General features: G+C 39.0%; 1 protein-coding gene and 1 long non-coding RNA gene across 2 annotated transcripts; one reads left to right on the top strand and one right to left on the bottom strand.

Moving 5' to 3' along the window:
- Positions 1-14,985: 14,985 nt before the first annotated feature.
- LOC128666108 (vomeronasal type-2 receptor 26-like) lies at positions 14,986-35,891 on the bottom strand. The gene is made up of 4 exons (XM_053720521.1): positions 35,871-35,891; positions 28,519-28,542; positions 27,066-27,189; positions 14,986-15,902 (listed from the first exon to the last, which is right to left on the bottom strand). The coding sequence occupies exons 1-4, from the start codon at positions 35,889-35,891 to the stop codon at positions 14,986-14,988; spliced, it is 1,086 nt and encodes a 361-aa protein (XP_053576496.1).
- A 3,082-nt stretch (positions 35,892-38,973) lies between these two features.
- Positions 38,974-48,450, top strand: LOC128643202 (uncharacterized). The gene is made up of 2 exons (XR_008399784.1): positions 38,974-39,104; positions 48,067-48,450. It is a non-coding gene; the product is annotated as an uncharacterized LOC128643202 (long non-coding RNA).
- The last annotated feature ends 23,639 nt before the right edge of the window (positions 48,451-72,089 follow it).

Below are 72,089 nucleotides of genomic sequence, written 5' to 3'. Positions count from 1 at the left end.
GGGGATTAGCCAAGATCAATTGCCAGGAAATAAGTCCAGAAACAGAACACAGTGCCAATGGATAATCAAGAAGAGCAGTCTGTAAATGAAGCAGAAATCAGGCACCAGGAAATCCAACAAATCTGTATTCACACAGGAATCAGAACCAGAGGCTCTGTCAGAGTGCAACACTCAATGTCAAGGCCCAGAACTGAAAGAAAACCTCCCAGATAAAGCAGGCTACTGATTATATGATTTGTTTCAGCTGGTAAGCAGGTGGAGCCAGAGAGCCAAAGTTGCAGCAAACAGAAAACCCAATATTCTAGTCTGTGATAAAGCCATCTGGTGGCAAAGTGGTAAAACAACAGGCTGGGGAAGAACAACAGCAGAAATAGAGACAGGTCCCAGGTTCAATTCTAGGCTGGATCATGACAGTACCCCCTCCTCAAGGACGACCTCTGGGCGGACTTAACATTCTCATATAGCTCCAGATCTTTAATGCGTATAAGTGTGCCATCAGAGGCATATGTACAACCAGGGGGTATTATCTTTTTTGAAGGGTTCTCCAGAAGAGGATTCTGCGGACTGGAATTAGTATAGAGGTCCCCAACAGGACTGATCTTTGGTTTCTGTGCAGTTCTAGGCTTGTTGGTTCTGAAGAGGTGGGTCTGAGGAACAGAAGGTAAAGGGCTTTTTGACTGAACAGTAGTTTGAAGCACCGTCCCATCAGTGTCAGGATCAGTATCATCTTCAATGGTTGAATAGTTAGACATTTCTTCTGAAATGCACAAAGATGAGAATGTAGCTGAATTTGGTAGGAAAATCTCTGGCTCGGTAGGCCCAGATCTGAAAGCAAACCTCCCCGATATAGCAGGCTGCTGATTATATGATTTGTTTCAGCTGGTAAGCAGGTGGAGCCAGAGAGACAAAGTTGCAGCAAACAGAAAACCCAATATTCTAGCCTGTGATCAAGCCATCTGGTAGCAAAGTGGTAAAACAACAGGTTGGGGAAGAACAGCAGCAGAAATAGAGAAAGGTCCCAGGTTCAATTCTAGACTGGATCATGACAGTTGGGGAGATGACACTTATAGATGGCACCATGGATACATGTGGATATACCAAAATGCGGGCTGACAAGAATATTCCCATATTCAAGAAGCTTGACAGAAGAGGAATATTCCAGCATGATAATGATCAAAAGCCCACTGTCAAAATCATACAAGGGTTTCTAAAGAAGAAAAAAAGTAAAAACTACCTGGCCAAGTATGTTGCCTGACTTGAATCCAATCTAACACCTTTGGGGTATTTTAAAGAGAATGGTAGAACAACACAAACCCTCGAGTAAAGAGCAGCTAAAAAAAATGTCTCTGAAGAATGGAGGAAAATCTCTCCAGAAATTTCAGCAACACTGTTATACTCCTCCTTGACATGGTTGAGCACACCGTCTTGCTCCAAACTCTCCAGTCTTTCATCATCTGTGACACAGCTCTCTCATGGCTCTCCTTTTCCCTGCCTAACTGGACCTTTAGCGTTACCTTCTCTGGCACATCCTCTGACCCTTTACCACTTTCTGTTGGGGTACCACAAGTCTCTGTACTTGGTCCCCTTCTCTTCTCAATTAATATATAATTGTTAGGTTCCTTAATACAGTCCAATGGGTTTCAATACAATAACATTTGTCTGCTGATGATACCCACATTTACATCACTGCATTAGACATATCCCCTTCCTTACTAACTTGTGTCACTAACTATCTTTCTAATATTTCATCCTGGATGGCCTCTCACCACCTTAAGCTAAATCTTTTAAAAACTGAGCTCCTTATTTTCTCCCGTTCTTCAAAAATCCCTACCCCCCAACTTTCAGTAACTGTTGATAATAACATCATTACCCCTACCCTGCATGCACAATGTCTTGGGGGTCACACTTGACTCAGATCTCTCTTTCACTCCCCACATCCAGTCTTTGGTAAATTCTTGCTGTGTCCACCTTAAAAACATCTCCAAAATGTGCCACTTCCTCACACAAGAAACAACTAATACTTTAATCCACTCTCTAATCATTTCCCACCTTGACTATTGCAGCTCCATCCTCTCTGGCCTCCCTAGCTGTCATCTGTTTCCCTTAAAAACCATAATAAATGCCTCTGCTAGGCTGATCTTCCTTACACGTCTCTCCTCATCTGCTGCACCTCTCTGTCAGTGACTTCACTGGCTTGCTCTAACCTCCAGAATAAAACATAAAATCATTGCTTCAACTTTTAAAGCTCTCAATAACACTGTTCCACCCAATATCTCTGACCTAGTCTCTAGATACTCACCCTCCCGTACGCCTTCGCTTTGCTCATGACCTCCTCTCCTCCTCTCTTGTTACCTCCTCACATTTCCATCTACAAGACTTCTCCAGACTGGCCACTATTTTGTGGAACTTTCTGCCTCACTCTACATGACTCTCCCCTAGTTTTCAATCTTTCAAGCTCTCTTTAAAGACTATACTGTTTAGGGATGCATATAATATGCCCTAACATTTTCCTATCTTAGTTCCTCTCCTCTTTTAGCTATCCTCTTGAACCCCCTTAGCATGCAAGCCTACAAGCCTAGCTGCTTTGTAGATCACTTTCAAGAGAGATGATTTACAACTGTAAAACTCTTGGCAGGGCCCTCTATCCCTTTGTGTCCCATAACTGTCACCTTGTATATTAGGCCCATGTCTTTAGCACTGCGGAACCTGTTGGTGCTCTACAAATAACTGATAATAAAAATAATAATTCTGTGCCTCAAAAATATGCCTATTCTAATATATTATAGAGCGTGACATAAAAAACTTGGCATCCATCAAAGCTATTCCTTTTCTAAATATATTAGAACTGTGATGATTTAAATAAGCTTGCGTGCCCTAATTAAAATTCTGTTATAAGTGGAAAATAGAACAATGTTCTTATAGAATGGATATGCATGAATAAAACCCAACTATAAAACAGGCTTGACCCTCATACTAGACACAACATTCTGCTTAAATAAATACATGACACAAAAATTGGGTTATAAAGGTGACAGCTTGCTTCATTGAATATAATCAATAATATAGCCAGAACATAACCAAATAAACAGTTAAGCATTCATTCCAAGGGTGATTGCCCAGCCACAACACATGCCCCTCTTTCCTACTTAGAAGAGCATGCCCCCTTGTACCAAATCCTCCCTTGCCAATCAAACAGGAGGTACCAACAATCCCAACTCTGATTAAACATCATAATATAGGCAAGCACCCCAGCCACACCCTACAGCTTGACATATAAACCAGACTGTGATTCCTTTCAACCCTCCTACTCCACTTATCCTCATATAGCCTAACCTACTGAACTTAAGATGACACCTCCACTTAGCCTCCATGGGGACCATGAAACACTTTCTTCAATTCTATCATGCAGGGTTTCTCTTTACCAGGTTTTCCGGTATGTGTTTTGTAAGGTTTTGTTACTTTATACGTTAGCAATTATTTTAGTTGACTGTGACCTTAAAATGATTGATTACTTCTTTATGTATCTAAATGCAGTTTTTCACTTAGCCAATAATAGTCTAGATTCTAAGTGGAGCACAAAAATATTAGTGCTATTATGCATTAACATTGTACAAGTGTAATTCATAGAGCTTCTTTTTTTTATTGGTCTAATGATAGGCTAGGGCCCTTTGACATCTGCATGTTGGATAGTGCAGGTATGCAAAATAATCTCACATAACAGACTTCTACAGTGGTGTGCAGTAAAATTCATATTGGATATCGCTTGTGCACTAAGCATAAGTCGTGCTAAGTAACATGCACTAAGCTCATGGTGCACAAGTAGTGAAGTTCTGGGCTATACAAATAATAATAATGGTTTACTTCTGGTCTTAAAAAGCTCTAAATGTTACAGGAGTATTTAGAAATGCAGTCATTGCACCCAAACGCAACAAATAAGAACAATAAAAGTTCTTTCTGTGCTAGCCATTAAAGTATAGGGAGCACTAAAATAGTTTCAACCTCACTGAGCTGCTTTGGTTAAAATATTTAACCCCTTGTAAAAAAAATTGTGCTCCAATCTAGCCAAATATAAATTAATGGTGTATGTGACTAACATTTTCATATTGGCTTTCTGTAATTTCCTAAGTCACATAAAAAAAAAAAAGACAACTATGAATGTTTCAGTTATAAATGACTATTCTAATTGGGGTATCTTTGTTGTTCACAAGTTTCATAGTTCAAAATTGTGAATTGTGCTATATTTTACATTTAAACCTAAAAACAATTGTGCTTATTAATAGGTGAGTCACCAGCCTTAATAGGAGTTTGCAATAGAAGGGAGTCCAGAACTGGGTTTCTAGCTATGAAGGCCATTCCTATAATAATATAAAAAGCTGCTCAAAAAATCTTTCTTGGTGGATTTGAATACTGTTGTTGTTTGTTTTGGGGTTTTTTTCAATGCAAAGAATTGGTCAATTTTACACAATGCAAAACCAGCTGATGTTTACCGATGGGCATGCAACCAATATCTAGCAGGAACATAATCAGGCAGAAATAGGCCATTTGTAGTGTTAAAGGTACAGTTACATTTGAGATTGTAATATAAAGTGTTTAATTATTTGTAGTCTAAAAATTTAACATGAATACCAAAGGATAATATAAAACATATTGCAAAAATATTATATAAATCCTCTAGGAGGCGCTAGTAATGATGAAAACACCGATAAGTACAGAAAAAGGTAAGGTCTCAGCAGACCAGGAACAAAAGGCAGGTAACCGGGGTGGAAGGGATTCACCCAAAAAAGTAGCGTAGGCTCAGAGATTAATACTAGGCATTGAGAGTCAAAAACATCCAAGTGATTTTTTTTTTTTTTTACTTCTTTTTATTAGTCAGGAACAAATACAACAGGAACAATCAGAACAATCAGATGCAAGGTCATTGGCAAATGCAAGCTACAAGATAACAAAATACATCAAGATGATACAGGTTCCCGGAGCAAGACATGGTGGGGTGTGTTAACAAAGTTTTATTCCATGATGAATAGTAGGTCGTACATCCGAGAATTATTCAATTAACCCTGGTGCATCTGAATAAGAGTCTCTTTATAATCACAGGTTAAAGTCTGTCATATCTGCCCTGATTTTACAAAATTTTCTTTCTTTTAATTATCAAACATCTAAACAGTGTATAACATTATATAACATACTAACAACAAAGCCTTAAATTTACCCTGAGATTACCCTTCATGGAAGAGGGACAGGGGAAGAAGGGGGGGGGGAAGAGAGCGGAGAGAGAGAGGAAGAAAAAAAAAAAAAAAAAAAGTGGGAAATATTAAAAAAGCATAATCTCCGTTGGGAGAGTCGCGCCGCTGGCACGCTCATTAGGGGGGTCAGGTTGCACCAATGATGCATCACCACCCTCTCCAATATTGAGCAAGGGTAGTATTTCGGAGTGTAAGAACGGTTTTAGAATTTGGTCTTTCAGGTCCCTGTGTAGGATATTTATAAACGGACACCATTTTTTCCAAAACGGCCTTAGTCTACGCATCGTATCTAAGCGTGCATCATATTGCTCTATGTATAGCTGTCTGATTAGTAAACGTTTAACCTGAGCTATAGTTGGAGGATGTTTGGAGGTCCATCTAGACAAGATGCACTTCCTCGCCAGCAACATGCATAATGTTAGTATCTGATGGTGCCGTTTATGTGCGTCGCCCCACTTAAAGAGGTAAATCTCCACTGTTGTTATCTCTATCTCTATATGGAACGTGGTTGTAACCCAGTATTGCATATGGCCCCAGAAGCGTCTGGTAATCGGGCAGGCAAACCAATAATGTAGGAAAGAAGGGGATACACTGCTACATTTAATGCATCGGTTGGGGTACCGATCACTCCATTTAGATAGTCTATGAGGTGTGATATAATCTCTGTGAAGTAGTCTGACCTGCGCCTCCCTGAGAGTAATCGCAAGTGTAGCCCGTCTTGCAAGGTCTAGGCTGTCCATTAAGTCTTGTACCGTCACCGCCGTTGAAAGGTCTGCGACCAGTCTCGTCAGCATGTTGGTTTGGATTAGAGTCTCTGTTTGTCTCACCAGGCGGGTGTAGAAGTGCGAGAGAGAAAATCTCCCCACCTGAAATAGTGTCTGCGCTATGGCGAAAGGCGATGGGTCCCAGAAACCAGCGTTGGTTGTCTGTAGGGATGTTGCATAGTGTCGCAGTTGGAGATATGCATAGAAATGCCAATGCTGGATCCGGTATTTAGCCTGTATCTCCTGAAAAGAGCGTATAGTGCGAAGCACAGGGTCCAAAACATCCCCCAAAACTCTGATACCGAGGGTTTTCCATATGAGAAATGGTTCATGCTCACTTCCTGCTGGGAAATCCGCATTCCTGGCAATAGGTATATATCTAGGGGGAGGGCTGGCCACCCCCAAGAACTTGTGAATCATTTGCCATGCTTTCAGCGGGTCTCGATATAGTACACTACAGGCAATTGCAGGTGGCAGGGACGATAATTTTGCATAGGTAGGCCGGCTTCAGAGGCGCGAGAATCGCTTCCTCCAGAGTCGGCTCTGAGAAGTGATTCATAGTTAGTTGCCAGTCAGTTACCAGTCTGGCCAGCGCCGCCCAATTGTAAAGTTTTATATTTGGAAGACCCATGCCTCCCCCCTGGAATGGGAGGTGTAGTTTGTCTGTAGCAATCCGTGATTTGCCACCCCTCCACATGAATCCCGATACTGCATGGGAGAGGATCTTTTTGTAATCCTAAATGGCAACATAAGTAGGGGATACAAAATCTTGGGTAAGATCGTCATTTTAGTCAGACTGATACGACCAGATAAGCCCAAGGGGAGGTTAGCCCAGTTCGTCAGCAAGGAGACCAGCTCCGAACACTTGGAAGATATATTTAGATCATACATTTTTGACGGGTCCCGGTGCAATTTAATACCCAGGTAGGTGAGTCCTCCCGATATCTCCACAAACGGATAGGAGTGATTCACATTCTGATGTCTCTGCAGCCACAAAATCTCAGACTTTGCGGCGTTTATTCTGTAGCCCGAGAAGATGCCGAAGTCCGCAATTGTGCGTAGTATATGGGATATATGCGCGGAAGGCGTATCCACAAAGAGCAGCATGTCATTGGCGTATAACGCCAAGTGCAGGGAAACCCCTTTTATCGTTATTCCTGGAAAAATTTGCCGCAGCTTCAAAGCCAAGGGCTCCAATGCTATGTTAAAAAGCAACGGCGACAGAGGGCACCCTTGTCTGGTGCCTCTCTGTAACTGAAAATCTGATGAAAAGAGCCCATTCACCATAACCCGTGCTGTCGGGTGTTGATACATTTTGTTTATGATCTCTAGAAATGGACCCCTAAAGCCGAATTTGTACATGGAATCTACTAGGTGAGGCCACTCCACCCTGTCAAAGGCCTTCTCTGCATCCAAGGATAGCAGGAAGGCCTCCGATTTGACCCCCTCAGATCTCTCCTGTCCCTTTATCCAATAGTGCTCTATTACTTGCAGCACCCTACGGAGATTCACCACCGACGAGCGTTTGAACACGAAACCCGTTTGATCAGGGTGTATAATGTCTGGAAGGACTACTTTTAGTCTGTTCGCTAGAATCTTCATGAACAGTTTGTAGTCCGTGTTCAGCAGCGATATTGGCCTGTAAGACCCTGGTAAGGAGAGATCTTTCCCTGGCTTGGGAATAAGTGTAATGTGAGCCGCCATGAAATTATTGGAGGGAGATGCTTCCGTATGTAGAAGAGCATTGTACAAATTGGTCAAAGTGGGTGTTATTTGGGGTTGAAGCAACTTATAGAATTCAGCTGGTAGGCCGTCAGGGCCCGACGCCTTGCCCGTCGGCAGAGACCTTAGAGTAGATGTCAACTCCTCCACAGTTATGGGGGCATTGAGTGCATCACTCTGCTCTTGTGTTATTTGAGGGAGTTGCATCGATTGCCAAAACTGAGCCTGGACACCCTCCGGGGCTCTGTCTTGGTTTGTGTATAATTCTGCGAAGAACTGTGCAAAGCATTGTGCTATGTCAGCCGGTTTAGTGTGTGTCACGCCTCGTGATCTAATTGCTGCTATGTTGGTCCTAGATGTCTGTGGTCTTGTCAGAGACGTGAGCATTTTACCTGCTCTGCTCCCGAACCTGTAATATCTACCCGCAGTCTTCAGTAGCCCAGATGCAGTTTGTTGTTTCATAAAGGCCTCCAGCTCTGCTTTACTCGCTATACACTGTGTGCAGAATTATTAGGCAAATGAGTATTTTGACCACATCATCCTCTTTATGCATGTTGTCTTACTCCAAGCTGTATAGGCTCGAAAGCCTACTACCAATTAAGCATATTAGGTGATGTGCATCTCTGTAATGAGAAGGGTTGTGGTCTAATGACATCAACATCCTATATCAGGTGTGCATAATTATTAGGCAACTTCCTTTCCTTTGGCAAAATGGGTCAAAAGAAGGACTTGAAAGGCTCAGAAAAGTCAAAAATAGTGAGATATCTTGCAGAGGGATGCAGCACTCTTAAAATTGCAAAGCTTCTGAAGCGTGATCATCGAACAATCAAGCGTTTCATTCAAAATAGTCAACAGGGTCGCAAGAAGCGTGTGGAAAAACCAAGGCGCAAAATAACTGCCCATGAACTGAGAAAAGTCAAGCGTGCAGCTGCCAAGATGCCACTTGCCACCAGTTTGGCCATATTTCAGAGCTGCAACATCACTGGAGTGCCCAAAAGCACAAGGTGTGCAATACTCAAGGTAAGAAAGGCTGAAAGACGACCACCACTGAACAAGACACACAAGCTGAAACGTCAAGACTGGGCCAAGAAATATCTCAAGACTGATTTTTCTAAGGTTTTATGGACTGATGAAATGAGAGTGAGTCTTGATGGGCCAGATTGATGGGCCCGTGGCTGGATTGGTAAAGGGCAGAGAGCTCCAGTCCGACTCAGACGCCAGCAAGGTGGAGGTGGAGTACTGGTTTGGGCTGGTATCATCAAAGATGAGCTTGTGAGGCCTTTTCGGGTTGAGGATAGAGTCAAGCTCAACTCCCAGTCCTACTGCCAGTTTCTGGAAGACACCTTCTTCAAGCAGTGGTACAGGAAGAAGTCTGCATCCTTCAAGAAAAACATGATTTTCATGCAGGACAATGCTCCATCACACGTGTCCAAGTACTCCACAGCGTGGCTGGCAAGAAAGGGTATAAAAGAAGAAAATCTAATGACATGGCCTCCTTGTTCACCTGATCTGAACCCCATTGAGAACCTGTGGTCCATCATCAAATGTACGATTTACAAGGAGGTAAAACAGCACACCTCTCTGAACAGTGTCTGGGAGGCTGTGGTTGCTGCTGCACGCAATGTTGATGGTGAACAGATCAAAACACTGACAGAATCCATGGATGGCAGGCTTTTGAGTGTCCTTGCAAAGAAAGGTGGCTATATTGGTCACTGATTTGTTTTTGTTTTGTTTTTGAATGTCAGAAATGTATATTTGTGAATGTTGAGATGTTATATTGGTTTCACTGGTAAAAATAAATAATTGAAATGGGTATATATTTGTTTTTTGTTAAGTTGCCTAATAATTATGCACAGTAATAGTCACCTGCACACACAGATATCCCCCTAAAATAGCTATAACTAAAAACAAACTAAAAACTACTTCCAAAACTATTCAGCTTTGATATTAATGAGTTTTTTGGGATCATTGAGAACATGGTTGTTGTTCAATAATAAAATTAATCCTCAAAAATACAACTTGCCTAATAATTCTGCACTCCCTGTATATGTCTCATAGTTTGTTTTTGTCTTAGCTTGTAAGTAAGATTGGTAAGTCAGTCCCAACTGTCTCTGCAAGGATCTATATTTATATTGTGTGTTATGCCGCAGTTTCGAGACATAAGAGATTATGGCCCCCGCAGACACCGCTTTCGCCATGTCCCAGAAGAGCTGTGTGTCATCTACATGAGCAGGGTTGTCTGTGACAAAGTCTGTCCAAGTGTGTCGCAAGAATCTAGAGAATGCCTCTGAAGTAGATAAATATGTAGGGAATCTAAGGATGTTCCTATTGGACCGCGGCCCCCGGGTTCCCAGTGTTAGCTCCACAGGTGCATGATCTGATAGCAGGATGTCGTGGATTTTACACCTATGAATGTGGGTGATTAAGTTACAGGCCGTCATGAAAAGGTCAATTCTGGATAGTGTGTGTTTAGCTTTGGACAAGCATGTATAATCTTTTCCTTCTGGGTTCTGCAACCTCCAGATGTCACAGACCCCCAGGTCGGCCTCTAACATACCAAAGATTTTTGTTTCATATCTAGCTTTATAGTTTGATTTGGGGTCCCGAAAAGAGTGTGGTTCCAGCCAAAGTCTGTCCAAAGTGTGTGTGGGTGAAATATTAAAGTCCCCCCCAATTATCAGGTTTGAGCCTATATGTGGAGCTAGGTGTCGTGTCAAGTCAGTCCAGAAGCCCATCGCTCTATGATTAGGGGCATAGAGATTACAAAATACATATCTTTCTGAATTTACCACGGCCTGTACTATCATATATCTACCGTCCCTATCAAAATAGGAATTGTCCACATTGACTGAGACTTTCTTTCCAAATGCAATGGCCAAGCCGTGACTGGCACTAGTATGTGAGAGGAATACTACATGTCCTACCAAGTCCCTCTGTAACTTCTGATGCTCTATGTCTGTTAGGTGGGTCTCTTGTAATAAGGCAACGTCAGTACCCAGTTTTCTAAGATGTGTGAGAATTGCCTTACGCTTTATAGGGGAGTGAATACCTCCCACATTCCAGGTCACTACTTTTAGAGACATGTCAAACTATAATAAGCATACCAGCAATGAGAGAAGAAAAAAAAAAAAAAAAAGGGGTTGAAAAAGAGGGGAAAGGGAAAGGACAAGGATGGGGTACCAACACAGTAATATAACATATAACAAGGCAGCGCTCGACCTATAAGAAGGCATAGGTCCAATATAAAATGCATAGGATGATGTAATACACACATGATGCAGTGAACTAGTTTAGGTACAGCAGCAGTCAACATAATGTGGGTCTCTACCTCAGTGAAACCTAATCATCTAGACCAGACTCTAGGGGCAGAATAGGGGATTTTACCATGGGAAGCAAGGGCACCAGGTTGCCGGGCGTATGTATATTGGCAGGCATACATGTTAGGGATATGTGTGCTACCAGTAAGTACCCCGGAGCAGTTACAGTAGCAGCATTTTCCAGCAAAAATAAAGATAACCACTCTATGAGGTGTTATAAGGTTGTGCCAGTGAATGTTTGCTTTCTGAGGTGTGGGCAGTCTGTATGTTAACCCACCCAGTGGTATGATACTATCCCCAGTGATTATCTCCGTATAGTGCAGTGTTGCATAATTAAACCCAAATAGTTGGAGCTTAAACCCAACTAAGCCACATGATGGCAGCCTCTGATACCTTCTAAACGTAGGCAGTTTACCAAACCACCAAAATAACAGGTAAAACAGGCAAAACATATCAATATCTATGGTAAAATGCAGAATTAATAACAAATACATAAAAGAAAGTGGTGTGCACATGATATCACAGCCTAGATTGAATATGGTAGTGGTCAATAGCCCATGCAAGCGGGATTGTGGGTGAGAGTGAGTCCTCCTCCTGATGATACCTAGCCGTACCATATCAGCACCGAGGGGCGGGGTGGGTGATTGTACCAGGGATGTTGGGGGCACCAGACTACCAAACATGTTTGTATGGGGGGGTGTACAGACTAATGGTGACATTGGAGGTGGCTGATACACCAGTGCCTTTATAGCAGTGGAATTTTCTAGCCAAAATTAAAGTGAACACTATGTATGGTATTATAGGGTAAGTCCAGTAAGTGCCTGTGTGCTGGGTCATGGGCCATCTATGTGTAATCCCGCCAAGTGGTCTGTGAGTATTGCCTATGATTATCCCTGTACCTTGAGGAGTTGGGTGCTTAACCATAAGTGATTGAGGTGTTAACCGGACAGTATTACATAATGACAACATTGAGAACTTTCTGCATCTAAATAACTTATCAAACAAAACAAATAACAAATATAACCAACAAAACATAACAATATCAGTATTCAACATTACCCAAGAGGCATCGTCCAGCCTCTTACCGGAGTCCAGAAGCCCCTCAGGGCAATAGTCCCCTCCGTTCTCCGAGGGAGTAAAGCAAAAAACAGATTCAGCCATTTCCTAGCCTTTGAGGCCTATGGCATAGAAAGAGAAATATAAAAGAGCAGAAAAAAAAGGATACTCTTCAAGTTGGTGGACATTGATTTTGATTTTCAGTGGCCAAGTAGCTTCTCACAACCTGAGGTGAGTGAAAGATATTGACGCAATATTGGGTTTGAAGACGTAGCTTTGCAGGAAACAGCAGTGCCACTTGCCTTCCCTGTTCATGTAGCTGGGTACATATTGGGGCAAATTCCTTCCTCTGTCTGGAGACATCCATAGAAAAGTCCTGGAATAGGAGTAATTTTGAACCTTCATACAAAAGTTCTTTATGAGTGCGGTAGGCCCTTAGGATTTTCAGCTTTTCTTGAAAGTTTAGACACTTGAATATGACCTGCCTAGGGCTTGCTCCTGCCTGATCCAAGGCTTTCTCTGGACCCAAACGATGGGCACTCTCCACATCTATGGGTAGTATATCAGGGTGTAGGCCCAGCATCCTCGGCAATTTGAGTGCCGTGAATTCAAGCAGGTCTTTGCCTTTGATGGACTCTGGGACTCCACCAATGCGCAAATTGTTGCGATGGCTTCTATTCTCCAAGTCGTCTATACGATCTTGGAGTGTTTGAGTTTTCTTTACCAGTTGCTTGATTGTAGTTGCTGAGGCGACTTGTCTGTCTTCCACATCAGAAATGCGGGTTTCAGCTTGGGTGAGTCGGGAGGAAAACTGTCGCACCTCGCTTGTAAGCGTGTCTACACCTGATTGCAGAGAGTCCATTTTGGGGAGAAAAAAAGATTTCAATTCTTGTAAGAGAGAAGATTGTGAGTCAGGGTCTAAGACCCCTCCATGATCCGAGAAGGTCGAGGTTTCTGGTTGTAATTCAGCAGATTGTTTCAGCCTCTTTTCATTGGTTTTTGATCTGTGAGTCATGCTAGATTTGGTAGCAGGGGACAGCTTAAAAAAGTACTTATCCACTTTCATTAGAGTGGGGAGGGTAGGGGATCTTTATAGATGCCAATGAGTCAGGCACAGTGTCTGCAGGTTCAAACCCACACCTGCAGTGTTGAATGGATTTGTGCAGGCAGATATCTCTTTAACCTACGCAGTTTATTAGCTATTGGCCAGAGTGCCGGGGGACCAATATGCTGATGAACCCACCAAGAAGTGATGTCTGGAGGTTTATTTCGGTAGATTATGCTTAGAACCTCTGCGGTTTGCTTGGAGAATAGAGATACATAAGTGCTTATGGGTTGCTTGTTAGTTGCTTGTGGGTCACGTGTGTATTCTCGGTTACAACACAGTTCTAAAGTGTAAGTGCTGAAGCGTGGGTCTAACTGACTGGTGCAGATTAAAAGAAAAAGAAAGTGATGTTTGCAGAGTCCACGTGGTATTTATAAAGTCCCAGGCAGATTATTATGCCAGCAAAGTTGCCCACACAGTTTCTCTTAATCCCCTCAACAGTGAAGTGCGTGTAAACTCCAATTCAGAATGGTTACATTACCCGGTTTCTTGTCTGACCCCCTCCTCTCCCCGCGAAGTAGTGGATGTAGCTTGGTCAATGCTGCTTGTCACTAGATGTTTCCCCACCGCATCCAGCGCAGTATTTACTGTAATCTGCGCCTGAGGGAACTCCAAGATGGCACCGGCTGGTGATGGCGTCTAACAGTTTGTGACCTCCGGCTGCCAGAGCGGGTGAAATATGCTCTGCGCACAATTTTAGACAGCTGGCACTTTGCCTCTCCTGTAAGTCCAGCAAGTCTGGCGTGCGGGACCCGGCAGTAAAATGCCCGATTTTGACTCAGTTATGTCCAGCGGAGCTCTGTGAGGAGTCGACTGCTCACTTGGTCCGCCCACCGGAAGTCCACATCCAAGTGATTTATTAAAAACACAGTTTAAAAACAACTCATGCTTAATGTAGTATAATCTCTTAGCATATAGAGAAACCATACAACGCGTTTCTCGGTAATAACCGTTTCATCAGGCATGTTGCAAACAAACTAAAACTGCCCTTAAATAGGGTTAAGCTACCCACAGGTGTGTTAATCACACCCTTCCAAACACATTCGTTAAGCAGTATGTATTGATAAGTACCAATATACCTAAACAGCAATAGTGTTAATTGTCAAAAATAAAGTGAATTGTAATGTATATGGATATAGGACAATCGATAACCTGTTGTTTTTAAACTGTGTTTTTTAATAAATCACTTGGATTTTTTTAACTCTCAACGCTTAGTATTAATCTCTGTGAGCCTACGCTACCTTTTTGGGTGAATCCCTTACACCCTGGTTACCTGCCTTTTGTTCTTGATTTGCTGAGACCTTACATCGTGGGGAATCTATCGGATGGTGATCATTTATCTGGACTGCTGTAGAAATCCAGCCTGCTTCTATGGACATGACTGAATGCTATTCATGATGCTGAGTACCCTGTGTGCACCTCCTTGCTTACATCATACATTGTATTTCTGATTCACACATGTGGCGCCTCTTTCTGTTTTATATTATATTGTAGTCTAAAAATTTGCAAAACACTTTAATAAATTATTTTACCTATAATTTAACTTTAAAAACTGTGCACACTGCAGACTTAACAGGTCAAATCCTGCAACATATTTGTACCTAACAGGTCTCAGCAGATGTTTTAAGATGTAGGTTTTGCTAACAAAATGATAGTGGAAGTAATCTGGGGATTTGGCAAAATTTTTCACACCTGGCTGGTATTTTTGTTTATTTCCAGACTACTAAGAAGTCTTACAATTGCAAGATTTTATATGTCCCTTTAATAAAAGCTAATATTTATTTTCTGTCGTCAGATTGTTTCTTAGCAGTAACTCGTGCTCTGCTATTGAGCTGAGGCTTCAGTATTATTATATAACATTTAGGTGCAAATATACATAACAAAACACCAGAAGTGGAGGCTAGAATGCTAAATATTTCTACAGCTATAACATATTTGCCTTTAGTACTAAGGTATGATGGGATAAAGGAGAGCCAGACACTGCAGAACACTAACATGCTAAATGTAATGTATTTCGACTCATTGAAGCTGTCCGGCAATTTTCGTGCTAAAAAGGCAATAATGAAGCTAAATAACGCTAATATTCCAATGTATGAAACCACCAGAAAGAATGCAATGATGTGACCCTCATTACACAGCAGGATTATTAACCCAGGTGAAGTCTTTATATCAATATCTACAAATGGTGGGTAACATGATAACCAAGTAAAACATATCACAAGTTCCCCCAAGGAGCAGACAAAAACTAGTCCAAGAGACATCTTTGATCCCATCAGTTTCCTTAATTTGCTTCCAGGTTTTGTTGCATTAAAGGCAATTACAACTGTAATAGTTTTTCCTAGAATAGAAGAAATTGCTATGGTGGAAACAAATCCAAAGGTTGCTTGTCTCAGACGACACAATAGCTCCACGGGTTTTCCAATAAACAAAAATGCACAGACATAAGATAAAATAAGGGCCGCAAGCAGGATGTAGGTGAGGTTACGATTATTAACTCTAACTATGGGAGTGTCCCTGTATTTAATAAAAATCCACAACACTACAATTGTGATCAGAAGAAAAAGGGAAGCAAAGCACGCTAAACTCATGCCCAATGTATCTTCATAGGATAGAAAGTCAATAGTGCGTCTGATGCATTCATTTCTAGCGGGATTAGACCAGTGATCTTCAGGGCACTTCTCACAGTTCTCCATACCTGCAAGTAATTTGCAAATTGTTAGTTTTATTTTAAACTACATTTTCTGTATAAAATAACTATGCAATCTAAACAATATAATATATTATTATTGTGGATTACAAGTGGACTAAATAAAAGAAATCAGTTGTTTAATTCAGGAGAAAAAAAAAATATTCTTTTTTTGATTCTAGAGTGATTATAAACATGAATGAATCAAACCACTGCATGACAAAGTGCATCAATAAATAAGATGTTTGAAAGTCTGTATCAAGTCAGGAAATTTGTTATAGTTTCAAAAAGAGTTAAGCATTCCTATTGTAGTTAAGGAACAGTGGTGGAGAATGCATATAACCACATTGTTTTAGTTTCAAACCCATTAAGAAAATAGAGACATACGTTAAAACATGTTTTTCTTTGTGCAAGCTTCTTTAGGTATTGTAGGTTTTAGCTGAAAGTTGCCGATTAAGAATCGCAGATATTTAGCACTCTCCTACATAAACCTCTTCCAGGAAACCTGAACAGTGGTTGGTACATGTCGGCTAGAGAGGTAATAAGCATGAGGGCTGGACAAGTGCCAGAGAAGTTCCAAAGCCAGAGTTAAGGGGTAGCCAAGGTCAAACAGAAGAACCATTAAGTAAATGGGCAAGGCATCACGCAAGGTCAGCGAAGGCTGAGGTCAGCAACAAATCGATTGTCCTCGATAAAACAATCCAGAAGGAGAAGACAAAAGGAGGGTCAAAGTCTAGACCAAGGTCAAACTAGAAAGGTCCTATCATATGTAAGTTAATTAGGAGCAAGTGGAATCAAAGTAAAATGGGTAGTAAAAGATCAAGGAGCAGGAGGACAATATAAAGCAAAGAGTAAGCAACAGGTAGCAGAATCCGTGGAACCAAGAACACATAGACAGGTAACTGGGAGCTTGGCTAACTAATGACTTGAAAACAAAACCACTTAAAAAGTGCCTAGAGGGTTAATATAATACCAGAATATGGTACAAGTAAATACAGTATAAATGTTTATTGCATAATAAAGTTATTGCATAATAAAATTATAAAATTTAGGATTATATAAAAAACCTTATGTGAACGGTTACAAAAAAAAAATATATATATATATATATTAATATTGTCCATTTAATATATCACAGTTTATAACTGAGTGTATATATTTTGAGTGTGGCTTTGGAATTCCAGCACTTGCTCTGTTTGTCCCACTGTAAGTAATGAGAGTATTTTAGCGTCCTAACCCTTGGCAAACACCATTCATGTGTGTCACACCACATGATCCTTGTCAGCAAAACACCATCTCCGTGGCCAGCAGCTCACTTAAATGTTAACAGGCCCTTCAGCTAAAGTATAGCCAGACAATAATCAGGAGTCTCTTAACAGGGCAAGTATTTTTGCTTTTTAGATTGTGAAAAAATTGTATTATTTTTGCTTTGCCAATATTATTATTATTTTTAATTAGTTTTTATTGAGGTTTATAAAATATAAAAAAAAAACAAGTGAAAACAGAAAAATACAAATGACAAAAAGGCACCTCACGGTGTAGAATTTTCACAGCAATAGCAAACAGGTAATAAAAGAAGATTTGCTTATGTTTAAAAAAGCACATTCATGTGCTTAAAACACCTTCTGTGACCTCTTTGCTGCCTAGGTAAGCAGGAACTCTTTCATTTTCTCAAACAACCAGATATTTCTCCTGATAGATGCTTTGAAGGAAATCTGAGTTGGGCAAGTGGTACCCCACAACAAGAATGAAGTGGTTTGCAATTTGATATAAATGCAGATAAGCAGCCGTATATAAAAATGTTTTAATAAAAAATACAGCATGTTTCTCAGCAAACAATAGAAATTTACTCTACCTTTTATATGTTTTTATTGGATTTTTAAACATAAATAAATTAATTATTGGATCTGTTTTTGTAGCACTGTCTGTTTTTTTTATATATATACAGTACATATGTATATAAACCTATACTTATGTAAATGTGTGCCCTTTTCACTGTATACAGCTTCTACAATATTGATAAATGGAGCTTGAATCAAAGCCATTTATGTTATTGAACCTCATTAATGTCTCATGTGCCTAGTGTAGAGTGTTTTGCACATGTGATACTGTTTTCAAATATTCTTAAAATAGTTAAAAGATTTCCAAAATGCCCTTCCGAGGCCATATCAATTGTTTTGAGGTGTCACATTTGAAAATTTAAATCTGGCATCTAAAAGGTGTTGAACAGAACAGTTAATTAAAAATGGATTGTGATCAAGTACTTTTCTGCCCATAGTAAAATAGGGCTTTTAGCGAGGACCTGAAAAGGCCTCAACTAATAAATTGTCATTGAGGCTAGAGTTTGCAGAAGCAGTACCTATGGAATGCAATACAACTTGGAGACACCTAATATGAACACACCTCAAATCAGTTTGCTTCTAACTTTATTTAAACACATGTTTTGAAGAGCTTTAGACGTAAATTAAGAAAACATCAAACACATCCAAGTAACGAGTTTGATCAGCCCAATGTCCAATATCAAACGTTCTAAAGCACAAAATACAAAATTAAGGCCTCAATCATACAGTTTACAAGCTCACTAATCTAGACGTAGTCACTTTGAAAGCCAGTCTAGTTTTGCCTTAGCGTGCAACAAGGCAGGTCCCCCATAAAAACCAGGCTCACGAAGGTGCAATCTCATTTAAGAATCTCTTAAGAAGACAGCAAAGGCAGTGGCTACACTTTACAGTTTAAGTAATATTAAAATATAGTAAAAGAAGATATCATTTTACACTTGTCACTGCCATTTTGTTTTCAGATGGAAGCAATAGAAATTAATATAGTCCAAAACAATACTTATGAAAGTTGAAAAGCAACCACATAGCAATATGAAAATGGTGCACAGACAGCCTATTTTGATAACTTAAAAGATGGTTCAGATGGTTTAGCAGTAGTGCAGATGGAAGCAGATTACAATAGTTTCATGATTTAAAAGACGCCAGTACTGTTAATGACAATCACAGCAGTGTGAGTGTGACTTTTAATCAAATATTACAAATGTAAAATAAAAACACAACATTTTTATATGTTGGGGTCTTGAAGTGTCTATATAAGTATGCCTATCATGCAAGATGAAATAAATAAGAAGAGGGCGCCTCATAGCGTAACTCTGTTTGACAAGCAAAATTGTGCTGTTAAGAAATGCGCTTACCAGATAAAGTGGCACTGGGCTTTGACCAGTGCAGATCAGCAGGCTAGCACTTAACAGTGGCTAGTACACTGGACCCGGTTCAGCTTGTGGCAATCACCGCTGCTTCTTCGAAACTGCACAGCTGCAGGAGGTGTTCGATCTCTTTTCAAATAACCAATACCGCTGAATAAAAATAAAGGCAACTTCTGATCTTTACTTAAAAGAATATAACGCTTTATTTTTTGTAACGCTTTTCTCGACCAATCTCCTGGTCGTTTCCTCAGACAATACAAAGCGAATCAATCATGCAAGATACCTATGGTATTCATATAGTTAATGAGAGTTAAAGATGTATTCTGATGGCAATAGGTTTATCTCACACATGCAAATGAGTATTTTCCTTGCAGAGTGAATAAATGGGTTTGCATGAATAGAGCTATCCTGTAACTTTTAGAGGTGTGAAAGGGCTATTGTATATGTCAGTTTCAGGAAATTTCCCAGTTTCTATTGGGAGCTTTTCAGTTGAAAACTCGTTCACAGTTGTGGTTTTTAACAAACTAAATATCATAGCATTGTTATCACTAGATAAACTTGGTGACCAATTTGGCTGGAATGCAAAAGTATTTCAAGAGCAAATTAAAGATAGATTGTAATCGTGGCCTGAATAGTAGACATTAGCACAGACCAAAAAAAATGTGTTTTGAATGAATTGCTTGTCATGAAAAAACATTTAATTTCATCCAATATTTGCTCATGAGATCATTCCAACTGAATTTGTTAATTAAAATTCTTCACACACAATTTCCTATAGGGAAAATTTTCAGGACAGTAGTGGAACAACTGGACAGCTGGTAAAGCTTAATTAAAGATGTCATTGAATGTATCCGAAGAATAGTTGCTGCACAAATTCATGCAAATACAGTGCTGAAAAAAGGCAATGAAAGTTAGATTTCAACATTGTGGAACCCTTGACTAAAGGGAGGAAGGGGATAACCTCAATAGTATGCTTATAAAATGTATCCAATGGTTAATGTCTCTTATATCTGGTGCTACTGCTACGTTACAATCCAGCAGTAGCACATTTTTTTAACGGGGTCAAAACAGAAAGTTAGGTTTACATATTTATTGGCTGACACTGGAATCATTCATACTGACAAGGACATTGCTAAATTATCATTGACTAGTGTACATTTGAACTTTTAAAGCCTTTCTTTCCTAAACAGTTTAAATATTATATTTTGTTAAGCATTTTGCAATGTAATAGTTTTAACTTGATGAACAAGTCAACATTTTTTTATCACATGTACTAGTTTTTTTATTTGTGTTTCAATAAAGATACTAGCTGTTTATCTTTTACGCATTTGAATGTAGTTGTCTACTAAATAGCATAAGTAAAAATGTTTTCATAAGTTTCCATAATATGCAGAAATACAAAGGTCTCCATTTATGAAGCTGTGAATGCCGCTTTGGAGGTCTTGCTGTGGGTGCTGACTTATGCAAGCCTACAACAGCAAGTTAAAAGTTAAAATCTTAAGACCACTAATTTTTAAGCCCTTAACCATCTGTGAGCCTTAAATCATGTATGACTATTTCATTCCAGATGTTTGACAAGCCTTGTTCTCAATCAATTAAGACAGGGGCAGGAGCAGTAGAAGTGGCTATCCAGGTAACTTCTTGTGCAATGATAAATGTAAAAGGTATGGATGGTTAGACTAGTCAGGTCAGCAACAGATGATAAGAGACAAAACCAAGAGGGAGAAACAGAAGAGAGGTCAAATTCAAGCTAGGGTCAGCAACAAGTGGTCAAAAACCAACTTGACTGATGAAGCAGAAGGATTTTTCTAGAAAACAGGCTGAAACCTAACAACAGTCTAACCAACGTACTAAATCAGAAGGCAGAAAAGGCATTAAAAGTTCAATCAGAGATAAAAAAAATTAGGAATCAAACTGGCAAAAAATCAGGTGCACCCTGGGAGTGAAATCAAACAATCAGGGAAAAGTGTAGTGATTTTCCTCACATTGTGGGAAAATGCATCATACATAAGACCAACCGAAAAACAAAAATGCAACCAAAGATAATGCCAAAGATTGACATGCCTTATCTAGGTAATCCAAAAACAATAGCAAAAATGTAAACCAAAGCACAAGGTGACAAAAAATGGGCAAAACACAGACCCTGCAAAATAAATATTAACACTATGGGCAAATTTGCATTTGCATTGCTATTAACTTGTAATACCAGCACACATTATCATGCACTGGTATTACAAAGTGGAGTAAATCACTTTTCACTATTACTGGATCAGCTTACCAGTTTGATCAGTCCTTCAAAGTCTTATTGATTATTTACAGCTTACTCACTCTCCCCATACTTAGTAAAAAAAAACAAATACTTACATAATATGTAGACAGGCTGAAAAGACATGTGTGGCTCTCAGTATATAACAGTAGAAATACCCAAGGACGTATTATATATGTTTCATATAACAAGACTTGATAATATGCAGAACTGAAATTATGCAACTAAATTTGCCCATTGTAGTAAGGTTGTGATAGTTATGTGCATACCCTAGCAGTTAAGGTGTCATAAACCAATTGAAACCATCTTCATAGTGCAGCTACAGGGAGTGCAGAATTATTAGGCAAATGAGTATTTTGACCACATCATCCTCTTTATGCATGTTGTCTTAGTCCAAGCTGTATAGGCTCGAAAGCCTACTACCAATTAAGCATATTAGGTGATGTGCATCTCTGTAATGAGAAGGGGTGTGGTCTAATGACATCAACACCCTATATCAGGTGTGGATAATTATTAGGCAACTTCCTTTCCTTTGGCAAAATGGGTCAAAAGAAGGACTTGACAGGCTTAGAAAAGTAAAAAATAGTGAGATATCTTGCATAGGGATGCAGCACTCTTAAAATTGCAAAGCTTCTGAAGCGTGATCATCGAACAATCAAGCGTTTCATTCAAAATAGTCAACAGGGTCGCAAGAAGCGTGTGGAAAAACCAAGACGCAAAATAACTGCCCATGAACTGAGAAAAGTCAAGCGTGCAGCTGCCAAGATGCCACTTGCCACCAGTTTGGCCATATTTCAGAGCTGCAACATCACTGGAGTGCCCAAAAGCACAAGGTGTGCAATACTCAGAGACATGGCCAAGGTAAGAAAGGCTGAAAGACGACCACCACTGAACAAGACACACAAGCTGAAACGTCAAGACTGGGCCAAGAAATATCTCAAGACTGATTTTTCTAAGGTTTTATGGACTGATGAAATGAAAGTGAGTCTTGATGGGCCAGATGGATGGGCCTGTGGCTGAATTGGTAAAGGGCAGAGAGCTCCAGTCCGACTCAGACACCAGCAAGGTGGAGGTGGAGTACTGGTTTGGGCTGGTATCATCAAAGATGAGCTTGTGGGGCCTTTTCGGGTTGAGGATGGAGTCAAGCTCAACTCCCAGTCCTACTGCCAGTTTCTGGAAGACACCTTCTTCAAGCAGTGGTACAGGAAGAAGTCTGCATCCTTCAAGAAAAACATGATTTTCATGCAGGACAATGCTCCATCACACGCGTCCAAGTACTCCACAGCGTGGCTGGCAAGAAAGGGTATAAAAGAAGAAAATCTAATGACATGGCCTCCTTGTTCACCTGATCTGAACCCCATTGAGAACCTGTGGTCCATCATCAAATGTGAGATTTACAAGGAGGGAAAACAGTACACCTCTCTGAACAGTGTCTGGGAGGCTGTGGTTGCTGCTGCACGCAATGTTGATGGTGAACAGATCAAAACACTGACAGAATCCATGGATGGCAGGCTTTTGAGTGTCCTTGCAAAGAAAGGTGGCTATATTGGTCACTGATTTGTTTTTTGTTTTGTTTTTGAATGTCAGAAATGTATACTTGTGAATGTTGAGATGTTATATTGGTTTCACTGGGAAAAATAAATAATTGAAATGGGTATATATTTGTTTTTTGTTAAGTTGCCTAATAATTATGCACAGTAATAGTCACCTGCACACACAGATATCCCCCTAAAATAGCTAAAACTAAAAACAAGCTAAATACTACTTCCAAAAATATTCAGCTTTGATATTAATGAGTTTTTTGGGTTCATTGAGAACATGGTTGTTGTTCAATAATAAAATTAATCCTCAAAAATACAACTTGCCTAATAATTCTGCACTCCCTGTATTATATATTACAGATGATTGATTAACAGACAATCTCTTTGTTTAACAAAATCTCTTTAACATAGGGTGACCATATTGCCGCTTTAAAAAGGGACACATATGAAAAATACATATGTCAGGGTTCATATACAAACCATTTCTTTAAACAGCCCTGAAAAAAAAGCCCTGACATATGTATTTTTCATATGTGTCCCTTTTTAAAGCGGCAATATGGGCACCCTACTTTAACATCACCAACTCCTATGTTGTTCCATGAAATATGTTAATTGAAGAATTACTAATTGGCAATGCTCCAGGGAATTGTTTTGGCTAGTCTGTTCCATTCAAACTGGAAGTTTATATATATATATATATATATATATATATATATATATATATATATATATATATATACATATATATTTGTAATCAAAATTATTGAACCCCCATTGTAAATTAGGTTTATTGTGAAAATGTACAGACTTTCAGCAATTGAAATAGTTCAACACAACACATTTTTCAAGTGGTTTCTGCATATTCAACTAAAAATGCAACTTTTAATGAATTCTGCAGTCTCGAAATTATTCAACCTCTTCATGGCAACCATCTTTAGTACTTAGTAGAGCACTCTTTTGTTGTTATGACCTGCTTCTGGCAACATTCCTGAGGAATCTTAGCCCAATCCTCATGAGCAATGACCTCCAGTTCAGTAATATTCTTGGGTTTGCATGCTGCAACCACCTTCTTCAAATCACATCAGAGATTTTCTATGAGGTTCAAGTCAGCAGACTGTGATGGCCACTGCAGAGTCTTCCAGGACTTCTTCTGCAACCAAGCCTTGGTGGAATGTGGGGTATACTTAGGACCAATATCCTGTTGGAAGTTCCAATGACGCTCAAGCTTCAGCTTCCTCACAGACGGCATGACTTTTTTTCCTAGGATTTTCTGATACTTCAATGAATCCATCTTGCCTTCCACATGCTGCAGGTTTCTAGTGCCAAAAAATGCCAAGCAGCACCAGAGCATCACCTAGCCACCACCATGATTAACTGTAGGCAGAGTGTTCTTTTCAGCGTATGCTTCATTCTTCTTCCTCCAAACATATTGCTGATCCATCTCGCCGAAACTTCTGTGGCTTATTTATATGATGTTGAGCATATTTGAGCCAAGTTTTGTGCTTTTGTGTCAGTAGTGGTGTACATCTTGGAGTTCTGGCATGGAAACCTTTCTTCGTTTAGTAAGTGCCTTACTGTGCAAACTGAAACTTCAGTGCCTGTTGCCACCAAGTCTTGGTGCAGGTATTTTGCAGTCACTCAATGGTTTCTCTCAACCTACCTTCTCAGAAATCTAGTTGCAGCTATTGATAGCTTCCTTTTTATGACCCGTCCAAGTAGTGTAACCACTGTTCCTTTAAATTTTAACATGCAAACTATGCTTCCAACGGTGTCTCTAGGATTATTCAGGGCTATGGTTTTGTATCCTGTTCCTTGTTTGTGAAGGGCGATTATCTCTTCTCTTAATTTTTTGGACCATTTTTGAATAATTTTGATTAGAACTGTGTATATATATATATATATATATATATATATATATATATATATATATATATATATATATATATATATATATATATATATATACAAGGAGTGCAGAATTATTAGGCAAGTTGTATTTTTGAGGATTCATTTTATTATTGAACAACAACCATGTTCTCAATGAACCCAAAAAACTCATTAATATCAAAGCTGAATATTTTTGGAAGTAGTTTTTAGTTTGTTTTTAGTTTTAGCTATTTTAGGGGGATATCTGTGTGTGCAGGTGACTATTACTGTGCATAATTATTAGGCAACTTAACAAAAAACAAATATATACCCATTTCAATTATTTATTTTTACCAGTGAAACCAATATAACATCTCAACATTCACAAATATACATTTCTAACATTCAAAAACAAAACAAAAACAAATCAGTGACCAATATAGCCACCTTTCTTTGCAAGGACACTCAAAAGCCTGCCACCCATGGATTCTGTCAGTGTTTTGATCTGTTCACCATCAACATTGCGTGCAGCAGCAACCACAGCCTCCCAGACACTGTTCAGAGAGGTGTACTGTTTTCCCTCCTTGTAAATCTCACATTTGATGATGGACCACAGGTTCTCAATGGGGTTCAGATCAGGTGAACAAGGAGGCCATGTCATTAGATTTTCTTCTTTTATACCCTTTCTTGCCAGCCACGCTGTGGAGTACTTGGACGCGTGTGATGGAGCATTGTCCTGCATGAAAATCATGTTTTTCTTGAAGGATACAGACTTCTTCCTGTACCACTGCTTGAAGAAAGTGTCTTCCAGAAACTGGCAGTAGGACTGGGAGTTGAGCTTGACTCCATCCTCAACCCGAAAAGGCCCCACAAGCTCATCTTTGATGATACCAGCCCAAACCAGTACTCCACCTCCACCTTGCTGGCGTCTGAGTCGGACTGGAGCTCTCTGCCCTTTACCAATCCAGCCACGGGCCCATCCATCTGGCCCATCAATGCTCACTCTCATTTCATCAGTCCATAAAACCTTAGAAAAATCAGTCTTGAGATATTTCTTGGCCCAGTCTTGACGTTTCAGCTTGTGTGTCTTGTTCAGTGGTGGTCGTCTTTCAGCCTTTCTTACCTTGGCCATGTCTCTGAGTATTGCACACCTTGTGCTTTTGGGCACACCAGTGATTTTGCAGCTCTGAAATATGGCCAAACTGGTGGCAAGTGGCATCTTGGCAGCTGCACGCTTGACTTTTCTCAGATCATGGGCAGTTATTTTGGGCCTTGGTTTTTCCACACGCTTCTTGCGACCCTGTTGACTATTTTGAATGAAACGCTTGATTGTTCGATGATCACGCTTCAGAAGCTTTGCAATTTTAAGAGTGCTGCATCCCTCTGCAAGATATCTCACTATTTTTGACTTTTCTGAGCCTGTCAAGTCCTTCTGTTGACCCATTTTGCCAAAGGAAAGGAAGTTGCCTTATAATTATGCACACCTGATATAGGGTGTTGATGTCATTAGACCACACCCCTTCTCATTACAGAGATGCACATCACCTAATATGCTTAATTGGTAGTAGGCTTTCGAGCCTATACAGCTTGGAGTAAGACAACATGCATAAAGAGGATGATGTGGTCAAAATACTCATTTGCCTAATAATTCTGCACTCCCTGTATATACATAGTAACATAGTAACATAGTAGATAAGGTTGAAAAAAGACTGAAGTCCATCGAGTTCAACCTATACAAATCTAAAATACTTACAAAAAGCTCCAGTTAAGCTTAAATAACCCCATTAAAATGTGACCCTTTTAATACTAGCAATCATATCCATGAATTTTGTTTATATACAGAAATTTATCCAGACTATTTTTAAATGTATCTATGGTATTGGCATTCACTACCTCCTTTGGTAATGAGTTCCACAATTTTATTGCTCTTACAGTGAAAAAACGTTTCTGTTGCAGGAGATTAAATCTCCTTTCCTCCAACCTTAAATTATGACCTCTTGTCAGAAACAATTTTCTTGGAATAAAAAGAGCTTCTGCCATCTCTGTATATGGGCCTTGAATATATTTATATAAAGTAATCATGTCACCTCTCAAGCGCCTTTTTTCTAAAGAGAACAGACCCAGTTTGTATATATAAAAATAAATAAAATCAGACTGAGAAACAGGGAAAGAAGTAAGTTAGCGTAGTGTATGTGATCACTAAGAGCTATAAGATTAAAGGTCACTTTAGTGAGTAAATGTTCTCTTTGTAAATAAGACATGCCATATAGCTTAATTTTTTCTTATCTAGTCACCTGATGAGTTTGCTATTTCCCCTTCAGAACATGGGATACAGTCAAAACAGCAGGGTGGTTTTCCATTTTGAGGAGCTTTTCTATGACCAGAAGTGCAGCTCTCACTGCAGATAGAAGTAGGAGTCTAAAATCAGATAACAAAAGTAAAATGTGGTCAATTGTTTAAAAATTTGAAGAAATATATAAAGATGTTATATGTAAAAAATGTTATGTTCAGGTATGAACACAGTAAGAGCAATAGAACAATTATATTTATTATCTAAAATAAATCAAATAGGGGTAAATTAAAGGGACAACCAATGCAGCATTCATTACAATTATTTATTTTACCTTCTTTTGCTAAAAAATATTGCACGCATATTCCAAGTTATAAATTAGCACGGCTGAAGTCCTCATCTAAGGGTTAGGGCTTAAATTAAAGTTGCACTAAAAATGACATAAATACTTTAAAATAAAATGTTACACTAATATATACACTATATAATAAAAAATAATCATAACAATATTAAAAAAAAGTTATAAGGGTTGAAAGGTATATGGTATATGACAAGGTATTTGAATGGAAAGGGCTATAATATATATATATATATATATATATATATATATATATATATGTATATATATATATATATATATATATATATATATATATATATATATATATATATATATATAAATACAAGAGTATTGCATTGAGCAATGATACTTTTTATTGGACTAAATATACATTTATAAGTTGACAAGCTTTCGGAAGAATGTCTTCCTTTTTCAAGTCTGAAGCAATACTGACCAATTTGATGGAATTTACAGATTATATCTTAAAACACAGATTAAAAAGACAGAAAGTGTTATAGAGGTCTGAATGCAGGGGGAGGAGGGGTTGTCGTAACAATCATGAGGGGGTTAAGGAGACAGAGGCATACAGTGTCCAGTGAAGGATAACAGACAGGGGAAATATATAGCTTTACATAGAGCATATCCTGGCATAAAGTTATATATCAACAAGGAATCAATTTGTATAAAGATGTGAAATTAAGTATACAGGGAAATATAAAATAGTCAAAAAAGGAGAAAGGAAAGAAAGAAAAAGGGGAATAATAATAATAATAATGACAAAAGTGTGGACATAGGCTAACCTGTGTATCTATGCATAGAGAATGTAAAATATACAATGTAATTGACTACAGTATATGAAAGTACTTTACAAAAAGAAACCAGAGTCAACGTTTAGTAGAGAATTCAGCAAGTTGAAGTACATTATCATTTTGATTTATTTAAAAGTTTTTTTCTTTATATGGTGTTTTTTAAGTTGCCTCTGAGAATCTTGATTTTCAGGTTTTGGATGGAGTGGTCAGGCTGGGTGAAATGGTGACCAACAGGGGTACAGTATTTTTTTTACAGTAATTGTTTATTTAGTGTCTGTGTAAATTCATCCGAAGCTGTCATTTTTGGCTTGTTTCTCCAATATAACATCCCACTTCACATGCTGTGCTGCTTTCACAAATGTGTTGACATAGTTTGCAGAGAGCTTTGTTGCAGTGCTTGGTTTCATTTTGAGTGTTCTTTTTATCAAGGGGTAGCTTCCTGTGGACCAGTTTTTGTTTTAGGTTGGGTGGTTGTCTGAGTGCCAGGATAGGGTTTTTTGTAAAGATTTGAATATCACTGAGCAGAATTGAAGTTAACGCTCGTCAGGATAGCGCATCCTCAGAACTCTTGTTAACTATTTTGTGAAACAAAAAAAGTGTCACAAAACACATAAAAAATACATTACAAAGTACAGTCGCACTCATAATAACACTTTCTGATAAAACTGACAAAAGATTTCTAAGGGCTCAAAGATATGAGACAGTGCAATGTATCATGTATACCACATTTGCACATTTGCACCACATACATGAATATGCCCCTTTAATGCTATAGGATTTACTCTTGTGATTTGCAGTGCTGCTTTCACAAATGTGTTGAGTCGACATAAAGTTTGCAGTGCTTGGTTCCATTGAGTCTTTTTCTCAAGAGGTAGCTTCCTGTGGACCAGTTTCTGTTTTAGGTTGGTGGTTGTCTGAGTGCCAGGATAGGGGGTTTTGGAAATATTATTTTGAGTGTGGGATCCTCTGAGATTAGTGGCTGTAAGTCTTTTATGATTTTCCGTATCCATGTATATCTGCAAATGTAGTATACATAATAGTTTGCACTGCATGTGAAGTGGGGTGTTATATTGGAGAAACAAATCAAAAATTGCACCTTTGGATGATCTTACACAGACACTCAATCAAAAATCACTGTGAAACAAAATACTGCACCCCTGTTGGTCACCATTTCACCAAACCTGACCACTCCATCTAAAACCGCAAAATCAAGATTCTCAGAGGCAACTTCAAAAACACCATGGAAAGAAAAACCTTTGAAATGAAAATTATAATGCACTTAAACTTGCTAAATGCTGGACTAAATGTGGATTCTGGGTTCTTAACACATTATCAAATTTATTTTTGTAATGTACTCTCTCATATAATCAATTACATTGTATATTCCATACTCTCCACAGGTAAGCCTATGTCCACACTTTTGTCATTATTATTATTTGCTTTTTTTCTTTATTTCATTTCTCCTTTTTTGAATATCTTATATTACCCTCTGTATACATAATTTCACATATTTATACATATTGATTCCATGTTGATATCTAACTTTATTTCAGTATATTCTCTATGTAATACTATATATTTCCCCTGTCTGTTCTCCTACACTGGACACTGTCTGCCTCTGTCACCTAAGCCCCCCTTTTAATTTTTACGCCTCCCTCTCCCTTCACTCAGACCTCTGTAACACTTTCTGTTATTTTTAGCCATCCTTTGTTTTAAGATATAATCTGTAAATTCCTTTGAACTCGTCAGTATTGCAGCCCAAATGGATGAGATGTATATGAGGTTTCAACAAAGAGGGTACCCATCAAAGATTTTGGATCAACAGGTTAGAGTAGGGTTGGGTGTGTGGGTGGTGGGTTTTAATGTTGGGGGGGTATTGTACTTTTTTTTACAGGTAAAAGAGCTGATTTCTTTGGGGCAATGCCCCCGCAAAAAAAGCTCTTTTAAGGGCTATTTGTAATTTAATATAGGGTAGGGTTTTTTATTTTGGGGGGCTTTTTATTTTATTAGGGGGATTAGATTAGGTGTAATTAGTTTAAAATTCTTGTAATTATTTTATTATTTTCTGTAATTTATTGTTTGTTTGTTTTTGTTCTTTAGATAATTTTATTTAATTGTAGTTAATTTAGGTAATTAATTTAATTATAGTGTAGTGTTAGGTGTATATGTAACTTAGGTTAGGTTTTATTTTACATGTAAATTTGTATTTATTTTAGCTAGAAAGTTATTAAATAGTTAATAACTATTTACTAACTATTCTACCTAGTTAAAATAAATACAAACTTGCCAGTAAAATAAAAATAAATCCTTAGCTAGCTACAATGTAACTATTAGTTATATTGTAGCTATCTTAGGGTTTATTTTACAGGTAAGTATTTAGTTTTAAATAGGAATATTTTATTTAATGATAGTAATATTTATTTAGATGCATTTAAAATATATTTACGTTAGGGGGTGTTAGGGTTAGACTTAGATTTAGGGGTTAATAACTTTAATATAGTGGCGGCGGTGTAGGGGGGGAAGATTAGGGGTAAATAAATATAATGTAGGTGGTGGTGGGCTCCAGGAGCGGCGGTTTAGGGGTTAAACACTTTATTTAGTTGTGGCGGGGTCCGGGAGCGGCAGGATAGGGGTTAATAACTTTATGTAGATGGCGGTGGTATAGGGAGCGGCAGATTAGGGGTTAATATGTATAATGTAGGTGGCGTTGGGCTTGGGGAGGGGCGGTTTAGGATTTAATACATTTATTAGTGTTGGGGTGGACTCCGGGAGCGGCGGTTTAGGGGTTAATAACTTTATTTAGTTGCGGTGGGGTCCGGAAGCGGCGGTATAGGGGGTAAAACAGTTTAGTATATTGTGGGTGTTTAGTGACAGGGTACCAAGAAAGCTGTAAAAAAGTCGAATAGCAGCGAGATCGATGACTGTTAGTTAACAACAGTCCGCTGCTCATCACTCCGTACTTGGTGCGTGGCTTTTTGACAGCTTTTTTGGTAATTCAGGTCCGCGGCAGCAATGTTAGACGATCTTAGGTGAGCATATTGGTGCCGGTGATTGCAGGTAAGTTGACAGGTTGATAAATAGAGGCCTATGTTTGTATAAAGTATAAAATACTTTCACTCTATCAAAACAGAATTCCTCTTCCCACTCCAACACTGGATGGCATATTTCTAAGTAAGGAATCATATAATAATGTACCCAAATAAAGAAAACTTCAGCAGACCCTTTACGCCTTTTGATAATGTTTGTACCTATTAATCTCATGCACATTGTTGTAAATTATTAAAGATAGCTTGGTATTCCAATAATCCATCTTGTGCAACTAAAAAGCTAGTTATGAATACTTTGCATTCCAATGTTATTTACATTATTCACAAATTTCTTTTTCTTTATATCTATATCTATATCTATATCTATATATATATATATATATATATATTTCTTACTCTCTGAATATGTATATATATTTATGATTACAGAACTGTAATATTCTAAAGGATACCATAAATACAAAAGTATTACAAATAATTTTAAACTACCATTAAGTTCTAGATTGTAAGTTCCTACGGGAATAGGACCCTTAATTCCTCCTGTATGTGTTTGTAAAATGCTGTCTTGTCTCTTACAAATTTTATATCATTCTTTTATTTAAATGGATTGTACCCATAAACAGTGCTGCGGGAATATGTTGTTGCTTCGTACATAAAGAATAATAATAATAATGTTACATGTATAAGCTGTATAATGACATGTAAATATTGCTCACAGAAGAGCTAATGTAGCTGAAATTGCTAAAAAAATAATGCTGGCCATGATATAAAGGTGTCAAAACACACAATGCATTAAAGTTTGCTGCATATTGGACTGTGTAACTGCAGACCAGTCAGAGTGCCCATGATGACCCCTGTCCACCCCCGAAAGTGCCTTCAATGGTGATATGAGCGTCAGTACTGGACCATGCAGCAATGGAAGAAGATTGCCTGGTGTGATGAATCACTTTTTTTTTTAGATCAGGGGGATGGCTGGGTGTATGTGCATAGTTTACCTGGGGAAGAGATGGCAGTAGGATGCACTGTATGAAGAAGGCAGGCTGGGGGAGGCAGTTTTATGCTCTGGGCAATGTTCTGCTGGGAAACCTTGGGTCCTAACATTCATGTGGATGCTACTTTGACACATACCACCTACCTAGAGTTTGTTGCAGACCACATAACCCCTTCATGATAATGGTGTTCCCTGATGGCAGTGAACTCTTTCAGCAGGATAATGCTCCCTGAAACACTGCAACAATTGTTCAGGAATGGTTTGAGGAACATGACAAAGAGTTAAAGGGTTGCCTTTGCCACAAATTTCCCAGATCTCAATTCAATTGAGCCTCTGTGGTATGTGCTAGAACAACAAATCCGATCCATGAAGGCCCCCCACCACGCAACTTTCAGAACTTAAAGGATCTGCTGCTAATTTCTTGGTGCCAGATATCACAGGACACGTTTAGAGGTCTTGTGGAGTCCATGCCTTGATGCATCAAAGCTGTTATGGCAGCACGAGGGGGACCTACATAATATTAGGCAGGTGGTTTTAATGTTAAATACATATAGAAAGTTCCAAAGAATTTGAGCATTCACAGGTCTTGATAAAGTTAGATCTTTTATTAAATACCGTGGAAGAATGTTGAGGTTTCTGCTCCAACAGGAGCCTTTTTCAAGACATCAATGTGTTCCCCAAGACTGCCTAACAAAGTCTAACTTGCTTCATATATACCCAATAACCCCACCCCCTCACTTTGTGATGATATACACTTGTCAATAATCACATTTGCAAACCGGAACAAAGTAAAACAATAAAAAAGAATGAGACTGGGTTATAAAGTTCCTTTGCATACATATTACATGTAATACTGTTTTTTAGCAATGGATTTTTTACTTACGGCTAGATTAAGAGCGGCTCGGTACTAACTTGCAATTATTTCCACCGCTCACCTCCCTATAGCGCTGCTATTACATGTTTTCATAAACCCGGCATTAGCAGGCAATATTGCAGTGTTGAGCAAAATTGAGCTTCATACCACACCCAAATACCAGCCTTGCTTTGAGCTTGTTTTACATGCTCGTGCACGATTTCCCCATAGACATCAATGAGGAGAGCTGGCTAAAAAAAAAGCCTAACACCTGCAATAAAGGAGCGTAAAGCTCTGTAACACAGCCCCATTGATTCCTATAGGGAAATAAAAGTTATGTTTACACCTAACACCCTAACATAAACCCCGAGTCTAAACACCCCTAATCTGCTGCCCCCGACATTGCTGACACCTACATTATACTTATTAGCCCCTAATCTGCTGCCCCCGACATCGCTGCCACCTACATTACACTTATTAACCCCTAATCTGCCGCCTCCAATGTCATTGCCACCTACCTACACTTATTAACCCCAAATCTGCTGCCCCCGACATCGCCAACACCTACATTATACTTATTAACCCCTAATCTGCCACCCCCGACATCGCAGCCACCTACATTACACTTATTAACCCCTAATCTGCCGCCCCCAATGTCGCCGCCACCTACATTACACTTATTAACCCCTAATCTGTCGCCCCTGACACCGCCACCACCTGCCTACACTTATTAACCCCTAATCTGCCACCCCCGACATCGCCACCACCTACATTACACTTATTAACCCCTAATCTGCCGCCCCCAATGTCGCCGCCACTTAAATTACACTTATTAACCCCTAATCTGCCACCCCCAATGTCGCCACCACCTATATTACACTTATTAACCCCTAATCTGCCGCCCCCAATGTTGCCACCACTATAGTAAAGTTATTAACCACTATAACCTAACCATAAGTCTAACCCTAACCCTAACACCCACTAACTTTAATATAATTAAAATAAATCTAAATAAAAATTACTTTCATTAACTAAATAATACCTATTTAAAACTAAATACTTACCTGTAAAATAAACCCTAAGCTAGCTACAATATAACTAATAGTTACATTGTATCTAGCTTAGGTTTTATTTTTTTTTCACAGGCAAGTTTGTACTTATTTTAACTAGGCAGACTAGTTAGTAAATAGTTATTAACTATTTACTAGCTACCTAGTTAAAATAAAACCTAACCTGTGTTACACTAACACCTAGCCTTACACTACAATTAAATACATTACATTAATTAAATACAATTAACTTAATTACAAAAAACAAAACACTAAATTACACAAAATAAAAAAGAAATTATCAAATATTTAAACTAATTACGGCTAATCTAATAGCCCTATCAAAATAAAAAGCCCCCCCAAAATAAAAAAAAACCCTAGCCTAAAATAAACTACCAATGGCCCTTCAAAGGGCCTTTTGCGGGGCATTGCCCCAAAGAAATCAGCTCTTTTACCTGTAAAAAAATAATAAAAACCTCGCCAACAGTAAAAACCACCACCCAAACAACCAAACCCCCCAAATAAAATCCTATCTAAAAAAACCTAAGCTCCCCATTGCCCTGAAAAGGGCATTTGTATGGGCATTGCCCTTAAAAGGGCATTTAGATCTTTTTCTGCCCATACCCTAAGCTAAAAATAAAACCCACCCAATAAAACCTTAAAAAACCTAACACTAACCCTCAGAGATGCACTTACAGTTTTTGAAGACCGGACATCCATCCTCTACGAAACTGGGAGAAGTCTTTATCCAAGCGGCAAGAAGTCCTCAACGAAGCCAGGAGAAGTCTTCATCCAAACGGCAAGAAATGGTCCTCCAGACGGGCAGAAGTCGTCAACCAGATGGCAACTTCTATCTTCATCCTTCCAACGTGAATCGGCCCCATCTTAAAGACATCTGGCGCGGAGCATCCTCTTCTTTCCATGGCTCTTCCAGAATGAATTCTCCTTTAAATGATGTCATCCAAGATGGCGTCCCTTGAATTCCGATTGGCTGATAGAATTTGTAATGTCCCTTTAAGACATTCCACTCAATTCCTCCTGCCTATAAAACCACTCCACTTTCTTCACATCGTTGCTTGATTATTTTGTGCTTAGCCTGTTGTGTTTAACTTGTCCACAGCAGCCACTTTCAAGTCTGACCTCTAATTCAAGTGCTTATTTTATTTAAGCAATCTCTATAGTTATTTACTGCTGTGTTACCTTGCTACTTTTTCAACTGTGAAGGATTCTTACTTTGGAACCTGCTTCTCTGCTTCAAGCAGCTCAGCATACTGGATCTTTTTCCTTTTGGATTCCTACACTGCATCAAGTCCCGGCCGCAAGGATCACTTCCTCATTTTTGCTCACTTGCTGCGCACTGTCTGCAAAGCTCTCATCTGTTCCTCCCAGACCTAACAGCAACCTCTCCTACCAAGTTGTAAGTAGATTGTTATCTAAACATTATTCACTGCTCTGAAAACCGGATCCAGTCCTTTCTTCATCTGCAACTAAGGTACAAACATTCATTAACTATTTATGCCATATCCTCCACCTTTTACAGGCATAACAAGCTGTTATAACCTATCTGTTTGCTTAAGCTGCATATTTAATCCATTGACTCAGTAATCACTTATGAACTCTCTTTATTGACCAAGTGAAATTCATTACCTGTGACTGTTAACCTAACAACTCCTGTTCATAGTTGCATGAGATTTCTAAAGGCACAGATTGTGATATTAACTATGTCTTGTCTGCGATCCATTATGTCTTATTAACTTGCTGGCACAGTTTTTACCAGTTGTTACAGAATAACATTCTGGTTTCTTGTCCAGCTACATTTACAACCTTACATAATAATCAAGCCTATAAAGTTAAAGTTATATAGCATAATGGATCCACAGGCAGTTAAAGCAGAGTTTGACACTCTCAATCAGAAAGTTGATTTTCTATCAAGAGGGCTCACAGAACTTCAGGCAGAGAATGCTGCACTGAAAAATGTACTTAAAGATATTGTTGCCCCAAAATCTCCAGACCCTCCAGAACCTTTAATTAACCCACCTGCTGTTTTTTATGGTAAAAGATCTGACTTCAGAGGTTTTAAAAACGCCTGTTACCTACTGTTTTCAATGAAGCCAAGAACTTACTGCACAGAGAAAATAAAGGTTTGCACTGCCATATCCTATCTTGCAGGTGAACCCAGGGCGTGGGCTAACCACTTTTTTGAGACACAAAGTCAGTTGTTAGACTCACTAGATCAATTTTTTGCTGCAATGGCATCCCTTTATGAAGACAGCAATAGTCAAATAAACGCAGAAACAAAACTAAGAGCATTAAAACAAGGAAAACGTCCTGTGGAGGACTTTATAACAGAGTTCCAAATGTGGGCCACAGATACATTATGGAATGATATCACCTTGAGAAACCAGTTCAGACTGGGACTTAATGACACACTAAAGGATGAAATATCCAGACTTGATATGCCAGACACTCTGACTGGACTTATTAAATTAGCAACTACGCTGGACCGCTACAGAGACCACTTTAAAGAGACCCTCACCTATTTACACAGAAAGAGAATCCCATTTCCCCACACCAATGGAGATTGGTGTAATTAAAGCCCCACTAACCTCAGAGGAGAAAAATAGAATAACCATCTCCAATTTGTGCCTCTATTGTGCCAGTAGAGACCACCCAGTAGCAACATGTCCCATACTACAGAGATCAAGGAAGGGTAAGCCATAACATTTATGCAATACCTCCCTATATAACCACAACAATGCACTCACACTGATTTTATATTTACAGTGGAAAACTACATTCAGGACAAGATATGGCCTATTTGAGTATAAGGTCATGCCTTTCGGCCTTTGTAATGCCCCTGCCACTTTCCAACATTTTATAAATGGGATATTTAAAGACCTCATTGACGTGTGTGTTAAAATCTACCTGGATGATATTTTGATTTATTCTCGGACTACATCTGATCACATTAAACATGTTAGGTGGGTTTTGACATGATGCCTGAGGAAACAGTCTAACTGAGAATCGCGTCGCACTGTTTCTCTACTAGCCATACTTTTTACTGGCACTAATATGAGTGGTGTATTTTTATAACTTTTTTAATAAATGTGTTTTTAACTTCACCATCTCTATGTGCTGTGCATGGTTTATTGCTATGCTACTTGGAGGGTGAGAATCCCTAACCCCAGCATCCTGCCCCCATAACTTGTTGATATACAGTTTGGGTTGGATGACCCCCTGCATTCTGGAGCTACCAAGGATCAGCTAGCTGGATTGCTGTAGAAATCCAGCCTGTCTCTATAGGCATAACTGATTGCCTTTTATATATGTGAGTACCCTGTGTTCTTCTTTTGCCAGGAATTTATAAGATCCACCATTGATCTGCACCATTGGCGCCTCTATCTATTGTCTTTTTCTAACAGATTGCCTTTCATTGGATGTTGTTAGAGAGCTGCCTCTGGATCAGCTAGCTGGACTGCTGTAGGAATCCAGCCCACCTCTATAGGCATAACTGATTGCCTTTTATACAAGTGAGTACCCTGTGTTCGTCCTGTATCAGCAGCATATAAGATTCACCATTGATCTGCACCATTGGCGCATCTTTCCATTGTGTCTTTTCTAACATTTTTGGAAAACTCTTTGTACCAGTTTACGTATTCAACCAAGACTAACCTCATCTTACCATCCACAGGCAAATGGTCTCACAGAAAAAGTGAATGGCTTACTTGAGCAACACTCACCTACAGGACGATTGGATCTCTCTCCTTCCCTTGGCAGAGTATTCCTACAACAACTCAATTTCATCCTCCACTAAAGTAACACCTTTTTATGCTACTTATGGCTACCATTCTCAATCCATTCTACTATCACCAGTTAGAACGGCATCCCCTTCAGCTTCAACATACTTAACCAATTTACAAAACACTTTGACTTTACTAAAAGAACATTTAAACACTGCTAAAGCTGGGCAAAAACTTTATTATGATTTGAGACACAGGCCGTGTCCTGATTACAAACTGGGAGATTGAGTCTGGCTTTCCACCAAATACCTGAAACCGGCAGTGCCCTCCAAGAAGCTGGGCAGTCATTTCATTGGTCCATTCCCCATTGTTCGACGTCTATTACCTTGCACTTACTGAGACATTTCAGAATTCACCCCACATTTCATGTTTCACTTCTGAAGCCCTATATCTCGAGTGCATCATGTTCACGTCCCCAGGCACCTCCACCGCCCATTCAGTTGGATGGTCAGGAAGAGTTTGAGTTTGAAACCATCTTGGACTCCAGAATCTCTCGTGGACATCTGGAGTACCTCCTCCGTTGGAAGGGTTACGGTCCTGAGGAAGATTCTTGGGTACCTCGCTCCCGTGTTAATGCTCCTCAACTGCTTAGGGCTTTTCATCTCCGTTATCCTGATAAACCTTCTACTGCATCCTCGGAGAGGATGTCCTGAGTGGGGGGATATGTAATGTCCCTTTAAGACATTCCACTCAATTCCTCCTGCCTATAAAACCACTCCCCTTTCTTCACATCATTGCTTGATTATTTTGTGCTTAGCCTGTTGTGTTCAACTTGTCCACAGCAGCCACTTTCAAGTCTGACCTCTAATTCAAGTGCTTATTTTATTTAAGCAACCTCTATAGTTATTTACTGCTGTGTTACCTTGCTACTTTTTCAACTGTGAAGGATTCTTACTTTGGAACCTGCTTCTCTGCTTCAAGCAGCTCAGCATACTGGATCTTTTTCCTTTTGGATTCCTACACTGCATCAAGTCCCGGCCGCAAGGATCACTTCCTCATTTTTGCTCACTTGCTGCGCACTGTCTGCAAAGCTCTCATCTGTTCCTCCCAGACCTAACAGTAACCTCTCCTACCAAGTTGTAAGTAGATTGTTATCTAAACATTGTTCACTGCTCTGAAAACCGGATCCAGTCCTTTCTTCATCTGCAACTAAGGTACAAACATTCATTAACTATTTATGCCATATCCTCCACCTTTTACAGGCATAACAAGCTGTTATAACCTATCTGTTTGCTTAAGCTGCATATTTAATCCATTGACTCAGTAATCACTTATGAACTCTCTTTATTGACCAAGTGAAATTCATTACCTGTGACTGTTAACCTAACAACTCCTGTTCATAGTTGCATGAGATTTCTAAAGGCACAGATTGTGATATTAACTATATCTTGTCTGCTATCCATTATGTCTTATTAACTTGCTGGTACAGTTTTTATCAGTTGTTACAGAATAACATTCTGGTTTCTTGTCCAGCTACATTTACAACCTTACAGAATTATATCAGCCAATCGGAATTAAAGGTGAAAAACTCCTATTGGCTGATGCAATCCAATCAGCCAATAGGATTGAGATCACATTCTATTGGCTGATTGGAACAGCCAATAGAATGCAAGCTCAATCCTATTGGCTGATTGGATCAGCCAATAGGATATAAACTCAATCCTATTGTCTGATTGCATCAGCCAATAGGATTTTTTCACCTTTAATTCCTGTTGGCTGATAGAATTCTGTCACGTACGGATCTTAACGGTATAGGCTGTACCGTTCACTTTTTGGCCAGACAGGCAAACTCGTAATACCGGCGCTGTGGAAGTCTCATTGAATAAGGACTTTTTGAAATCTGCGGTAGTTACATTGCGTTACGGCCAAAAAAGTGTGCGGTACAGATATACCTGCAAGAATCTTAATACCTTCGGTAGTGAAAAAGAGCCATAACGCTGCTTTTTCACTCATACCAAAAAACTCTTAATTGAGCCGTAAGTTATTTCATAACTTACTATTGCTGCATCATTAAATTCTTCATAAGAATGAGCACTTTCTTTTCTTGCCACACCCTGTTTGCATGATTTTCTGTTGCAATGTTAAGTCATTAAAACACAGCCTTTGTTTACATGTACTTCTCCTTCTGGGTGAATAGTGGTCACATGGAATCATTACTATAGTTACCTAGTGTGAACATGTATTAAATGTCAGACAGGTCCCCTCAGTTTAAATGGAGACTTTTTTCAAGTCAATCATAATCTATACAGGTAAACTATGCTAACGCTTCTACACTTTTACCATTGTACACTGCACATGTAATAAACATAAGGGACTGCTTAAATGTGTTCAGTGGTTATACAAACACCTCCCATGTTCTCATTAGACAGCATTAACATCCCCAAAAATCTAAGGTTAAACAATCACATGTTGGGATGTGTTCTGCACTTTTACTATTGTACTTTGCACATGTACAACAGCTATGAGAGTGTTTACATGTGTTCAGTGGTTACACAGACACCTCCCATGTTCTTATTGGACAGAAGTAAGGTGCTGGAAACCTAAGGTCATACAATGCCTTATTAGTAGAAAAATTAAATTAAATCTTTTAAAATTGAAAAAATTGCTTGAGTATTAGACTGTGTTTTAGTGTATGTAGACTATTGATGTTTTTTCTTAATATTGCATAGGTAACAGTATCCATCATTTTGTTTGTAAAAACAGTGTTCTTTTATCTTATCAAGAAGGAAAAGAGTTCTTATTAGTAACATCATTCCATAATGTTCTTTTGTAAAATTGAAATAAGTGACCTTCTGTTGGCACTGATTTGAGCTGTACCATTTAATTCCTCAGCACCCACTCTGTTTATATATTGCATTAGACTTTAAAATCCAGTTGATTTATTGCTTTTAAGATATAAGACTTACTGTTATCACAATTCAGCAATGCTAACCTCCATAGACTTGGGGAACACATTGATGTCTTGAAAAAGGCTCCTATTGGAGCCAAAACGTTGACTTTTTTTAATAATATTTAATAAAAGTATTGAAATTTATCAAGACCTACGAGTGTCCAAATTCTTTGAAACTTGTTTGTTTAATTTCTCAAGAATGCCCGTTTACAAGTGAAACGTTATTAATATTGTGACCCCACGCTCAATCTATTGCACAATATGGTAAAGTAACAAGTAAATGGTAAAACAGAATTTTTTAGGGTGTCCGTCATCTCTTTAGCGCACCCTATACTTTCAATAAATATCTCAGCCACACTATTTCAACTATTTCTTGCACCTTCAGCTTTAGCAAACTTAGCATAATGCATGTTCTGGTTAGCGTTTTAATGAAAGCCAGAACAGAGTTTTGTAAAAAGCCCCTTGGAAGTCTATAGGGAGAGAGACTTGCATATTATGTTGTGGCTTCAGAAGGACCATGCTATCCAACCTCCAGATGTTAGTGCTCCTGAAGCTTTTGCTTAAACTATAACTTTTACCTTTCAACTTGAAATATGAGCTCAAGAATAAGAACTCTATTGATTTAATTTGAGCAATGCTAGCACTTAATAGTACTCTGCTTTTAATCTAGCCTTTTGTTGTTTGTTTGTCTTATATATTGGGGCTTTACTTTACATTTTGGCTTACTATTATGTATACAGTTTGTTTTTAGAAATATCGATATTGACCTGGTTTAAGAATTAGCTTTTTATGTATGTTACCAAAGAAATAAAATCACCAAGTTTAATGACTGGCCTTTCTAATGGATAATAAAACTTTTTTGAGAACAATATCCCCTTAGGTAATTTTTCTATGGATATTTCAAACTGATATTTGTCATATGAATATGTGTCTGACCAAAATTAGTTTGGTTTTTTTGCTATGAAAATCCACAAAAAATAAAGGTGTACCTGATTAAAACAAGAATTCCAGATAATGGCACTATCATTAATAAGTAATTTATGATCACTGGCTGATGATCTACCAATAACGGTTATCTTGACAGTTCCATTTGCATAAATCACCCAATTTGTGACATCAAATCTTCCTGGAACATATCCTTTTTCGTTGAAGAAAATATCCTCCCCAGATTTGGTTTTAAAGTAAACATTTTTCACGTAATGATTTAGCTGTAGGGGAAAAAATTAAAAAGATATGTTAAACAATAATAGTTACACATGATTTAATCCCTGAGTGCTGTTTTTTTTGCCATCCACAGAAGTGATTACATAGCAAATTTTGTGAACTAGTAGTATCTGATCTATTATTAAAATTTAGTATTTTTAAATCTATTATTATCTATTAATAATATTAATAATATTTATTCATTGATTTTACTTTTGTGATAAACATCCATGGCAATATCTGTTTTCTGATTAATTTTTAAAACATAAGTATGAGAACAGTTCAAGACCCTCAAGTCCAAATTATTATATTATTATACAATAATTATGTATTATATGTTTATCAATGTACATCTTGTGCTATAATAGTATTAGAGAAACAAAAAATAGACGTGTTCTTTAAAGGAGAAAATCTCACAGCACAATACGCATTCTTAAAGGGCCATAATACCCAAATGTTTAAACACTTGAAAGTGATGCAGCATAGCTGTAAAAAGCTGATTAGAAAATATCACCTGAACATCTCTATGTAAAAAAGAAAGATTTTTACCTCAAAAGTTCCTCAGTAGCCACCTCCCATTGTAAAGGATTTCTAAGCAGCATTTTAGTGTGTTTGTCCTGGGACATCTGAAGGGACTAGCATTGTGCACTCTCATATTATTTCACCAATCAGGTAAAGGAAGCTTACTATGAAATCTCATGAGAGTTAAGTCAAATCTCATGAGATCACAGTAAGAGTTCATGACCTCAGCACTGCTGATGCTGATTGGCTGCTGTTCATTTCTTCATTTTTTTTAATTTTTTTACCTGCAGCTGGGAGCAGCTGAGTATAACTTTTTACACAGAACTTACTCTGCTGAGCTGAGGAGATTGTGAGGTAAAATATCTTCCTTTTTTACATAGAGATGCTCAGGTGATATTTTCCTGTCAGCTTTTTACAGTTATACTGCATCAGTTTCAAGTGATTTAGCATATGAGTATTATGTCCCTTTAAACTAAGCACATAAAAAAAAAAAATTTGAATGGGTCAAGTTATGAGGCACAAAGCAGCAGACAATATAACAAAGCAAAATTCTAATATTGTTTTTAAATTGCTACCTGCACTTATCAAGCACCCCACTAAAGCTCGATTACTAGTGGGATGAGAACCGTTTAGCGCGAGCGATAAGTGTTTTTACGGGGCTTTTGCATACATTGTAAATAGCGCACATATTACAAGTTGAAAGTAATCGTGTTCGCTTGAGCACAATAAAATTTGACGAGCGTCGGTTTAGCGCGACTTCAGTACTCTGGTTAACTGTTATGCAAGAGAAAAAAATTTGCACAAAATTTATACATTTATTTATAAGTACAGTTGCACTCATAATAACACTGTCTGAAAAATTCATTCAAAATGTATAAGAGCTCAAAGATATGAGGTCTCAGAGGTTATAAAAAGAAAGCAGGCAAAGGGATTTAACATAGACATACATACATATACCTATCTAAAGATGTGTATGTATGCATATATATGTGTATAAATGTGTGTACTTATGTATATAAATATTTTTGTTTTACTGTATAAGTACTGTAAATAATTAACAATGTTCTTCTGTAACAGCAGAACTACTATGGAAAGCTGTAAAATCTGAGACAGAGAGAAATAAAACTATAAAAATAAACCTTACCTTAATGTGTGAAGTATCAGCATGACACTATACATTAGCCACAGCAGCACATGTCACTTATTTGCTAGGAACAAGTTCCCTCTCACCCTGCACTAAACAATGCTGCATGGGGGAGGGGCATGTGTGCACTCACTAATTCTTCCCACTGTCACCTTTCTACAAAGCACTGTTCCCCTAACAAACTTCAGTTAGTTAATCTTAGGGACACCGCAGAAAGAACAGGGCAAAGGAGACAAGCAGATTGGATGCTGTATGCCCAAGGCTGTATGGATACAGTGTGAGACGAGACACACAGACTCAAGACTGAAGAGAGCAGTGTGTGCAGCTAAATAGATGCTCAAATCCTCACGTACCTGCCGCTCCAGCTTTCTGCTGCATGCGCCTACAGTCAGCCCTACCTAGAAACAATCCCCACCACAAGAGCAGTTACCTGGTAACAGTGGTAACCCCAGCAGGACCTTTTGTGATGCAGTGGGATTGACTGGATGCTGAGTTATGGCTTAGCATTCAGTGCTGCACAGTGCACATCTAAAACAGCACATGGCACTAGCTTGGCATGTCACATGACACCAGCATGGTCTGGCACAGTTTCTCAAGCAGAGAATGTTTGACTGTGATAGTATTAGGACTGACTGTGTGTCCCCCCCATGTCACATGACATCAGCAGTCTGGCATGAACCAACATTTTTTTTTAATTTTTTTTTTTTTAGGACTCTTGGCCCCCTCATCAAAGACTGGGCCCTTTCGCCCTGTGTTAAAGACGGCCCTATTATATATATCAATACCTATATATCTATTTCTATAGATATATAGATATAGATATGTATTTTACATTTGTATGCCAGTACCCAGTTCATATACATTTTTATATTTTTTTAATTTTTATTTAAAAAAAAACAAAGAAACATTTTTCTGTAGTGTAGCTGCCCCCTCACCTCCCTCTCTCCAAACAATTTTCTGTAGGGCTCCCCTCTCGCAACACATTTGCTGTAGGTAGTGGATCCATCCCTCCTTCTCTCTCTCCCTCTCTCCCTCCCTCCCTTTCGCTATGGAAATATTTTTTTGCAGTGTAGTAATTCCACCCCTCTCAGCATCAGCGATCTCTGCCCTGCCCCACTTGTGCAGAAAGAGCCCAGGACAGCAGCGCCAATCCTTAACGGCTAAATGATGTTAAGGGGTTAAATATACTGTAAAATATTCTAAATAATCCATAAAATAGAATATATCTATATATTTTACAGTATGTTTACTAATTTTTACTAATGTTTTTGCGATCCGTTTTAATTGCGCTTATATTACAAGTGGAGGGAAATTGCAATCTCAGAACTGTGGTTAACTGTTTTACAAAACTAAAAAGTTGCACAAAACACTTAAAAAATACATTAAAAAGAAAAGTAAAACTCATAATAACACCATCTCATAAAAATGTATATATATATATATATATATATATATATATATATATATATATATATATATATATATATATATATATATACAAAGCTTCATACACCTCACAACACGGCTTAGTAACTCACTTTTTTTATTTTCAATCCAGTTACATCCCAACATTTCAGTCCAGACACTGGGGGCGTGATCCGATATACGGCACAGGTTTCGGCGCAAGCGTGGAAACCTGCGCCACCCGTAGTTTCACCTCGCACAGCGAGCTATCATATATACAGCGCCAACAGTTGCTAAAGTGCCGTAAGTCGGACAAACTGACGATGTCCAGAAATAAGCGTAAGTACAAATTTCTGGAGTCGCCAGTGACTTATGGCACTTTAGCAACTGTCGCCGCCTAAAAAAAACTTGGTATATCACTCTATGGGCCAAAAAACTACGGCCGAAGGGTGGAATATACGAGCGTAACTTCTATGTTACGCCGTATATAGGATACCAAACCAGTGCAAAATTTGGCGTCTCGGCTTTTGCGGGCGATGCTGTATATCAGATCGGCTCCTGGACCTTTGTCAAGGGAAACTTCAAAAAAGTTCACAAAATATTCCAAACAGCATAATGAAATTAAACAATGTATAGGAATAAGGACAAGGTGCAGCACAAGATGAGAGAACCGGAGGTAATCTATATTTTGAGTGATTACAAACTGTCTTAATCAGTGGTATCATTGCTCTCTAAAGGTCTTAATTTCATCCCTGCATTTACCCAAAGTAAATTATAACTTGATTTAGAGGTGTAAAAAATGCAGAGGCTGTTAAGCCTTAGTGAATTGTTTAAAAATGTGCCCCCTTCTGGTAAATCAAAATTCAAATCAAAGACTACACAGGATTTTTCAAGCAAGCATGCAACTATTACTATTTTTACTAGATTGGTGAAACATGATGTTTACTCTACAGCTGAGAGGTGTTATTACCATTTAACTAAGGAAGAAAGTGCTACCCTGAAGTCCCTGAAAGATAATTATAATATTGTGGTTATATGATTAAGAGTACATATGTTCTGTAATGTAAAGTATATAATGTAAATAGTATATAACAATTAGTGTTAGATTGTTTATGATAAGGTTTTATGACCGGAAGTGACAAGGGGGCCATTTGTGTATTGCTTGCTATGGCAAAGGTTAATAGGATAGTATTGGAGATCCGTATAAATGTTATCTCAAAACCAATGCTGTTCACCTAGTTAGCTCTGTGTAGATCAGTTGGCATTATTATTTATTTGAATATAGTTGATAAATGAGCATGTAAAAAAAAGTTTGACTCTATTGTCACTTCTGGGAGCTGTGAGGAAGCTGTTTGGCACTTTGTTTAAAAACTGGTATGCATTGTTTAATTTCATTATGTTGTTTGGAATATTTTATGAACTTGTGTGAAGTTTCACTTGACAAAGGTCCAGTGCCTGGACTGAAACGTTGGGATGTAACTGGATTGAAAATAAAAGACAAGTGAGTTACTAAGCTGTGTTGTGAGGTGTGTGAAGCTTTGTGCGAATTTGGATCTCTGCACCAGCCTAACACTTAAGAGGGAGTGCAGTGGTAAGACTGTATGTATGTATATATATATATATATATATATATATATATATATATATATATATATATATATATATATATATATATATATATATATATATATGTGTGTGTGTTTAACTGTGTATTTACTGTAAATATTTCACATTCCAATGTTCTGTACATAGCAGAGTATGTGCTATGTATTTTTAAATAGATATTCCTATATATATATTTATATATCTATACCTATATATACCTATATATAATCATTTATACATATTGGTATAAATATATATTGTACCAAAAAAACATCAGATATATGTAGAAATATTTATTTATTATACTTTTTTCTCCATTGACTTCTAGGGCGGAATACATGAATGCGCACGCTATATTCGATGTTCAAAATTTAGCGCTAGTCAGGTTACCACTTGGGCGAAATAAGTTTGTTTTTATAACTTTGAATCCGAGTGCAGCTCAACAAACTAGTGGAGTTTTCGCGATTGTGAAAACAAAATATACTGCACCACTTTTCAATATTTCAATAACGTGCCTTAAGATTACTAGGTTTTCATGAGCGCTAACATGAAATTTAGCGCTCCACTCGCTATCTAGCCCTAAGTATGTAAACAGTATTATGCACATGCTTATCTAAACTGTTTTAACATACTGTGAGCTGAAAGAAAATGAACAAATATGGGCAAAGAAAATATAGCTAGTAACAAATAGACAATATTGCAAATCTGGAAATATTTATATCTGAAGAGTCACCTTTAATTGTATTTTTGCAGAAGGGTCTTTGGCAGATTTTTTGAGTAGATGAATATCTGAATTCATGTCATGTATTGCTTGAGCAAGAGCATAAACTGCTGTATGAATTGTGTATGCAAATTGGTAGGTATTAGACTCAAATCGAGACAATGATTCATTCCATTTCTCTTCTTTGGAACATTGGCGGTAATAAAATCCATCTTGAGATATCTTTGTACATTTAAAATTAAAGTTCCAAAAAGATTGAATAAAAAAGTTTTCAGACATATTGTACAAAGATGGTTTATAAAGATATGTGTTGAAACCAGGGATTTCTCCTTTGTGAATTGATATTGAAAATGAACCATTTAATGCATTAAGATAACCCTTAAAATGATATTCAGTAACAATATTTAAAGAGACAGATGATATCCAGACTTTTCCAAGTTTGACTGACATTTCTGATAGCAAAGTTATACTATTGCTAATAGTGCAGTATGAAATTATAACATTAACAGAAGAACTTTGAATCATTTGAATAACATTTTGAGTACTTATAGTTGCAGTATCTGGTGAGTAATGTATAATTCCTATAAAGTCTACACAAATTCCAGATTTCTCCATCTCCTTTTTCAGTTGTTCACTGGCTTGAAGATTGCTGTCATCATTTGAGGCTACAATACCCACCCAGGTCCATTGAAAGTGGATTAAAAGTTGTATTATCATGCTGAACTGGGAATATTCATCAGGAACAGTCCGAAAGATGGATAGGAAGTGGAGATGGTCATTAAAAACAGGATTCAGTGCACCATAACTTATCTAAAGTTAAAACAATTATAGTCAAATTATTTATATGTATACTGATTTATATATAAATGTACGTATGTCATTTAATTCTATATAAAAAAAATATATTTTATTAAAAGAAGAACAATTTTTTCTTTCCCAAAGAAGCTGTAAATTCTATTTGAGGATCAGTTTAATCCACTCTATGAAAAAAATAAAAAAATGTAACCATCATTTTAGATTCTATACTATAATTATTAATATAGCTATGGCTTTACAGGTTTACTGGGCATGTTTGTAGGATGTGTAATTTAAATGCAGTATACAAAAAAATTGAATGAAGCAATAATACATTTCAACTATTGTAGAAAAAATATGTTTTAAAATGTTGTGAGATATTACTCTACCATTAAGATTAACATTGTGGGACATTTATATATAGTGATGTCCCGAACTGTTCGCCCGCGAACGGTTCACAGCGAACATAGCTTGTTCGCGTTCGCGTTTGTGGGCGAACACATGGCGATGTTCGATCCGCCCCTATGTGTCATCATTGTGGAAACTTTAACCCTTTATGTCACAGCCGCCTGACACATTAGAGCCAATCAACATCAGACACTCCCTCACAGACACTCCCAGCTACTCGGAATCCGCCATTTTAGACTCATAACGACCTTGCTTTTTTAATGAGAGGACGTGTTGTGTTTTTGCTCCTGACATTAATAGGAAAAACATAGCTAGGCTAGTGTATTTACAGTCCAGAAGGACTCCACTCATCTCTGCTGCAAGCACAGCACCCCAAAAAGCCCTTTTTTTTTTTTTTTTTATTAGCATTTGCCTGGCTTTCAGCTGTGTGTTTAAGGCTCACAGCATATGCTGTGACTACTGCCACCACTGATATCTCCATAACAACATTAGTTTAAATTTAACTAACCCAAAAATATAATTATTTTTCTAGTGTAATTTTGTTTTCATTTTCTATCAGGCCAGTGTCACACAGCATATACTCTGGTTCATTGCTCTGTGCCAGCCAGCAGCCAGCAGTGTTAATATCCGTTTATAACATTATTTTTAATTTAAAAAAAAAACACAAAAAAATATTTTTCTAGTGTAATCTAATTACATTTACTATCATGCCTGTGTCTGTCAGGCTCACTCAGCATTAATATACCTCTTTTTTTTCAGTCTTTTGGTTAATTGGTCTGTGCCAGGCAGCCACCCAGCACTCATATCTATTTTTCTTTCACCTTAATTTTAATATAAAAAAAAAAAAGTTTAAATTTGTTTGCTAGTGTAATCAAATCTAATTTTCTATCCGGCCTGTGTGTTTTGCTGACATAGAGAGCCTACTGTGTTTACTTGGTGCCCTCCCTAGTATATGAGCCACGACTCATATGTGTTTAACCTTTTTTTAATTTCCACCCCCAAAAAATAATTTCAATCATTTTTCTAGTGTAATCTAATAGTATTTTCTATCAGGCGTGTGTGTATCCGACATACATAGCCTACTGTTTTTAATAGCTGCCCTTCCAAGGCTATCAGCCACGACTCATATGTATGTGCTTAACCTTTTTCTTAAATTTTCCCAAAAAAAGTCTTTAAATCATTATGCTAGTGTAATCTAATTGTATTTTCTATCAGGCCTGTGTCTAACTGTCTATCTGACTTACACAGCATACTGTTGTTATAATTGCTGCCCTACGTAGCAGCCAACCAGTGCGACCACTTATAGAGTCATATGTGCATTGCACTTCTTAACATAATTTTAATATTAAAATCTAAAATTTTAAAATATTTTGCTAGTGTAATGTAACTTAATTTTCTATCAGTCCTGTGTTTTTGTCACTTACACAGCATACTGTGTTAAATTACTGCCCTACCTACCATCCACGACTCATATCTGCCAGCCTGTCTGCCAGGCCCAAGTAGCCAATTAGTGGCACCAATCACAATTCTTGTAACAGTAATAAAAAAAAAAAATCATAATATTTTGGACTGCAAATATTCAGTCTCCTAGGGCCATTGAATTTCATTTACCTCCTGCCTGCCACTGCCAGCCTTTTGTGCCAGGCCGTCTAGCCAACTATTTACACCAATCATAATTGTTGTCACAGTCAGACTGTATAGTTATTAATTTAAATAAAAAAAATTTTTAGTGTTGATCTTAACCCTCAGTTTGCTCGTGCCTTTGAATTGCACTTTTCTACAGCCTTCCAAGCCTGTGTGCCAGGCCTACTTAAAAAATATTTACACCAATCATATTTGTTGTGACAGTATTCTAATAATTAAAAATTAAAATTTTTGGTAATAGTTGCTGTGAATTGAATCGTCAGTTTGCTGGTGCCATTGAAACGCACTTTCCTGCTGCCTTGCAGCCTGCTGTGAGCCAGGCCCCCACCTAGCCAATTGTTTTCAGCAATCATATTTCTGTTAACAGTATTGCAAAAATTGTCAATCATCACTGTTTAGACTGTCAGTAATCAGTCTCCTAGTGTCCTTGAATTGCGTCTCCCTCCTGCCTCCATCCTTTTGTGCCAGGCCGTCTTGCCAACTATTTACACCAATCCTAATTTTTTGTCACAGTATAGTTACTAATTATAATTAAAATTTTTTTATTGTTGATGATCTTAACCCTCAGTTTGCTCGTGCCTTTGAATTCAGTTTTCTACAGCCTTCCAAGCCTGTGTGCCAGGCCTACTTAAAAAATATTTACACCAATCATATTTAATGTGACAGTATTCTAATAATTAAAAATTAACATTTTTGTTAATAGTTGCTGTGATTTGAATCGTCAGTTTGCTGGTGCCATTGAAACGCACTTTCCTGCTGCCTTGCAGCCTGCTGTGAGCCAGGCCCCCACCTAGCCAATTGTTGTCAGCAATCATATTTCTGTTAACAGTATTGCAAAAATTGTCAATCATCACTGTTTAGACTGTCAGTAATCAGTCTCCTAGTGTCCTTGAATTGCATCTCCCTCCTGCCTGCCATCCTTTTGTGCCAGGCCGTCTTGCCAACTATTTACACCAATCCTAATTTTTTGTCACAGTATAGTTACTAATTAAAATTAAAAAAATCTTTATTGTTGATGATCTTAACACTCAGTTTGCTCGTGCCTTTGAATTGCAGTTTTCTACAGCCTTCCAAGCCTGTGTGCGAGGCCTACTTAAAAAATATTTACACCAATCATATTTGTTGTGACAGTATTCTAATAATTAAAAATTAAAATTTTTGGTAATAGTTGCTGTGATTTGAATCGTCAGTTTGCTGGTGCCACTGAAACGCACTTTCCTGATGCCTTGCAGCCTGCTGTGAGCCAGGCCCCCATCTAGCCAATTGTTGTCAGCAATCATATTTCTGTTAACAGTATTGCAAAAATTGTCAATCATCACTGTTTAGACTGTCAGTAATCAGTCTCCTAGTGTCCTTGAATTGCATCTCCCTCCTGCCTGCCATCCTTTTGTGCCAGGCCGTCTTGCCAACTATTTACACCAATCCTAATTTTTTGTCACAGTATAGTTACTAATTAAAATTAAAAAAATCTTTATTGTTGATGATCTTAACCCTCAGTTTGCTCGTGCCTTTGAATTGCAGTTTTCTACAGCCTTCCAAGCCTGTGTCCCGGGCCTACTTAAAAAATATTTACACCAATCATATTTGTTGTGACAGTATTCTAATAATTAAAAATTAAAATTTTTGGTAATAGTTGCTGTGATTTGAATCGTCAGTTTGCTGGTGCCATTGAAATGCACTTTCCTGCTGCCTTGCAGCCTGCTGTGAGCCAGGCCCCCACCTAGCCAATTGTTGTCAGCAATCATATTTCTGTTAACAATATTGCAAAAATTGTCAATCATCACTGTTTAGACTGTCAGTAATCAGTCTCCTAGTGTCCTTGAATTGCATCTCCCTCCTGCCTGCCATCCTTTTGTGCCAGGCCGTCTTGCCAACTATTTACACCAATCCTAATTTTTTGTCACAGTATAGTTACTAATTAAAATTAAAAAAATCTTTATTGTTGATGATCTTAACCCTCAGTTTGTTCGTGCCTTTGAATTGCACTTTTCTACAGCCTTCCAAGCCTGTGTGCCAGGCCTACTTAAAAAATATTTACACCAATCATATTTGTTGTGACAGTATTCTAATAATTAAAAATTAAAATTTTTGTTAATAGTTGCTGTGATTTGAATCGTCAGTTTGCTGGTGCCATTGAAACGCACTTTCCTGCTGCCTTGCAGCCTGCTGTGAGCCAGGCCCCCACCTAGCCAATTGTTGTCAGCAATCATATTTCTGTTAACAGTATTGCAAAAATTGTCAATCATCACTGTTTAGACTGTCAGTAATCAGTCTCCTAGTGTCCTTGAATTGCATCTCCCTCCTGCCTGCCATCCTTTTGTGCCAGGCCGTCTTGCCAACTATTTACACCAATCCTAATTTTTTGTCACAGTATAGTTACTAATTAAAATTGAAAAAATCTTTATTGTTGATGATCTTAACCCTCAGTTTGCTCGTGCCTTTGAATTGCAGTTTTCTACAGCCTTCCAAGCCTGTGTGCCAGGCCTACTTAAAAAATATTTACACCAATTATATTTGTTGTGACAGTATTCTAATAATTAAAAATTAAAATTTTTGGTAATAGTTGCTGTAATTTGAATCGTCAGTTTGCTGGTGCCATTGAAACGCACTTTCCTGATGCCTTGCAGCCTGCTGTGAGCCAGGCCCCCACCTAGCCAATTGTTGTCAGCAATCATATTTCTGTTAACAGTATTGCAAAAATTGTCAATCATCACTGTTTAGACTGTCAGTAATCATTCTCCTAGTGTCCTTGAATTGCATCTCCCTCCTGCCTGCCATCCTTTTGTGCCAGGCCGTCTTGCCAACTATTTACACCAATCCTAATTTTTTGTCACAGTATAGTTACTAATTAAAATTAAAAAAATCTTTATTGTTGATTATCTTAACCCTCAGTTTGCTCGTGCCTTTGAATTGCACTTTTCTACAGCCTTCCAAGCCTGTGTGCCAGGCCTACTTAAAAAAATATTTACACCAATCATATTTGTTGTGACAGTATTCTAATAATTAAAAATTAAAATTTTTGGTAATAGTTGCTGTGATTTAAAACCTCAGTTTGCTGGTGCCATTGAATAGCACTTTCCTCCTGCCTTGCAGCCTGCTGTGAGCCAGGCCCACCTAGCCAATTGTTGTCAGCAATCATATTTCTTTTAACAGTATTGCAAAAATTGTCAATCATCACTGTTTTGACTGTGATTAATCAGTCTCCTAGTGTCCTTGAATTGCATCTCCCTCCTGCCTGCCATCCTTTTGTGCCAGGCCGTCTTGCCAACTATTTACACCAATCCTAATTGTTGTCACAGTATAGTTACTAATTTAAATAAAAAAAATCTTTATTGTTGATCTTAATCCTCATTTTGCTTGTGCCATTGAATTGCACTTTTCTACTGCCTGCCAGCCTGTGTGCCAGGCCCAACTATCCAATTAGTGCTAGCAATCATATTTCTTTTAACAGTATTGCAAAATTTGTCAATCAACACTGTTTTGACTGTCAATCTGCAGTCTACTAGTGCCCTTGAATTGCATTTTCCTCCTGCCTGCCTGCCTGTGTGCCCATCCCAACTAGCCAATTAGTGCCACCACTCATATTTATTGTAACAGGATTGGAATTTTTGTTAATCATAACTGTTTTGACTGTGATTCTTCAGTCTCCTAGTGCCATTGAATTGCAGTTTCCTTTCTCCCAGCGTGTGTGCCAGACAGGCTCATTTGCCAAATAGTGCCAAACAATCATATTTGTTGCCACAGTACTAGTAATATTTCAAAAAATTAACAATTTGTGATTTTTAAAACATCTGTCTTTTTTGTTGTTGTCAGTCTCACAGCGTATACTGTGCCCACTTTCACAGTGCCACCACTCAATTGGTGTAATAGTATTGTTAGTGTCCATTTAAAAAAAAAATGACAGGCAGAGGCAGGCCACCCCGCAGGTTCCATGGTCGTGGTCATGGTGCTGTGATTCCTTTAGACCCTACAAATATGCACATTGTTCAGACGCCGGGTGCCAGGGGGGATGCAAAAACTTCTGAGGAGGACCTAGTTGAATGGCTAACACAGGAAACCCAATCTTCTTCAGCTTCCGCTGCTAGTCCTCCTAACCTTGACGCACCATCTAAGTCCAGCTGTGCTTTGGGCAGGTCTCAAGTGACCAGTGACACTCCGCCGCCTGCCGCCACCACCAACACTAGCACCACAGCCGCTTCACTTGATCTGTCACAGGAGTTATTGACACATCATTTTGAAGAAATGAGTGATGCGCAACCATCATTGACAGAGGATGTAGATAATAGTGATCAGTCTCAGTCAGGCAGCATTACCGACATGGAGGTACGGTATGATGATGATGGTGATGTTGTACCCGCTGCTGCTTCCTTTCTTGATGTTTCAGATACAAGTGAAGCGGTTGATGATGATGTGTCGGTGGATGTCACGTGGGTGCCTGCTAGAAGAGAAGAAGAAGAGGGGGAAAGTTCAGATGGGGAGACAGAGAGGAGGAGGAGGAGGAGACGATTTGGAAGCACGGGGAGGTCGTCTCAAGGAGCTAGTGGCACAGTCAGACAGCATGCATCGTCACCAGGGGTCAGCCAGACAGCCCGCCGACGCCCATCAACGCATGCTGTTGTTACCACCAGAATGCCGTCATCGCAGAGCTCAGCAGTGTGGCATTTTTTTTGTGTGTCTGCCTCTGACAACAGCGATGCCATTTGCAACCTGTGCCAAAAGAAACTGAGTCGTGGGAAGTCCAACAGCCACCTAGGTACAACTGCTTTGCGAAGGCACATGGTCTCCCATCACAAAGGCCGATGGGAAGAACACATGAGTAGAAGCAGCACACAAAGTGAAAGCCGCCCTCCTCCTCCTGCTCCAGCATCTTCAGCCACGTCAACCAGTGCTGTCCTCCTTGCCCCCTCTCAACCATCCTCCACTCAGTCTCTCTTACGTAGCAGTTCCTGGTCATCTGCCCACTGTCAGGTGTCTGTCAAGGACATGTTTGAGCGTAAGAAGCCAATTTCTCAAAGTCACCCCCTTGCCCGGCGTCTGACAGCTGGCTTGTCTGAACTCTTAGCCTGCCAGCTTTTACCATACAAGCTGGTGGAGTCTGATGCTTTCAAAAAATTTGTATCTATTGGGACACCGCAGTGGAAGGTACCTGGCAGAAATTTCTTTTCACAAAAGGCAATCCCAAACCTGTACTCTGTTGTGAGAAAGGAAGTTATGGCATGTCTGGCACACAGCGTTGGGGCAAGGGTCCATATGACCACGGATAGCTGGTCTGCAAAGCATGGTCAGGGCAGGTATATCACCTACACTGCGCATTGGGTAAACCTGCTGACTTCTGACAAGCATGGAATGCGTGGCTCTGCAGAAGAGTTGGTGACACCGCCATGACTTGCAGGCAGGCCTGCTGCTACCTCCTCTACTCCTCCTACTCCATCCTCTTCCATAACCTCTTCCTCGGCTGAGTCCTCTTCAACTTCTGCATCTTGCTCCACATCTATGGCACCCCCCCAGCTCCCCAGGTACTATGCTACATCCTGGGTACTGCAGTGTCACGCCGTCTTGGGGTTGACTTGCCTGAAAGCGGAGAGTCACACCGCACCAGCACTCCTGACCGCCCTGAACGCACAGGTGGATCAGTGGCTGACTCCGCACCAACTGGAGATTGGCAAGGTTGTTTCTGACAATGGAAGTAATTTGGTGGCGGCATTGAAATTGGGCAAGTTGACACATGTGCCGTGCATGGCACATGTGTGTAATCTGATTGTACAACGATTTGTCCATAAGTACCCAGGCTTACAGGACGTCCTGAAGCAGGCCAGGAAGGTGTGTGGCCATTTCAGGCGTTCCTACACGGCCATGGCGCACTTGTCTGATATCCAGCGTCGAAACAACCTGCCAGTGAGGCCCTTGATTTGCGACAGTCCGACACGGTGGAATTCAACACTCCTAATGTTTGACCACCTGCTCCAACAAGAAAAAGCTGTTAATGAGTATTTGTATGACCGGGGTGCTAGGACAGCCTCTGGGGAGCTGGGGATATTTTTGCCAAATTACTGGACGCTCATGCGCAATGCCTGTAGGCTCATGCGTCCTTTTGAGGAGGTGACAAACCTTGTCAGTCGCACCGAAGGCACCATCAGCGACATCATACCATTTGTTTTCTTCCTGGAGCGTGCACTGCGAAGAGTGCTGGATCAGGCAGTAGATGAGCGTGAAGAGGAAGAGGAAGAGTTGTGGTGTCCATCACCCCCACAAACAGCCGAATCAGCATTGCTTGCTGGACCTGCGGCAACGCAGGAAGAGGATTGTGAGGAAGAGGAGTCAGAGGAGGAATGTGGCTTTGGGTAGGATGAGGAGGAGGAAGACCGAGCACAACAGTCATCCCAGGGTACTAGTTGTTGTCACCTCTCAGGTACCCGTGGTGTTGTACGTGGCTGGGGGGAAGAAGATACCATCAGTGAGATCAGTGAGGAGGAGGAATGCAACATGATTAGCTCAGCATCCAACCTTGTTCAAATGGGTTCTTTCATGCTGTCGTGCCTGTTGAGGGACCCTCGTATAAAAAAGCTGAAGGAGAACGACCTGTACTGGGTGTCCACACTCCTCGACCCCCGGTATAAGCATAAAGTGCCTGAAATGTTACCAAATTCCCGCAAGTCGGAAAGGATGGAGCATTTTCATAATAAATTAAAAACTATGCTTTATACAGCGTATAAGGGTGATGTCACAGCACCACGGGAATGTAACAGGGGAAGAGATGAAATTAATCCTCCTCCTCCCACGACCACAGCAGCAAGGACTGGGCGCTTTCCTGACGTCTTGTTGATGGAGGACATGCGTACCTTTTTAAGTCCCATGCACCATCAGAGCCTTTCGGGATCCAGCCTTAGAGAAAGACTCAACCGACAGGTAGCAGACTACCTAGCTTTAACTGCGGATCTCGACACTCTCAGGAGCTATGGACCCCTTGACTACTGGGTGTGCAGGCTGGACTTGTGGCCTGAGCTATCCCAATTTGCAATGGAACTTCTGGCCTGCCCCGCTTCAAGTGTCCTGTCCGAAAGGACTTTTAGTGCAGCAGGAGGTTTTGTTACTGAGAAGAGAAGTCGCCTAGGTCAAAAAAGCCTTGACTATCTCACTTTTATAAAAATGAATGAGGGCTGGATCCCGAAGGGACTGACATTGGGCGATACATTTGAATAAAAAACTACTGATGATGATATGAGCTGCCTTGGGCTACAACTGGTACACAGGCTGGCCTTTTTTTTTTTGGTTATAAAGACGGAGGACTTGCTTGACTTATCCGCCAACAACTAGTGTTCAAGCCACAAGCTTTTCGGGCATTTTATAAATGTTTTACAAACATCGATTTTTCTGGCCGCTGCTACAGCAGTTGCTCCAACAATACCCCAATGTTTCAGTCATTTGTACATTCCTAATTTTTCTGGCCTCTGCTGCATCTCTGTGGGTACAAAACTCAAATAAAAAAAATAAGGCACATAACACTAGTGATTAAACTGTTACGAATTGTACAACTTTACACACCACTCATATCCGGTGGACCATTCAATTGAACACAAAATGCAACACATTTGAAAGAGTAGGACCGACCAAGCATCTTTATCCGTCTCTTGGTTGATCTAAATTATCTCCGTGTTTCATCTATGACATACCTGTACTCTATTGTGCAAAAGGGTGGCATATGTTTTGTTTCATGCTGTTGTGCCTGTTGCGGGTCGTGGCCCATGATATAAAAAGGCTGAAGGAGAACGACCTGTAGTAATGGTTGCCCCATCCAGTTTTTATAAAGATTTTCCTGGTTCCTCTCAATTATCTTTGGGTTTCTAAAATGGATGCCATACCTGTACTCGCTTGTGCAAGAGGATGGCATATGTTGTGTTGTTTCCTGCAGTTGTTTCTGTTGAGGGTGCTGGACCCTCTTATAAAAAAGCTGAAGGTGAACGACCTGGAGTGGGAGTCCAAGCATGGTTTTTGGTGCTATTTCACTTTTACAAACAATTATCTGTCGTTTTCACAAATCAATGCCGTACCAGTACTCTATTGTTCCAAAGTATGCCATATGTTCTCTTTCCTGCTGGTATTTTGTTTGAGGGTCCTGGACACTCTTATAAAAAGGCTTAAGGTGAAAGAGGTGTACTGGGTGTCCACTCATTTTTATTTTCTATTTCTCATTTGAACAAAATTATCTCTGGTTTTGTAAAATCAATGCCGTACCTGTACTCTATTGTTCAAAAGGATGCCATACGTCCTCTTTCCTGCTGGTGTTTTTTTTTTGAGTGTCCAGGACCATCTTATAAAAAGGCCTAAGGAGAAAGAGGTGTACTGGTTGGCCACTCATTGTTATTTTTCTATTGAACAATTGACCAAAATGATCTCTGTGTTTGTAAAATCAATGCTGTACCTGTACTCTATTGTTCAAAAGGATGCCATACGTCCTCTTTCCTGCTGTTTTTTTTTTTGAGGGTCCAGGACCCTCTTATAAAAAGGCCTAAGGAGAAAGAGGTGTACTGGCTGTCCATCGAATCATTTTTTTTATTCAAATTTACATTTTAAAAAAAAATTCTATGGGTTTCTAAAATCTATGCCTTTCCTGTACTCTATTGTTCAAAAGTATGCCATATGTCCTCTTTCCTGCTGGTTTTTTGTTTGAGGGTCCTGGACCCTCTTATAAAAAGGCATTATGGATAAAGAATTGTACCTGGTGTCCATCCAATCATTTTTTTTAATTCAAATTCACGGTTGCAACAAATTATCCCCGGGTTTCTAAAATCAATGCCTTTCCTATAATCTTTTTTTCACAAAGGATGCCATATGTCCTCTTTCCTACTGCTGGTTTTGTTGAGTGTCCTGGAGCCTCTGCTAAAAGGGCCGAAGGATAAAGAAGTGTACTGGGTGTCTATTCAATGTTTTTTTAGATTTCACAGTTGTAACTTATTTTTTCTGTCTTTCAAAAATCAATGCCTTTCCTGTAATCTATTTTTCAAAAGGATGCCATATGTCCTCTTTCATGCTGTTCTTTCTATTGAGGCTCCGGGACACTCTTTTAAAAAGGCCTAAGGATAAAGAAGTGCACTGGGTGTCCAATCAATGTTTTTTTTCTATTTCCCGGGTCATATAACTGATCTCTGTGTTTCTACAATCAATGCCTTTCCTGTAATCTAATTTTCAAAAGTATGCCATATTTCCTCTTTCCTGCTGGTGTTTTTTTTGAGGGTCCAGGACCCTCTTATAAAAAGGCCTAAGGAGAAAGTGGTGTACTGGGTGTCCATCGAATCATTTTTTTGATTCAAATTTACATTTGCAAAAAATTTTCTATGGGTTTCTAAAATCAATGCCTTTCCTGTACTCTTACTGTATTGTTAAAAAGTTTGCCATATGTCCCCTTTCCTGCTGGTGTTTTGTTTGAGGGTCCTGGACCCTCTTATAAAAAGGCCTAGGGAGAAAGAATTGTACTGGGTGTCCATCCAACCATTTTTTTGATTCAAATTCACGGTTGCAACAAATTATCCCCGGGTTTCTAAAATCAATGCCTTTCCTATAATCTTTTTTTCACAAAGGATGCCATATGTCCTCTTTCCTACTGCTGGTTTTGTTGAGTGTCCTGGAGCCTCTGCTAAAAAGGCCGAAGGATAAATAAGTGTACTGGGTGTCTATTCAATGTTTTTTTAGATTTCACATGTGTATCTTATTTTTTCTGTCTTTCAAAAATCAATGCCTTTCCTGTAATCTATTTTTCAAAAGGATGCCATATGTCCTCTTTCATGCTGTTCTTTCTGTTGAGGCTCCAGGACACTCTTCTAAAAAGGCCTAAGGATAAATAAGTGTACTGGGTGTATAATCTATGTTTTTTTAGATTTCACGGTTGCAACTAATGATCTCTGTGTTTCTAAAATCAATGCCTTTCCTGTAATCTAATTTTCTAAAGTATGCCATATGTCCTCTTTCATGCTGCTGGTTTTGTGGAGGGTCCTGGAGCCTCTGCTAAAAAGGCCTAAGGATAAATAAGTGTACTTGGTGTGTAATCGAAGTTTTTTGTGATTTCACGGTTGCAACTAATGATCTCTGTGTTTCTAAAATCAATGCCTTTCCTATAATCATTTTTTTCAAAAGGATGCCATATGTCCTCTTTCCTGCTGCTGGTTTTGTGGAGGGTCCTGGAGCCTCTGCTAAAAAGGCCTAAGGATAAAGAAGTGTACTGGGTGTATAATCTATGTTTTTTTAGATTCCATGTTTGCAAAAAATTATCCACGGGTTTCTAAAATCAATGCCTTTCCAGTAATCTATTATTCACAAGGATGCCATATGTACTTTTTGATGCTGTTGTTTCGGTTGAGGCTCCGGGAGCCTCTTATTAAAAAGGCCTAATGAAAAATAAGTGTACTGGGTGTCTAATCAATGTTTTTTTCGATTTACCGTTTGCAACTAATGATGTCTGTGTTTCTGAAATCAATGCCTTTCCTATAATCATTTTTTCCAAAGGATGCCATATGTCCTCTTTCCTGCTGCTGGTTTTGTCGAGGGTCCTGGAGCCTCTGCTGCACATAATAAAGAAAAAAAAAATTAATTTAACCTGACATAATAACTGAAGCATGACTTCAGGAGTCAGGTGTGGTCGTAGGTAGTGGTTGTTGTTAGCAGATTATTTTTATTGCAAATTGCAATTGCCACAGCGTGCATAAAATGTGCGTCACTAGTCCAAATTGTTATTTTTTTTTTTTTTCATTCAGGATTAGTTTGGGGTACGGCGCAATATTGGAAACGCAAAAAACAGGTCTCCGTACCCGTTGATATAAGGGGTGACTACTAGTGCTTTTACCAGGCTCCTCTTGGATAGCCCCAGAAAGTGTGAGTATAAATCCCAAAAAAAAAATTAAATTAAGGTTGAAAAATTACTCCTAAGTAAATTGTTAGACCAGGAGCTCCTCAAACACACGTCCTACCGCAACAGGTATAGGCTCCGCCCACCCAAATCTTACCTTTTTAATGCCAATTGATATTGCCACATCTGGAATAACAGTAACTAACGTGCGTCACCACAGTCTCCGAATCTATTGTCGGATGTATACAAAAACAACAATAAAGAATTCCTTTTGGGGCACAAAGAGATGGCTACCGGAACACTCCAGGAACTTCACAAAAGTGGCTGTCTTGTGTTTCTGGTGATGTTGTAGACATCTGGGTAGTGTACAGGGAGGGCAAAAATCCTCTCCATCTCTGTGCACCACAGGACAGGACGTCCTTGTCATCCATAAGCACATGAAATTGCTGGCATTTTTGTTGCTTCAAGAAGTTCATTTTTTGTGGTGATAGATAGTACTGAATTAAATAAACTTTGGTTTCCTACCATACTCAAGACAATCTTGTAGTTCAAGCTTCGGACTTGCTGTTGGAAACAGTGGGCTGTCCATAGCAGGAAGATGATTTAGACAGAAGTAACGGGCTCTGCTTGCAGGTGACACATGTTTATCTTCAATCATCAAAGGGGTTGCGTGCAGAATATGGCTGATGGCCCCTTATTCACATGTTTGTCCAGAGCAACAACATTTGCAAACAGCCAGAAGAGAGGTCGGTTCTCACCAGCCTTAAGTTGAGCTTCAATTACCAAATGCTGATATTCAATAAATAGACAAACAGTGCCTTAAAAAACACATTTGCAATATGGATTCAGCAGAGCAAGGTCATTGCTAGTATTTCCCACAATAACAAAATTAAAATGACACAACTCCGCAATCTTCACCTTCACATTATTATTGTCACACTCCATTGTACTCCTATGCCCACCTCCCTGCTCTTGTTTTTGTTGAGGGTCCTGGAGCCTCTGCTAAAAAGGCCTAAGGATAAATAAGTGTACTTGGTGTATAATCAAAGTTTTTTGTGATTTCACGGTTGCAACTAATGATCTCTGTGTTTCTAAAATCAATGCCTTTCCTGTAATCTAATTTTCTAAAGGATGCCATATGTCCTCTTTCATGCTGCTGGTTTTGTGGAGGGCCCTGGAGCCTCTGCTAAAAAGGCCTAAGGATAAATAAGTGTACTTGGTGTATAATCAAAGTTTTTTGTGATTTCACGGTTGCAACTAATGATCTCTGTGTTTCTAAAATCAATGCCTTTCCTATAATCATTTTTTTCAAAAGGATGCCATATGTCCTCTTTCCTGCTGCTGGTTTTGTCGAGGGTCCTGGAGCCTCTGCTGCGCATACTAAAGAATTTTTTTTTTTTTTAACTTGACTTAATAACTGAAGCATGACTTCAGGAGTCAGGTGTGGTCGTAGGTAGTGGTTGTTTTTAGCAGATTATTTTTATTGCAAATTGCAATTGCCACAGCGTGCATAAAATGTGCGTCACTAGTCCAAATTGTTATTTATTTATTTTTTCATTCAGGATTAGTTTGGGGTACGGCGCAATATTGGAAACGCAAAAAACAGGTCTCCGTACCCGTTGATATAAGGGGTGACTACTACTGCTTTTACCAGGCTCCTCTTGGATAGCCCCAGAAAGTGTGACTATGAATCCCAAAAAGAAAATTAAATTAAGGTTGAAAACTAACTCCAAAGTAACTTGTAAGACCTGGAGCTCCTCAAACACACGTCCTACCTTAACAGCTATAGGCTCCACAACCCACAAATCTTAACTTTTTCATGCCAATTGATATTGCCACAGCTGGAACAACAGTAAATAACATGTGCGTCACCACAGTCTCCGAAGCTGTTGTCGGATGTATACAAAAACACTGATAAAGTATTCCTTTAGGAGCGCAAAGAGATGGCTACCGGAACACCAGGAACTTCACAAGAGTGGCTGTATTGTGTTTCTGGTGATGTTTGAGACATCTGGGTAGTGTACAGGGAGGGCAAAAATCGTCTCCATCTCTGTGCACCAAAGGACATGACGTCCTTGTCATCCATAAGCACATGAAATTGCTGGCATTTTTGTTGCTTCAAGAAGTTCATTTTTTGTGGTGATAGATAGTACTGAATTAAATAAACTTTGGTTTCCTACCATACTCAAGACAATCTTGTATTTCAAAATTTGTACTTGCTGTGGGAAACAGTGGCCTGTCCATACCAGGAAGATGATTTAGACAGAAGTAACGAGCTCTGCTTGCAGGTGACACATGTTTATCGTCAATCATCAAAGGGGTTGCGTGCAGATTATGGCTGATGGCCCCTTATTCACATGTTTGTCCAGAGCCACAACATTTGCAAACAGCCAGAAGAAAGGTCGTTTCTCACCAGCCTAAGTTGAGCTTCATTTAACAAATGCTGATTTTCAAAAAAATAGACAAACAGTGCCTTAAATAACACATTTGCGATATGGATTCACCAGAGCAAGGTCATTGCAAGTACTAAGTTCCCACAATAACAAAATTAAAATGCCACAACTATGCAATCTTCACCTTCAGATTATTATTGTCACACTCCATTGTACTCCTATGCCCAGCTCCCTGCTCTTGTTTTTGTTGAGGGTCCTGGAGCCTCTGCTGAAAAGGCCTATGGATAATAAAGTGTACTGGGTGTCTGTTCAATTTTTTTTTTGATTTCCCGGTTGCAAGTAATTATCTCAGTGTTTCTAAAATCAATGCCTTTCCTGTAATCTATAATTCAAAAAGATTGACATATGTCCTCTTTCATGCTGTTGTTTCAGTTGCGGCTCCGGGACCCCCGTATTAACAAGGCCTGAGGATAAATAAGTGTAACCGGTGTCTAATGAATGTTTTTTTTCTATTACACGGGTCATATAAATGATCTGTGGGTTTCTAAAATCAATGCCTTTCCTGTAATCTTTTATTCAAAAGTATGCCATATCTCCTCTTTCATGCCGTTGTTTCGGTTGAGGCTCCGGGACCATCGTATTAAAAAGGCCTGAGCATAAATAAGTGTCACGGGTGTGTAATCAATTTTTTTTTCTAATTTCACGGTTGCAAATAATGATCTGTGGGTTTCTAAAATCAATGCCTTTCCTGTAATCTTTTATTCAAAAGGATGACATATCTCCTCTTTCATGCTGTTGTTTCGGTTGAGGCTCCGGGACCCTCGTATTAAAAAGGCCTGAGCATAAATAAGTGTCACGGCTGTCTAATCAATGTTTTTGTCTAATTTCACGGTTGCAAATAATGATCTGTGGATTTCTAAAATCAATGCCTTTCCTGTAATCTTTTATTCAAAAGGATGACATATCTCCTCTTTCATGCTGTTGTTTCGGTTGAGGCTCCGGGACCCTCGTATTAAAAAGGCCTGAGCATAAATAAGTGTCACGGCTGTGTAATCAATTTTTTTTTCTAAATTCACGGTTGCAAATAATGATCTGTGGGTTTCTAAAATCAATGCCTTTCCTGTAATCTTTTATTCAAAAGGATGACATATCTCCTCTTTCATGCTGTTGTTTCGGTTGAGGCTCCAGGACCCTCGTATTAAAAAGGCCTGAGCATAAATAAGTGTGACGGGTGTGTAATCAATTTTTTTTTCTAAATTCACGGTTGCAAATAATGATCTGTGGGTTTCTAAAATCAATGCCTTTACTGTAATCTTTTATTCAAAAGGATGACAGTACTACCAAAATACAGCCAATGAAGGGCCTTAGGAAGACTGAGCCAAGGTTGGATTGTAGTATTTGGTTAGGCTAATCATGATGGCCATGTAGACCACCACCACCGAGAGTCCTGGAAGTAACAGGGATGATGAGATGAAAGAGCTAAGAATAGTAGAACTTGAAACAACAGAGTTAGCCATGGGTGTTAGTGCAAAACCGCTTGGCTTTTTTTTGGCTTTGGGTGCGGCTATTCATGCAGGCCATATAGAGCTGACAACATTCGGTGTCGTATCAGCTATTAAACTAATAAGAACAGTACTACCAAAATACAGCCAATGAAGGGCCTTAGGAAGACTGGGCCAGGGTTGGATTGTAGTATTTGGTTAGGCTAATCATGATGGCCATGTAGACCACCACCACCGAGAGTCCTGGAAGTAACAGGGATGATGAGATGAAAGTGCTAAGAATAGTACTACTTGAAACAACAGAGTTAGCCATGGGTGTTAATCCAAGACCGCTTGGATTTATTTTTGTATTGGGTGCAGCTAATCATGCAGGCCATATAGAGCTGACAACATGGTGTTGTATCAGCTATAAAAATAATAAGAACTGTACTATCAAAATACAGACAATGAAGGGCCTATGAAGACTGAGCAAAGGTTGGATTGTAGTATTTTGTTCGGCTAATCATGATGGCCATGTAGACCGCCCGTAACAGGGATGAAAGTGCTAAGAATAGTACTAATTGAAACAACAGAGTTAGCCATGGGTGTTAGTCTAAGAACACTCGGCTTTTTTTTGGGTTTGGGTGCAGCTAATCATGAAGGACAGATAGACCTGCCACCATTTGGTGTTGTAACAGGTATGAAAATGCAAAGAACAGTACTACATAACACAACCTACTTACCATGGGTCCCAGAACATATGTTTGGTTGTTATATTTTGTAAGGGTAATCATGCAGGCCATATAGACCTCCACCGATAGGGTGAGTATGAGTAACAGCTATTAAAATGCGAAGGACATTACTAATTAACACAACATTGTTACCATGGGTCGCAGACCAAGAGCAGATGTCTTATTATTATATTTTGTATGGGTAATCATCGAGGTCGTATAGACCTCACCAAATAGGGGGAGTTACAGAGATTAAAGTGCTAAGAATGGTAGTACTTAAAACACAACCTCGTTAAAATAGGTAGCAGACCACATGTCTTATTATTATAATTTTTCAGGGTAATCTGGCAGGCCATATAGAACTCCCACAATGGGGGGGGGGGGGAACAGGGATTAAAGTGCTAAGAAAAGTACTAATTGACACAAGCTAGTTGGGTCCAAGAACGCATGTTTGATTATTAGAATTTATTAGGGTAATTATATATCTAACAAATATATCTATTTCTATTCTATCGATTCTATCTAACTATCAATCTATGTATATCTATCTATCCTATCTATCACTATCAATCTATCTTCTGTCCGGGATGTTTTGAGACAGCCACTTTGGGAATGTTAGTTGATTTAGACCCATTATGGCTTAAAAGCAGACTCTGCATCAACTATGTAATTTTCCATGGGAGTTTTGCCAGTGATCCCCCTCCAGCATGCAACAGTCCAGGTGTTAGGACCCTTGAAACAACTTTTCCATCACTATTGTGGCCAGAAAGAGTCCTTGTAGGTTTTAAAGTTTGCCTGCCTATTGAATTCAATGGCGGTTCGCGCGGTCCGCGCGTTCGCGAACAATACCGGAAGTTCGAGTCCGCGGTTCGCGAACCGAAAATTTTAGGTTCGCGACATCACTATTTATATATCACACAATAAAGTAGACACAACTTTTCCCATTTACAATAATGGAGTTTAACCCCTTACCCCAATCAGATATAGATCTATGCCATGAGGTGCTTGATTGCAAGATCATTACCAACACAAACACTGTCTGTAATAATCATCTGTTGGTGCTGATGGGATGTGGAGTGTGGAGATAAGGGCAGGTTCTTACACTACCAAAAACATTTTGAAGGAAAAGGAAGGGATGAGTCGCTACATAACAATCACAGAGAGGTGGCGAGGGTGAGGAGGGCTGCTACACTACAGGAAAAATAAATAAATAAATACATTTAAAGTAAAAATACCTATAAACTGGGTAATGGCAGACAGATGCCAGTACCTAAGAGGGTTGCTACAAGTGGAGAGAGGAGGATTAGAGAGCTGTTTTGGGTGGATCTTAGAGATGTGAGGGTTGAAGAGGGATCACTGCACTGCAAGGAAAAAAAAAAAAGTGCTAAACTGAATACTGGCAGACTGCATGCCAGTACCTAAGATGGTAGTAAGGCATGTGTGTTGGGGGAAAGAGCTGTTTGGGAGGGATCAGAGAGGTGGGTAGTAGGGTTGCCACCTCAGCCATGTTTTCCTGGACACTTATGAGTTACACATGCTGCAGGGTGTGCAGGGAGGAACATGTATTGTGTTTCTGGACAGCACTATTCATATATTCATATTCCTACCTGCACACCCTGCAGCATGTGTAACTTATAAGTGTTCTGTATTTTAAGGAACGGGTGGCAACCCTAGAGGGAAGTGTCAAGTAGGAAGGTAATGCCTAAACTACAATATAATTACCCTATCCACATAACTATCTACTTCACTGCCTGGAATTTTAGAAGTGTGGTGTGCAGCTGCAATTGGCAGCCTTCTAATTGTCAAAAAAGCAATGGCAAGCTATGCATGCCTGCTATTTCTGAACAAAGGATCCCAGAAAAGCTTTTTCAAACAATTGTATTATGACTGCACAAGTGGTATGTAAATAATTTTAGTGAGTAACCCAAAGTTTGTGAAAAAGTTCAAATTTTTTTTTAATATGATCGCATTTTGCAGCAAAATGGTGGCATGAAATATACAAAAATGGGCCTAGATCAATACCTTGCATTGTCTACTTATAAAAATATATACGGCTGATTACGAGTTTTGCATTATGAGCAAAAAGGCAGCGTTAAAAATATAGGTTTTATAGGTACAGCTGTCCCGTACACTCTTTTGGCCGTACCGCAAATTAACTTACTCAATTTGCGTAAAGTCTTTTTTCAATGGGACTTCCATAGCGCCGATATTACAAGTTTTTTTTGGAGGCCAAAAAGTGAGCGGTACAGCCTATCCCGCAAGATTCGTAACGCATTCTAAAGTCAGTAGTTATGAGTTTTACGCTACAAAGCTGTAGCATAAAACTTATAACTAAAGTGTTAAAAAGTACACTAACACCCATAAACTACATATTAACCCCTAAACTGAGGCCCTCCTGGATTGCAAATACTAAAATAAAATTATTAACCCCTAATCTGTCGCTCCGGACATCGCCACCACTAGAATACACATATTAACCCCTAAACCGCTGCACTCCCGCCTCACAAACACTAGTTAAATATTATTAACCCCTAATCTGCTGTATCTAACATCGCCGCAACCTACATTACAGTTATTAACCCCTAATCTGCCACTCCCAACGCCGCCGCCACTATACTAAAGTTATTAACCCCTAAACCTAAGTCTAACCCTAACACCCCCTAACTTAAACATAATTAAAAGAAATCTAAATAAAAATTCCTATCATTACCTTAATAATTCCTATTTAAATTTAAATACTTACCTGTAAAATAAACCCTAGCCTAGCCACAATATAACTAATAGTTACATTGTAGCTATCTTAGGGTTTATTTTTATTTTATAGGCAAGTTTGTATTTATTTTAACTAGGTAGACTAGTTAGTAAATAGTTATTAACTATTTACTAACTACCTAGCTAAAATAAATACAAATTTACCTGTAAAATAAAACCTAACCTGAGTTACATTAAAACCTAAACTTACACTACAAATAAATAAATTACCTAAATTAAATACAATTACCTAAATTACAAAAAAAAAACCCCACTAAATTACACACAATAAAAAAACAAATTATCAGATATTTAAATTAATTACACCTAATCTAATAGCCCCCCCAAAATAAAAAAAACCCCAAGCCTACAATAAACTACCAATAGCTCTTAAAAGGGCCTTTTGCGGGGCATTGCCCCAAAGAAATCAGCTCTTTTACCTGTAAAAAAAAATACAAACAACCCCCCCCAACAGTAAAACCCACCACCCACACAACCAACCCCCGAAATAAAAAGCTAACTAAAAAAACCTAAGATCCCCATTGCCCTGAAAATATTGCTGCCCAAACCCTAACCTAAAAATAAAACCCACCCAATAAACCCTTAAAAAAAAACTAACACTACCACTGAAGATCCACTTACAGTTTTGAAGAGCCGACATCCATCCTCAACGAAGCCGGGAGATGTCCTCAACGAAGCGGCAAGAAGTCCTCAACAAAGTCGGGAGAAGTCTTCATCCAAGCTGGCAGAAGTGGCCCTACAAACGGGCAGAAGTCTTCATCCAGTCGGCATCTTCTATATTCATCCATCCGGCGAGGAGCGGGTCCATCTTCAAGACATCCGGAGCGGAGCATCCTCTTCAAACGAAGTCTTCTTCGTGAATGAATGTTTCTTTAAGTGACGTCATCCAAGATGGCGTCCCTTGAATTCCGATTGGCTGATAGAATTCTATCAGCCAATCAGAATTAAAGGTGAAAAAATCCTATTGGCTGATGCAATCAGCCAAAAGGATTGATCTTCAATCCTATTGGCTGATCCAATCAGCCAATAGGATTGAGCTTGCATTCTATTGGCTGATTGGAACAGCCAATAGAATGCAAGCTAAATCCTATTGACTGATTGCATCAGCCAATAGAATTTTTTCACCTTTAATTCTGATTGTCTGATAGAATTCTATCAGCCAATCAGAATTCAAGGGACGCCATCTTGGATGACGTCACTTAAAGAAACATTCATTCGGGAAGAAGACTTTGTTTGAAGAGGATGCTCTACACCGGATGTCTTGAAGATCTATATAAAAAGCCTACTTGTTGAAAATATATAACTTAATGCAAAAAACGTGCAAAAAGCTTACTTCTAGCAGGGTTAACACGCGAGCGGGAGCGTTAAATACTACTCCACTTGTAATCTGACCCCTAATCTTTCCTTTTTATAGGCCTGTCTAAAGTATGGCTTTTTTTTACAACTCTGGCTAGAAGGCCAGCATTTGAAGTCACATCTTCACTGTTGATGCTGAGACTGGTGTTTTGCGGGTAATATTTAATTAAGCTGCCAGTTGGGGACCTGAGAAGTGTCTGTTTCTTAAACTAGACACTCTAATGTATTTGTTCTCTTGCTCAATTGTGCACCAGGGCCTCCCACTCCATTTTCTATTCTGGTTAGTAGAGACACTTTGTGCTGTTCTGTAAAGGGAGTAGTACACAGCCTTGTACAAGATCTTCAGTTTCTTGGCAATTTCTCGCATAGAATAGCCTTCATTTCTAAGAAATAGAATAGACTGACACGTTTCAGAAGAAAGATCTTTGTTTCTGGCCGCCTTGAGCCTGTAATCAAACCCACAATTACTGATGCTACAGATACTAAACTAGTCTAATGAAGGCCAGTTTAATTGCTCCTTTAATCAGCACAACAGTTTTCAGTTGTGCTAATATAATTGCAAAATGGTTTTCTAATGATCAGTTAACCTTTTTTAAAGAATAAACTTGAATTAGCTGTGAGGCGATTTCCCTCAGGACCTGCCCCTCGGCGCTAAACCCTTCTCTTCACAGTTGGGTTCTTGCTGTTTTTGGAAAAGCAATATTCCCTGGTGTGTGATTCTGCTGTTTAGCATAAGATCAGCACTGGATTTTCCTAGTACAGTTCTTCTGTACCTGAGCGAGGAAAGAAGAAAGAGCTGTGGTTTGCTGCAGATTCAGACCATCACAATGGAGAAAGTTTTGAAGATGGCCAGAGAAAGTATTTTTTACATCCAGATGTTTTTGCAACAAGAAGCATATGATGTGTCTTTCTTCACAAAAGAGTTGGTTACTCTTTACTATAAGAGGGCTATTGTGATGGCTGATCATCCTGACCTAAAATTAATCAATTTTCTTTAAAGTGAGCCAAAGCTAAAATTAACTGCACTATTTGTAAACATGTATAATACTTATAATAATATAATACTAATAAAATAATGGCATGGTTATGGCAATACTGTTCAGAAGGTCAGTGCACCAGACAAAAAGAAGAATCTGTTTGGCACCTTTAATGGTAAAAGAAGGGTTCTGGGTTAAGTTTCACATGGATGACATTAGAGAAGTGAAGTCCCACCCTCCCCAGACGTTTACCAATTTTGGCAATAGGGCATATTTGTTTAACCCTGGAATGACCCATTTTTGGCGAAGAAGCCCGTCCTTTGGGCATTACTAACAAGAGTGTTCTCAGGAGATTAGATGTAAGAACTATGGTGAATTGGGGCATATGACTGTAAATTGTCCACAAGCCTGAAAGTGCAATTTGTGTTGCTCCATTGAACACCTAGCTAGAAAACACCCCAAATACATACAAGAAATTCTAAACTATGCCGTACCATGATGGATCGAGTTGATCCTCTTCTTGGAGAGGAGGAGCCTCAGGATACAGTTTCTTCTTTAGGGGAAGGAAAATATAAGAAATAGTGATGTCGCAAACCTAAAAATTTGGGTTCGTGAACAGCGGACGCAAACTTCTGCAAAAGTTTGCGAACCGGGCGAACCGCCATAGACTTCAATAGGCAGGCAAATTTTAAAACCCACAGGGACTCTTTCTGGCCACAATAGTGATGGAAAAGTTGTTTCAAGGGCACTAACACCTGGACTGTGGCATGCCGGAGGGGGATCCATGGCAAAACTCCCATGGAAAATTACATAGTTGATGCAGAGTCTGGTTTTAATCCATAAAGGGCATAAATCACCTAACATTCCTAAATTGTTTGGAATAACGTGCTTTAAAACATCAGGTATGATGTTGTATCGATAAGGTAGTGTAAGGGTTACGCCCGTTTCACAGTGCGCAGTGTAGGTGATATACCTGCCCTGACCATGCTTTGCAGACCAGGTATCAGTGGTCAGATGGACCCTTGCCCCAACACTGTGTGCCAGAAATGCCATTATAGCAGACTTATATGGCTTTGGCGTTGCTTTTTGGTAATTAGAAGGCTGCTAAATGCCACACGTGTTTTATGGCCAGCAGTGAAGGGGTTAATTAGGGAGCATGTAGGGAGCTTGTAGAGTTAATTTTAGCTTAAGTGTAGTGTAGTAGACAACCCAAAGTATTGATCTAGGCCCATTTTGGTATATTTCATGCCACCATT

This window comes from Bombina bombina, chromosome 1 (genome assembly GCF_027579735.1).
Source record: "Bombina bombina isolate aBomBom1 chromosome 1, aBomBom1.pri, whole genome shotgun sequence".
Classification (NCBI taxonomy): domain Eukaryota; kingdom Metazoa; phylum Chordata; class Amphibia; order Anura; family Bombinatoridae; genus Bombina; species Bombina bombina.
Note: the sequence above shows the minus strand (reverse complement) of the source record. Positions and strands in the feature narration are given on the sequence as shown.

Bases quoted from the DNA above. Each gene is read 5' to 3' on its own strand.
- LOC128666108 (XM_053720521.1), bottom strand. From the start codon at position 35,891: ATGGATCGCAGACAAGACATA. The intron at 28,543-35,870 runs GTTAATATCACA...CAGCATGTGAAG, and splicing joins TGGATCGCAGACAAGACATA to TGGGATGTTATATTGGAGAA. The intron at 27,190-28,518 runs GCCAAAAATGAC...ATCTGATTTTAG, and splicing joins ATGTTATATTGGAGAAACAA to ACTCCTACTTCTATCTGCAG.